Genomic DNA, 72,089 nt, shown 5'->3' with positions numbered 1-72,089 from the left:
TTCGTGTTGCTTTTGATGACCGTTTGCACCATTGTGGAGAGTATGAATAATCGGCTTTCTGGTCCATTTTATGCAGATTTTAAGCAATTAATAATGTCTTGACTGTAAACATGTTATCGGCAACATTCACCTCTAGAAAATGTAAAGATAAATGAAAACTAATTGGTACAAAACTGCTCTGCACATTTTCAATATGTTTCTAAGATTTATACCCACACAAATTTTGTTCTCAGAATATCTCCATTTATATAAACAGTACTTTGAATTTAGTCAATATTAATCTTGGAACCTGTTTCTTACATAACTTGAATTTCTAGATTTGTGACAATATCTGCACAAGTTTCAATATCAGCATCAGTCAGTATAGTAAATTTTCAGTTATGGCCTCTTTTGTATATGGTAATCGAATAACTGTCAAACTCAACATTAAATGACTTATAATGCAATTGTTTCTGTGTCCTATGTTGCCAGGATAAATTGTTTATAATGCTAATCAACGTTGACACGAACACAACGACTATTATGCTGCATTATGACTTTTTCTTCGATACCCTACTTCTCTAAACATTCATAACACCGTGAGTGAGTAGCTTCTCGTGGGTCGGTGGTTCTTTCCGGGGTTTTCCCAGGTTCTTCCTCCACCATTAATACTGGCCGCCATGTATAGCCTATCGTGTGCTGAAAAATGGCGTTAAACCCTACAACAACAACAACAACACCGTGAGTGATCTATCGAATAAAACGGCTTGAACAAATCAGGTTTGCTTAAGTATTTATAAGCCAACGTTTGAAGACTTAAACAGGTTAATATGGGAAAGTACCCCTTTCGAAAGCAAGATTGTGCTTTATATATTATCTCCCTTTCAACTGTCCATGATGTCAGTTTTTTTATTAAAGGTAACGCGGACGTTCTTGTTTAGCACAACGATGCGTGGAACGTCTTGATAATTGTTGGATCATTTAATACAGTTATCTTTTTTGTGACAGATAATAGATTTTACCCCCACACGGATGCCATATTGAAATACAGGATTAGATAAATGGGTCAATATTGGAGTGGTTTCTGTCACAGTGTGTTTTAATATCTCGTTGAACATACTCCAAAATAATTACGTATAGTATTAACGCTTTAAAGTAACTCGACACATTCATTGGAATATTATTACTGCACAACAACTTGCTTGATATAGATATAAACTCATTGCTCCTTATTAAATTCCCCTGTGTCTTAATTGGTCACATAACGACAAAAACAGTGCAGTCGTGGTGTCTTCTTGTGGGTTTTATTTTTGATCCGGGGAATTGACCATATATAAAACTGTAGTATTTCTTGTCATGAACTATCTCAAGTGAGAAGTATATATTAGAACAGACACAAGCGTGTTGCTTCCAAGACTATATTTCTTACAGTGACTCATGTAAGCAATCTGCAAAGCGGGTCCTTAACAGCGCATGTGTTTACAAGTTGGAGAAAGATGTACAAATGATGTCGATTGTATTGTCCATTTCAATAATACAACATTTCCCTTTTTTAACAAAATTAAATAAAGATGTTTTATTTTTAAGGTAACATATAAAACAAGGCAACGAAATCTACATAATTCTGTAGAAATAGTTATTTTCAATGATAAAGATTTGACGTGAATCAGTATATCACAGAATAACACTGAATACGCAAGTAATGTCCAAAATATATTGAATGCGTTAATAATGTTGTTCATAGGCATCTTGGATAACCATTAACGTTTTGTTCCTATACCCTAAACAATCATCGTGCTTGACATGTACTTGTCAGTTGTTAACAGTCTCCGCCGTTCCACATTAACGCCACTCGTGGGCATGTACACATTCACAGTCAAGTTTCAGTTCAGTTCTCTATCTGTAACCATCAATACTACATAATCCATTCATAACTTACATATAGCTTGTCAGGTTACACATCTCTTCAAGACTGTGTTATATCTGGGACATTTGACTTCAACGTCTAAGCTCCTGATTATGGGATAGTGTTATTGAAATGGGGTTATCTAGGGAAAATGGAGTATTTACATATTCCTGCTCGGGGTCAGCCAATAAGCGAGCAGAAAGTGGGGTCACATCTGACAGATTCTCCAGGCTTTATTAAGTAACCTTCGATTTTGGCGGTAAACACCACCATTCCCACTTTGTACAGAATATGACCTGCCGTTGTAAACTCTTATATCTTTGGCGGGTTTCCATACTTTGCCAAATAGAACTCTCACAAAATCATTTACAGAAAGGGGTTCAAGTAATTTTGCTGAATTGTCAAAGTACTGTTCTTATTTTGATTTCGACTGCTGCATTATCTTTTGAACAATAGTTGGGTAATCGGTCTGTGGCTTGAGAAGGTTTATGCGAATTTTTTAGGATGAAAATTGCGGTCCATTGTCGCTGACACAGACATCTAAAATACCGTTTCGTGACGTGTACTTTCAATTTCCTGATAATTGTGACACTTGTGAGTCAGGCAAAAAGTCTATCTAAAACAATCGACTGTTATAATCAACAGTCATGAGATAAAAAATATTCCATCTAACGCAAACAGGTCAGTACCATTTTTTTGTATATGGCCTTTGTGGGATGTCATGTGGGATTAAAGGCTCTTTAACATTGGAATCGTGGTGAGTGAGACATACCGAGCATTTTCATACATCTTCTGTGATTTTATTGGACATGCCTGGTCAAACGATGATATCTTTCGCACGTCCTGTTTATTTCCAGATGACCAGTGGGCACACGTGGTATCATCTCCTGCCGGAAACCTATAGGTACAATTAACTTTTGACCTGTGAAAATTAAGTCATCTTCTACAAATAGCTCATCCCTGTGATTCCACAACTTATACACATCTGGACTGCAGTCAGCGTGTGAACTAGACCATCCCTGAGTTATAGTCTTTATCAAAGTTTGCATTTGTGGGTCAAGTTTGATAACGCTCTTCAGACCTTCTAACCGTCGATCTGTGACAAACAAGTGTTGTTTGATCGTATATAAGTGAAGGTCGAGTCCTTAGATCAATGTTGGATATACGTTCCGAAGTGATTGTCTTGATTAATAACTAACGGGCAAATCTTTCCCTCGTACATGATGTACTTTAATATCGTAGTGCTGAAGCTGCAACATGTGTTGAGGGGATGGAGGGGATGCTGAAAGTGGCTTCCTCATGATCAACGTTGATGGGTTATTAACATGGCAGATAACATCACAGCAAGGATTTTCAGCAACATGACATATATTTGTAGTGCTTCATGAAAACTCCCGAGTAGGTTCATAAGAATAAACCCAATGGTGTTTGACACGCTCGAGATGATCAAGAGCCATCCGAGGAAGTGCTGGTGTGTTTCAACTACAAGCATGTGCACGTGCGTATCAGCGGTTGATGACAGCAAGGGGCTTGATCAGAATGTTCATTCTAGATTGCAGATATCTCAGTTGGACTTTACAACGCTATATCCGATTCTTTTATTTTTAATATACCTAGATTTGTTTAGGTAATCGGTGGTGACATGATTTGTTTGAATTTTGAGTATGAATTTAAACCCGTGTAATGGCATATGCGTGATAATGGTACCGTCGTTATAATAACAAGAGGGAATGATCGCCACATTTATCGGAGCAGGACGCTTTGATCCTCGAATAAGGTATTTTAAACCAATTGACGACATACCAGAATTCCCCGAACGCATTTCCCAAAGTGCCCAGCATTTGTTCGACTGGTAAATTTAACTCTTCAGGAACCGTTGAAATAAAATGTTGTCGGTCAGTGTCAGATTTAAGCCCTGTTACTCTAGATTGAACACCATGGCATAACTACATCTGGAATTAGATTGTGCATTGGCGGAATTCTGCATATGATTCATACAAGGTGTCATTTAAGCTAGTTTTCCAAGTGATCATGCACCCACTAAACCTCAAAATATGAATAGTTCCGCATTCAACGTTACGTGGAACCGGTACCACCACGGGAACAGCTCCCATCACGTATGCCACAGCATCCTCCAATATTAGTATCGCAGCTTATTGATCACTCAGATGCTGACGCGTTGAAGCATGTTATCATTGTGATCGCATGTAATTTCCCTGCGTTAACGACGTAGTTATGTGTTGATCGTCGCGATAAAATTTCTAAGCGCATATTCTTCTGCGATCTCGATAATTAATGCCAACACCATATTACCGTAGTCTATTCTGATATCCGGTAACTGGATCAACTTTGACACTATGCTCTATTTATAACCGGGAGAATATTCATGTTAACCACATCTATTTATGACAATCAATCTTTTGAGCGCCCTTGTTAGGCATGTTTACAATTTATCTCTCTCAGATGGTTCCCATGTAGGTGCAGTTCGTACGGTGGTAGCACTTGATGGTGCTGGTACCTGGACGGGATTTTGTGGTTTCATCGGCGTTGAATTTGAGTTGATGACATCGTTTAGATGCGCTAATTGTCGATGTTAATATATATATTAACCTCGACGTAACAAAACCCCACTACCGCTATTGTCCATGATACAATAGTGGCATGATGACGAAATATAATCAGCGCTGACACTGGAAAGTTTTAACAGAATAAATAACCACTTGTGTTTAGCATGCAAACCATCGAACATAACTCCATCTGTAGCCAGAACTGATTACACCACAAATGGTATTACCCTGTAGAGAGGAAAGAAATGTAACAAAGATGCAAGAGGGTTGATGTGCTTCGCGTACTTGATTATAGACGCTCATGTTTCTTTTTTTTTATGGGCCTGATAGCCAATGATATAACAAGACAATGCTATATTATGATAAGTCCATAATGAGGCTAATGAATAAGACATTCGTCGATAAAGTGTCTGTTGAACGTAATTACTGAAAAATGAATTGATTACACGACAAATGAAATTAGATGAACTAGACAAGGGTTATACGTATCCCTCAGTAAGTGAGCGAGATGACTAAGGCGTTTGTGAACTCAAATAAAAGGGTCTTACATCAATTTGGAATCATCGAGCTCTAGATATGTCCAGACAATAAACCGACACTCCGACACCTGCTTTGGAGGCTTCGAGATCTGTCTAGACCATTATGCCAATGAGCTAATACTTCATTTCGGAATGTGATGAATCACAAAATATAATCAGCACTTTATATTATTATCTTGCACCTGTAATACTAATTTACCTCTTTGTATTCAGCAGATATATACATGCATTATACTAACGTATATGTATTATTTGACTCAAACAAAAGAGCATTTCAGTGGGGGCTGAATCAAAATCAAGGACACAACCAATGTGACTAGAAATGATGTTATTGGTATTTGAGCCTAAGTAAGAAACCAACGTACATCAGAGATGAACTGATAATATTTTACTTCCTGGTGAAAGATGACTTGAGTTAAACGAAAAATTATGCTTTATAAATATAAGAGTGATAACGATAAAATAAACTAAGGTATGTCATGCGTGATTTGTATGTTTTACTGCAAAAGTTATAATAATACTTACTCTTTCCTTGTTTTCTCTTTTCTCCTGAAAAAATATCATATGTCTCATATTAGACTAGGTGAAGTAAATTCCGCTTATTTTCTCTCAAGGAGGGCCTAGACATGCGTAGCCATATTAGATAGATGAAATTCAGTGTATTAGAATTCCACAATGAATGTCACTTCATCTAACCCAACCACACAGGTTGTCTCGCATATATATATATATATATATATATATATATATATATATATATATATATATATATATATATATGTGTGTGTGTGTGTGTGTGTGTGTGTGTGTGTGTGTGTGTGTGTGTGAATTTCAACTTGTGTGTGTTTCTTTATATTTAAGACATTTAAGAAATGAATTAACGACGTCAAAGTTGTCCGCAAACAGCACTTGTAACTGTTTAGGTAAAGTATATAAAGTATTGCTGAAAAAGCAACGCAAACAATGGCAGACAGCCCATCATGAAATCTGCACTTGATGTAGATGTATTTTTCTTTTACTCTTTTTTCCCTCAAATGCTGCATATAATAGTATTGAATCGCTTATGTTGCAATGGCCACGTGGACCCATTAGAGAAACAAACGTTCCACGGACGCCGTAAAGTGTTTTCAGGAATCATAGCAGAGAAGACGAATATTTCTTTCCAGAATAGTGTATCATGACGTGGACCTATTAGAGAGACAAATATTCCGTGTATGCCGTAACGTGTTTTCAGGAATCATAGCAGAGAAGACGAATATTTATTTTCAGAATAGTGTAACATTTTCAAAGATGCTCATCAGTTTATTTCGTTTAAAACATTACCTTTCTTGTTATTTTCGAAATCCACGAATGTTCACTTCATTAATTTCATAACACAATTCATTTTATTGATGACTTTAATGTTGTGGCACAAAAACCTTTTGTAACCATACTATATGCAATAGCATGCAATATAGTATTAAAAAAAAATTCCCAGTACATTGACATCGTTTTGAAGAAAAGATGAAGATAAAAACGATTCAAGCTGCAACTCATAAAACTGCACATGCTATTCCAGTACATTGCTAATCAATGATATTTTTGATTTAATTATTACACAAAGTAATGGCACAACATGTGTTTTTTGCCTGTGCTCATGTGAACGTTCATCGTGCACTATTAATGTTTCATCCGAATATGAGTACATTTCTCATTTTTCAAAAATATATGGACGGGAATAAGACATGGTAACTTGTCAATACCTTAAACACATTCGGTGTGGATGGGCATATTAGATGGAACCTTACAATTTCATGAAACCCAAATCGACTTGGATAAGGACAATACATGTTAAGTACTCATTACACGAGATACCAGTCTGTGTAGCACACGGTAACTTGTATGAGATAAAGATGAAAATGATGTGGGATCCAAACTATGAGAAGGAAATACTAAATGAAATGTGATTTAGAGCCTTCAAAGCTTGCCATTCATTATGAAAGCACTGTAAAGTCCCAGGCGTTACGTTTTGCTGTCAGGTAATTACATAGCTAATAGCAATTACATAACTAATTACATAATTATTGATTCAATTCAAATGTTCATTGTACTAGTAAGACATTCATATTTAAGTAATTAACCCCTGATCTGGTTGATCAATATGTATACTGATATTCATGTAATGTGCATTGTTCGTGTGAATGAGATTTTTCTTAATGTACACGCATATGACGTACCCTACGATATATATTCGTCGAGTGGTTAATGCCCCAAGCCAATATGTGCATGATAATAAAGCAGATAGATATATAGAGTTTTGTTCTTTATGCAAACGTGTTAATAATTGCTAGCTGGCACAATACAAATTATGTTTTCGATATTTCATTTGTAAGAGAAAGTAATTTGCAAAATAATTTGATACATTTATGCACAAAGCAATTTAAATGTAGCAGCAGAGAGACTGAGCCCACCAACTATTTCGTCAAACAGAACCTTCTATCGAAAACACTATTGATAGAAGATGTGTCTTCACAAAATAAACCCTTCTGGTCAGAAAACACTGATAAATAGGCCTTCTCCGCTGACCAGAAGGGTTATCTCATGAAAATTATCTACCTATATGACTACTTCTCGATACAAGGGTCTACCAGATGAAACATTCGGTGTTGTTTCAGTCTCTCTGCTGCTCAAAATGTTTGCATTTCTAGTTAAAAATTGTATCTAACCCAACTCGATACGGTGTCCGAGGATCATGTAAATGTATCGTTACAAATCCGTGTGGTTTTGCCTGAGCACTACTAAAGAAATTTCTGGATTTATTTATGTCCATGTCCCCGCTGCACCAGATCTGATGTATATTTCGTAACGTGTGTGCGTCAACGCCGTTAAATACCGCGAGAACGTTACAGTTATCTCTGATCACTTTTGGTATTTGTTTATACCGTTGAGTTACGTAAATCACATCTACGTTTTTGTGTCGTCCACGTGAAAATATCCTGGCAGGGTTTGATTGTTTGTCCAACATGATATCATCGTACACGACTAAATTATTAATATCATCGATACTCGGTGCTTCATCAATATCAGTTATAAAATCAACAACATCTTCTTCACTTATCGATTTTACACTTTCGTTAAAATCTTTTAACACGCTGTAGCATCGCTGATCATCCACAGATGGGGCTATCAAATATAATTTATCCCACTTCATCCACTTCATTACTAAATTAAGTAACAGTTGTGTCTTACCCGACCCAGATGGACCTATAATAATCATTCGAATTGAATTTGGTAGCACTGAGTTACGTTTAATTGGCTGTCGTCGCTTTGACGCAGAAAAGTCAATAATCTCCATTAGATATATCATAAAAATAATATGGATTTGTATTGTGTGAAATGCCGAGCACGTACCCCAACTGCGGATATGACAACAATTACAACAAAAAATAATCGACAAGCGCTTACAGGCAAGTGTGAACGATGTGGCACAAAAAAGTTTAAATTTATTTTAAAAAAGGGAGGTGATATTGCAGCCAAGTTAGCCAAATTTACCAGGGACTCCGTGGGCTAAATACCCAGGAGAAAAACATCTTCCAGGATATGATTACTGTGGTCCTGGAACCCGACTTGATATCAGACTTGATGCTCAGGATCAGCCCAATCCAAGTGAATATCCGATAAATGCTATTGATAAGGCGTGTCATGTTCATGATGTAGCTTACCGAAGTAAGGATTTGCAACAGCGCCATCTCGCGGATGTGAAATTAATTCATGCGTTAAATGCCATCACTGATAAATCTTTCAAAGAAAAGTTAGCATCCTGGTTAATAAAATCCGCAATGAAAGGTAAATTAGCGCTAGGTACTGGTATATAATGGAGTCGATTTATTATTCCCCAAAAGGATATTGGAGAGGTAGCGCAGCAATTAGTAAACTCGCTGAAGCAGCAAAAGTTACAAAAGTTACTGCTAAAAATTGGTTATCCCGACAGGCAATATGGCAAATTTATCTGCCGCGTCCTAAACAAATTCACTTTGCACATTTTGATGTTAGTGTGCCAAATGAGGTTCATCAGGCTGGTATATTATTTCTGCCACATGATACTATCCGAAGACGTACATACAAGTACGCGTTAACTGTAGTTGATGTTGCAAGTAGATATAAAGATGCTGAACCGTTAACGACTAAAACAGCATCTGAGGTTGCTTCTGCGTTTAAACGAATTTATCAACGTGGTCTACGTTGGCCAAATTTATTACAAGTTGATCCTGGCAAACAATTTGAGGGTGCAGTATCATCACTGATGAAACAACATAACGTCACCATCAGACAAGGGCATACTGAAATTCATCGCAATCAGGCAATTGTTGAGCGATTCAATCGAACACTTGCTGAGCGGTTATTTGGATATCAATACGCGAAGGAATTTATTCAGGATACGAGATCGCGCGAATGGGTTGCAAGATTACCAAGCGTGACAGCTGCGTTAATAATGAGATTCAAGAACAACCAACATGAAACCTGCCATCGCGATCACAAAAAAACATATACCCGTACGACGTGATTCTTCAGCGCAGCCAATACTGGGTAATGTTACAGTTAGATATTTATATGAACCAGGTGAACTTGAAGGTGGTAAACGAAGAGCGACTGATCCTATTTGGAGTGTTACCACACACAAGATATCTAACATAACAAGATCCACTAGTAGACCAGCAATCTATAGGTTGGATTCAACTGCTCCTCAACGTGGATTCACACGTGAGCAATTACAGGTGATTCCTGAGGATGCGCAATTACCACCGCGATCACGTAACTAGCGCCTCTACGTCGATTGCACTCAAGACAGGTCAACATGATATTATCACATGTATGACCGCGATTGTTATATTTTCTGTCTACGGTAAATTGTTTTGAATTTTTATTCGAATACTGCCATAGCATTATACAATTACAGCTCGCGCAGTGATTATTCTGCTGTTTTTTTACTCAATAATAAATTCAACATCAAGATCTAAGTCGCGATTATTTTTTTTGTCACTTTGTTTGTAACCAGAGAGTTTTTTTTTTCTTATTATGTCGCTGTTGTTTTCATTATTAATTTTATCAGTTATTGAATCTTCCAATACAATCCTTCGCAGTTGAGATATTCTTCTGACTCTGGACACCGCTAGGTAGACCAAGTTTGACCATTCGATTCGATCATCAACACTCCAGACAGTTGTATCACTGATAGTTAGTCCTTGAGATGAATGAATTGTCATTGCGTATCCTAGCGTCCACGGGGATTTATTCATATTTAGTGCATCTTTGACAGCATTAATATCAACTAACACAATATCATTCAATACTAAATTCTGTTTCTCTGTCCCTGACGCAGTCAGGCGCCCTGGTACATCAACATCTATATTTTGTAACCGCGTATCAGCTGGTCTATAACATAACGGCACTGTCAGCATTGGAAACTTTTCTTATTGTAATTGAAATAGCTGTTGTTGAAGTGCGTCTCTGACTATCTTTCTACTTGCTACTATCAAATCGTCTGGTTTCCACATACCCCAAAAGTCGCTCATCGAAGTTTCAGGAATCATCTCGCGCTTAATTTCACATTGAATTTTATCCGGTTGTAATCTGATTAATGTTTTAAATCCTTTCAACGTTGCATCAAGTGCTCTATGATCATCAGACACTTCTTCGTAATGATCAAAAAAATCTTTCAACCAATCATGTGGAGATGCCCCGACAAACGGAGGTGGTTGACCGTGATCGCCACACATAATCACTGTAGTATTTTTCGTTAGCAGCCAATCAAGAAATGTTTTTAATGTTTCCAAGGGCACCTTACATATCTCATCCCAAATTATTTTCTCGGGAATATATTTTATTCCCATTCGATTTGACGTCCACACACCGCCGCTGTATTTGAAAAAGCTGTGATAAGTACAAGAATTGACTCCTCGTTGTTTCATCTCCCTGAGAAGCCTGTGTGTAGGTGTTAGCACAATCATATCCGATTTTCCAAATAATTCAATCGCTCGAGTTGTCTTACCAGACCCACCCGCCCCGTTTAAATAAACGGTTTTGTGTCTAGTGATTGGATCATACACAGATGGTGCGTTCGACATTTCTGACATTTCTGATTTACAATAATCATCCTTAATTGCAACATGAGCGGATTCACAATATTCGTGTAACATCTCCGCTTTTATTCTCCACGAACTCCATTCATCCGAAAATCCTGCAGATTTCATTGCAAAAGCCAGTGATTCTGAATATTTTTTTTTTGATATAAAATGAATCCGTTGCAACTCTAACTGCTGTGTCATTAAATCGATTTATCATTGATAGCAAATTTATAGAAACATAAGCCAGCATTGAAGATCTTAAATGTGTGTATTGAGACGATTCTCCGTCGATATAACTTACAATTGTGCCCAACTTTTTCCCGTCGGACAAGAACACATCCTCCCGATTACAAAATATATTTCTCGCAACAGCGTCAGCAATTATAAAATCCAATTCAGCATCATCGATAATCAGTCGCGAGTGATGTAGTTTGTGATCATATGCAGCACCTTGAGTAAATTTACCAATTATTCTTCGTCCGAGATCTTTTGCTATTTTTTCACTATTGCTATGTTTGATCTTGAGAACTTTGGGAGCTTCTTTAATAATGACATCCATCGGGGTATTTGGACTCTCTCGTGCACACTCGCTAATAACTTCATCTACACTGACACGCTCTGGCGTTGGCAACCAAATCGAGTTTGCGGTCGATATGATATGATTGCTTCACTGACAGTCAACGATACCAGTATTCGGCTGTCAAGCATATATCGCAATAACACTATTGGTACCCAGCGCTTTTCACTGAAGTGTCTGCCAAACCAAACATAACAGCACTGATGAAGTCTCGCGGCGAATTCAAATGAAGTCACACGAGCAAATCCCGTCAGGTCAAAGTCGAGTAAAGGACCGTTTATAGCAACTCGTGTCATCGAGTTCGTGGGATGTCCAAATCGCTTAAAATATTCGCGACACTCGCCCATCCCGAGAAAGCTTCCTGGGTAGCAAACAATCATATCCACGGAAATCATATCCCGGTAGTCATACCGGGTATTCCACAACCCGCCATGCCCATACTCGACACAACTTAATTGTATATCCTCGAGAAACTGACTTCGGGTTGGTCTCCACGAATTTCTTTCTCTTGCGGCGTGAGCGGCAACACTTGGAACTGTAAAACAATTAACCAATAACTGCTCAATGTTTACTTTCACATATTTCTCTGCGAGTTTTTTCATTTGTTGTTGCAACGACTCCGTCCGGTATAATTCACCGTTGGGTTTTACAAATTGATCATATTCGCCATCTTCGGAACTCTTAAATAACCACACTGACACAGGGTCGGTTTTACTCAGCGTGTAAATAACATCAAATATGTTTTCCGAGTAAAGTTTTACAACACGATCTCGTGGAAATATTGTAACCGCATCAGTCCAGGCATGAGAGTTATGATCAATGATTTCAATCGGTGATCCTGACTTTTTATAATACTTCGAATTATATAATATTTCCCCGGTTAGTGTTTTTACTGTTATTGAAAATTTTAATTTACTTGATAGCACATCAACATCATTTATTGATGCCCCAGTATCCTTGACTTGCTCAGTCCATGCTGATATTTTTTCACGTCGCAGATCGGTTAAACCGTTTCCTCGTTTTGCGTTTTTAAAATGTTCCATTGCTCGCTCGTCGGCTACACAATTTAACGCCGACATTGATGACGTTTTCATCGGGGTAAGTTTATCAATTTTTGGTTTTTTTACCGGATAGATTCCATAAACGACTGCGGTTACAGGATACGCTCGAGAGTAATATGGTTTATCAATCCCGGTCAGCATTCCTGGTTTGGAATCTCTACTTAACAGAATGGTCTTTCCGTTAGCAAGAACAGGGTCGAGTTTGTCACGGATAATCCACGTATCGGAATCTGCTTGCACAATAAATTTTATTCTGAAAAAAATATTTTTTACCGCGTTGATTTTCATCACTTTGATATCCATCAGCAAGGTAATCAATAATTGTTTTTGCTCATGCATCAGTCATTGTAGCATCGATGACTTCGTCAACATCGATGCTGTCATCGATGATTTCGTCAATATCGCGGATAATTTTAAATGACGACCATACATGAGAAGCGCCGTCGTCGCGGAATTTTTTTTTGGCATTTCTGATAATATTAAATAGATCAGTTAGATTCCGTCGTCATAAGTCTCTGTTTAGTCTGTCAAGATCGAATCTCCCGGCGCCAAATAGCTCCTTTATATTATATTTAAGACAAATATTTAAATAAGAAATATTACATATACAAATGAATAACTGCAATTGGTTAAAAGTTGGATCTGTAACAGTCTGTAATAAACCCTGCAGGAAGGAATTCTGCGGTGAACACATACAAAGCATCAAACGAGGAAGCACAGGACCCATACCGTGTCTTCGATGTGGCATTGGGGTCATAGGTAAAACACAGTTATGTGCGGGATGCGGAGGTAAGCGATACCGTGAACTCAAGCGATACTACAATGAAAAAGATAATGGAGATGCGCTGAAATCCGAGAGTGATTATATAACTAAGTTCTCAGACAAATTATAAATTAGACAAATATATTATTATATAAATGAATCAAGAATTTGTCCCACATCCAACCATTAAGTATTATGAAGCATCTCGCGAGGGAATAGTGAGACACTGTAGGCGGAAAAAAACAGTTGGTGTTGTTAATAATGCTGGTTATCTCCGATTTACTGTTGGAAAAAAGTGATCACATTCACAGGTTTGTGTTTGAGGTATTTAACGGAGAGATCAAAGACGGTCTTGTAATTGATCACAAAGATAATAATAAACTTAATAACTCTCTCCAAAATTTACAAGCCATCACGCAGAGCGAGAATTCTGCACGAGGTGGCACTGGTAAATTTGTAAAAACTTCCAGAGCTGTCAGATCTCTCAACAAAAATACTAATAAAGAAAATATATTTCGCTCAATGGGCTTAGCTGCGAAGTATTTTGGTATTAACCCCCGTTCGGTTCAACGTGTTGCAGAAAATATTATCAAATCAACTTTTTCACGTAAGTTTGATAGATGGATTATATTTTCTTATGTAGATAACTCCACAGCGACTGCGTGAAAGTCAATGATACAATTATTTCCCCCTTGTCACCTTGACAGCGCGTTATAACACTTCACAGGTACGAGGAGGCGGTTTTCTGTGTACAAGGAAGTAAATAACTTCGCTTCATTTTATCACCCTTGATTTTATCAAGGTGACAGCGTCAAGAATGACAAAGTCCTTGATGAAATCAAGGGACAAACGCGTATTTATCTTTTTTTACAGACAATATCACTATTTTATTACAATTCTTCGGGTTTATGGTTCATCTGTATTTTCCACACGATCATATTTAAGAAAAAACATTTTAAACAAGTCACGCTGAGCTATTTCTGAACTTCCAGGTATCAGTCGGTTTATATACAATATCGTCCGAGTAATACACGGGGTTTCGAAACCCAACGAAGTTGCACAACTTTCTCCGTTATCGCCACGTCAGGGGTGGTCTTTTACCACCCAACGGGATTGATTTTGGGGAAGGGGGTGCAACTTTGTTGGACGTAGAATATAACCCCGCATCTATATGTTTGTACCGTCCTAGGATAAGTTAGAATTAAGTTATATGTTTGTACCGTCCTAGGATAAGTTATATATGCAATTGTAAATATTGTAAATACAACTGATGTAAATATGCTTATACTGTAAATATTGTAAATACAACTGCTGTAAATATGCTTCTACTGTAAATATTGTATGTACTATGTGTTTGTACCGTCCCTAGGATAAGCTAGAATTAAGTACTAGGATAAGTTAGAATTAAGTACTAGGATAAGTTATATGTTATGTGTTGTCCCTATATGAACCTTGCTAGCATATCAAATGGTAAGCTAGGGGTTCACAAATGGGGAATGTCTCGTCGTTCGCATACACACCCTCTGGGCTTTCTAGACTGTTATTTGACAGGTTAGAAGCTCATTGGGGGTAGTGTTTCCGCTCCTGAGTTTGGTAGCCTATCATATGATAAGCTAGAAGCTCAAGGAGATGTGATGTCTTGTTTATTTTAAATATATAAAAATATATATAAATATGAATCACGAAAATATCAATAATGTGATTGATGCTATTAAAAAATTAGAAAAACAAGGATTTAATTTATCACTAAATCCTGAAACAATTCTGTCTGATTTTGAATCGTTATATGAATCTAAATGCGCAGGGCGTTATATTCTTCCTGCTCAATATCGATTCATAAAGATGATTCAAAATAACTTGTATAAATCGCTGGCCAGCGTAGAAGAAGCACAAATAAATGAATTTGTTCCATTGTCTCGTGCAATTGAAAAGATCAGGCTGGCACTGGCAGCCGAGTATGAAACTAAAAAGATAATAAAAAATCGGGTTAGAAAATTAAAGCATTGCAAGTCCACTGACAAAGTCACTGACGAGGAAGTAAATACCTCACCTTGATTTCGTCATTGACTTCGTCAAATACTTGGAAGTTAAATCGAAAGTAAAAAAAAAAATATTATTTTTTTTACCGTCCGATTTACTAGTAAATACCCCAGAATAAAGCGTTTTTAATGCAATATCGTATTAAGATGATCCCGTGAAATATACGAGTGAGCATAATTCATGATTTGGTCTGGAAAACACATGATCATTGTGATATGATTCTCTTGAAGTTGTTTCAACTGTGATTCTGTCAGTAAAAAATCATCATTACAGTATTTATCAATAACTATTTTAACTTCACCTATCAACGACGTTCTGCTGAATACTTTTTTGATATATTCTTCAAGTACATGTTTGACGAGTATGAAACATTTCACGTGCTGATACATGCTATATTTTTTATCATTTAATATAATTTATTTTAATGGTGATGGCACTGTTATTGTTGCCAACATCACTGTCGGTGTCGTCACTGTCAGTGGAAATGTCAGAGACATTTTCATCACTGTCACTAACAGTAAAATCACTGTCAGAGAGATCACTGTCACTAACAATAAAACCACTGTCAGAGAGATCACTGTCGGTGCAAATGTCAGAGACATTTTCATCATCATCATATTTTTTGTTGGAAGTATTTGGAAATTGCATTCCATTTTCATTGAAAATCGAAGATTTTTTGGACATTATTATAATATGATATTATTAATTGAAAATCGTTTCACGATTTGAAAACACTTGGAGTGTAAAACACTCTAGGATTGGAAGTCTACGACTTTACCAGCAAATTAATACTAATAGTTTCTCAGGTCCAAAAGTCTACCCTGTTGGTCAGTGACTTTAAAATTCATCCTTGTCAGCATCGGATTTAAACACTGCAGAAATACTGGATCAATTGGCTCTTGTACAATCAAAAACCCAGGTGGTTCTTCAGGAGTAAATGAGTATAGTATAAACCCTTGCTGGGCTTGATTTGATACTGTTGTGAATATGTTGTAACTGCTATCAATTGCGTCACACACAAGATTGACCGCGACCACTTCAGTGATATTTACGATTCCCGGAGAAATATGTCTGCCATCACTGGCTGTGGAATTGTCATGTCTGAGGATAGTTTGCGGTGGCAGTATGTTTTTGTACTGGTCAAGTATGTCATCGAAGTAATCATCGACGATATCAGTAACAAATTTTTTTCAAGATGACCGGGGAAACGTGTCCTGGAAATTTATAATTCGGTAGTTCAGCTTCTTTCAGCGAGAACTTATCCAAAAATAACTGTTTATCGCTGGGTTTACTGTCAATTACTACCTGAATCATTCGCTGGTTATAATATTCTATATCCGCGGCAATCTGATTTAATATCTCAATTCATTTAATAATTTCTTCACGTGAACCTGTTACATCGGAAATATGTTCTTGGAAGCGTTGCCGTAGATGCGCTAGTTGTGCTCTATGCGACACATTAACAATTTTAAAATATTCCGTAATTTCGCTTAGACGAACACGAATTCCAACTGCCTCCCCCTCCCCCTTGAATATCATACAAGTAAAACGCCACTCCGTATCGCTGAGCACCACATCATCTATAGGGGAGGAAATCCAGCTACCCACCATTGTACCTTTTACTTTATCCAGTCGTTCTTTGTATGACGGTGTAATTCCGTGATATGATTGTTTATCGGTGATATAATCAGACTTTTTAGGTTCAGGTGGTATCGGTGGTGTCGGTGGTGGATTTTCAGGCCATCCTAATACTGTTCTGATTGAACTGTTATAAATGTCTACGGCACAACCCGGTGAAGCGACTTCGATGATCGTTGAAAACGTTGGCTCGTGTGCACTTATTGACATTTTTGCTTCTTTTCCCGTGATACGCTTTGTTGATTTCTTCTATCTGATAAGACCCTGTTGGTAAATGAATTACGTCCCAGTCTGGAGTACCGTCGGGGTTATTCTTATACGAAAATGCAAATGAATTATCTGGCAACTGTCCGTGAAATGATGTCGACCTGATGTTGGGCCAACTGTGATATACTCGTAATTGTGCCAGTGCGATTTCTTTTACTGGAATTGCAGTTGGAAAATTAATATTAAACTCTGGTTGCGTCGAAGATATTGTTATCATTGATGTTTTTACCGGAGCTGTATTTGCGGCTATCTGCTGAAGTAATTCCGTCATTATTTATCTTCATCGTTTTCAAATCAAAGTTCTTTGTGTTTTCGTAATCGTTGTATGCGCTGGACATCAACATGAATTCGGAATCGGATATAACTGTATCGTCAAGGCTGGATGATATCAACGAGGACAATTTCGAGTAGGTGCTTGTGGCCGCGCTGTTTAACTTTTCATACTCGTGTAATTTTGTTAACGCACACGAGGATATTTTTTCGCAATTATATTAGCAACTCCTTCAATTGTCGTTGATGTTGAAACTGTAATTGTAATTACAACTGCAGTTGTAATTGCAGTTGTCACTGGTGTCAGCGCTGATAATAGGACACCCGTGGATGCAACTACCGCGGATACTGAATACACTATTGTGTCTAATACAGTTACACGCCGTTTGTATTTTTTATCTTTGTTGCGCATTTGTCAATAGTGTTTTTTAACTCTGACTGCCATTCGCGTACTTGATCATATCTATATTGCTGAGCACTTAATGACTCTGTCATTAGTGTTGTCGTTGATGCCATTCTATTATTTTACGCGGTAACCAATTGCGGCGTTTCAGCTACAAATTCCAAACACCACCAGTAAGATGTTGCGGTTAATTTCTTGTCTGCGGCTTCCAGCATAAATGTTTCTTCGGTTTCCTTGTTTAATATGATAGTCACAACCCCGGAATATTTATCGGTGGAATGTCTCCAGGGATATGTTGTGAAGATCTCAAACTTAGCGGCACTGAATACAGACAGTCTATACACGCCAGTGGCCGTTGCTGTATATTTGATAGTATTAATTTGTTTAGACCATGTTGCGAATCCCGATGATACTGTATATACGATGTTTGTGATATGCTCAGAAGTAACTCCAGTGGGGACTTTAATCAAACTGGTTTTGTTAACGATCTCAGGAATACCCGATACGATATCCTGCTGTGTTTGTTTGATCGTGTCAATGCTATTTTGTATCAACGAGATTTGATATGAAAAAACTTCTATCTGTTCTGACTACACCTAACCGGGTATTAATTTGTTCATATCGTTGGCGTTATTAGTAAGATTTGGTATGATTTCAGAAAGTTTCATGTCGATGACAGGAGGAGCCCCAAAGAACTTATCCACGGCCTCATCAGTTTTTGCGAAGTTTCTTCGAAGTCTTGTAAACGCGCCCACGTGAACATCATACTCTGCCCGCAGCGTGGTTAGTTTACTGTCAACGGCGCTAGTGCTTGTGTGGACACTCGTGTCTACATATTGTTTGTTTGCGGCATCTTCCGGGGATGTTGGATCTCTTAAAACGGTTATTTTGTTGCCGTTCATGCTGAGTTCACCTGTCATTGTATCACCGGACTTACTTACACGTTCCCCAGCGACTTTTCGTGCATCATCTCGAAGCGCCGTGATTGATATCGACGAATCTCTGATTCTGCCGCTGTCAGTGAATACAACGATGTTGTCCGTGGTAGCTCCAATAACCCTGCGAATTATGTCATTCCACCTAATGTTACTGGTTTTTAGCGTGCCATGTCGATCATGAGAAATTACAATTTCATCTGGGTCTATCCCGGTCAGATTTAAAAGATTATCAATTTCATCTTTGGTCGCATACTTCGATAAATCGATATCTTTTTTTTTTCTTCCTTTGTTCTGCTTGATCTTCCGTAAATATCAACCATTATTAGTCATGGGGTTGTTTAAATTTGGAAATCACATCTGTAATTTCAACGTGTATTCATGCACGACTTTGTGAGGAGAAATCTTTGATTTCGAGATTGCATCAAGAACTTTTAATACTTCAAGGCCACATATCGGAGGATCGGTCAGTGTTTGTGTTAGTAACGTTGAATACCAAACTTTCCCTGTCAGGGGGATGTTTTTTGTATATCCAAAAAACTCAATTGGCGGTGCTAGCCCGTACGAATCAAAATAGATAATTCCACGTGGATCGATCGCGTAAGCAACCCAGTGAGTTCCTGGACCATCGCTGTTATCAAGATTAATAATTCCGGTTTCTGGATTATTCGGTCGTGCTGGTAATTGATCTCGCATAAAGACGCTTCTGAAGTTCTTTATATTTAATTGTTTAACAGCATCAAGCAAATCAAAATTAGAAGCTGGAAGCTTCAACATCGGTAGAAAACCAGCGGTTTTCAGAACCGTTTTGGGTACCATGAGGGTGGAGTTCCTGGAAGTCTTAACCCGCGTCCCTTTTTTTTGTATCCATTTCCTGTTGCTTTCTTTAGTGCCATTCCAGCAGCGGTTTCAACAGCTCCTAACGCTATCTGCTTTTGCGACTGCGGGAGCAGCAGCAGCTATCAGTGCTGGTATGGCTGCGAGAAGAGGAAATATACCGCCGGTTGTAAAAATATCTTTGACAGCTGCAGGAGAGAAATCAAGTTGAGTTCCAGTCGTTGCTTGCTTTGCTTTATTGAAATGTTTTAGTTGGGTTTTAGTTAATGACAGTTTGTTTGGACCGCCCATTAGCTGATCGTGTTTTAGTGTTATTTTTGTCCCAAATGTGCTCGCGTTCTTCGATTGTAATTTCTTCACCTGTCCAGAAGTCAGAGAGACATTTACATGACTGTATGACATTTTATTTCATACGAGATTGATCTAATTGTTTACATATTGCTGCTAGCAATGTTACATATTTTCCACTGGGGCATCAAGGATTCTCATTCGTCCACCAGCACCTTCAAGTAGCATTGTTTTATCAGAGAGTATGACCGCGATTGCTCTGTAAGGGTTACCTGAGTTTACGTTAGCTCTGAGGTGTAAATCAACAACAGATTGTTTAGCTAAATCAAGATGCTCCAGCGAAAAGTAATAAATCGGATACCTACTCGTAAAATCCAACTGTGATATTTGCAAACCAGTATCAATATTTTGATCACGTCCCATAAATGTCATCGAACGGTGATATACACGTGCTACATTATTGATGCCAAAATTAAATATTATATCCTCGGATGGTTCTTGATGTCCGTTTATTCGCAAGGATACTGCAGTGATACCAAGTTGATCAAATATCATATGAGAACGTTCTTGATTGTTTAATCGTAAATTAAGTTGAAACGCAACAAAGACATGTCTTGGTGCCGCAACACCTTGCTGTGATGATATATGCCACGTGAATATCCCATCAACATAATTTTGATTAACGTCAGTGGTTGTTGTTAGCCACGACAGTATTGATTTACCACCTTGATCCATGAAAGAAATTAACCGCTGTTCTTCAGCGGGTGACGGAGTCATCACCGGCATCCAAAGAGCAAGTCTTTTTATATTTACTTTACCGTCAGCAACGCCAGCTGCTCGCCAGATAGCATCATTGTCATCACCTTTTCTCACAAGTACAGCTGTGTGTTTGGCTCCAAAAATGGCCTTTCTGACATTTCTACAAAATCCAAAGATGTGAGACAGTGGAATCGCACATGAAAATTCTCTATTATTACCTTTCAACATTAATTTTCGTGTTCCAAACCCAGTGTTGGGAAAGGGTAAATTTTCCACATCGGCATTAGCATTTTTGGCATTGTTTTGTGGTCGCCTTACGATGCTAGGTCTTCCATCAGGAAAGTTAGAATTGTCTTTGGCGAACATCATAGTTGGGCCAGCTGATCTAGTGTAATCATCTGAATATCTTGCCAGCCCAATAATTGTCGTAGCAACATCAACATTATTTTGAATTGTCTCAATTTCTTTGCCGTCTATGAGATATCTGGCGCTGGAAAATAGTGTCATGATGCCATTATTTACAAAGCCAACTTGGACATCAGCTTCATATGGTGTATTAGCGATAACATTTGTTACGATTTCACCTGTAACTTCAGTAAATGCTTCCGCGGGAAAGAACTATCTACTTGTATCCTGCACTTGTAATTCAATTCTGCCCCGCTGATTTGGTTCTCGTGCTTCATAAGAATAGTACTGATAATCGCGCATAGACTCATCCTTGAGTACTGGTGCATCCATATCGAAAGCTGGATCAGACACGCGTTTAAACATTTTATAGTAAATCATTGTCATCTAAAACGAAAACCACTTCCTGATATCATACTTGTATTTATTGGTTGATCCAATATCTCTGCTAGTTTTTTATTTGCAGCTTGATTTATTACTTTACTGACATAAGCAGGCATCTCTGCGGTGGCTGGTAATTTGACTGGTCTGCGTAATCGCGCTAATCTTTCCTTGATTGCAGTAAATGCCTTGCTGGCAATATTACCGATAGCACCAGGAGCTTTATCTTTAATAACATCAATAGCTTTCATTGATAGTTGTTTTGCAATCGGCGCTGCCTTGGGTGCTAGTCTTCTGAATAAACCTTGAATAGCATCACCTAGTCCATCTCCGTAAATTGCTCTATAAACAGGTAGTCGTGAATTTATTACCCTGACCACGACGGGTCCACGGTGAGCGTTATGTATGATCATTATCATTTATTTTTTTTATCTAACTCGATGATTTCAGTCAATGATTTCATCGATAAGTTCTGGATACGCGTGAACATCCTTGATACCACCCTGAAATAATCGCTGATATTATAGTATATTCTGTCAATAGACTGTTAAAAATTAAAAATAATGTCATCGATACAAAATCGAGACGCACTCAGGTAACCAATATAAACCCAAGATAAACATGATTCTCGCCGCTTTTGCACATTTGTGATAGCGGGAGCCATTTTGGCCATAAATAAGCACCACTTGCTTTAAGTGCAACAAGTGAAAACGAACCATTTTCTGAAGAAAATAACTTGCCAATATGACTTTCCATTATGAAGAAATAGCGATTACAAAACATTCAAGAAGGTCGAGTGGAGTCTATATTGGTTATCAGATAGACCCCATTTTTGTGTGAGGCGATCAAGACAGTATTAAACGTTTTTACACTGAAATCTCCAAGTCCATGCCACCATCTTTCAGGAAAAGTGACGATATAATGATTTTCAACAATGCTTTACAGTAAGAATTCTTATGATGAGAACACCACGTGAATATCACCTTTCGATCTGCAGAAGCCATACAAGATTTGAAAGCTGTGGCGACCGTATTAAACATATGATTAGCAACATTTTAATTTCCAATTAGACATAGTACGAAGCATTATGTTGAAAATCGTAGTTGATATGATTTGTTTTGGTCCATGAAGATTAACTATACTAAATTTTAGTGATGGCCACCTTTATGTCAACAACGGATGTCATTATATCATTATTTACATCTGGTTTCGATTAATTCGTGAGAAAACGGGTGTAAAAAAATGTCTTGGCAGTTCTCTAAGTACTTTAGGATAAGTACCAATAATACATTTATGTTTATGGACGGGCGAGATGTAATGAAAATATTCACTACCTCAGAAATACCTTCAGTGGGAAATTAAGTGAACTTTAAGATGTGAAAAGTGCTGACACAAACATAGAGATGTTTACCATTTAAAGATTAATTATTGCCACGATATGATAGTGGTCAGACGGTTTTGGAAACATTGTGCTTTAGGTCTTGATCATCATGACTTTTCATGTTTGTATGTGCCACTAAATCACTTAATGTGTTTGGAATTTGGTGTCCAAGACTTGTATTGGTCTGTGCCAACGTTACTATGTGTTCTGGATAATATTTTGAGTAATTTCTGTAAATGAAATTGCCTTTTCTTTTTGAAGTATTATATTCGCCATACAGATCGTCACCTTCTCCTATTACTCACGGACTGCAAAATATGAATATAGTGAACATATAACGCAATACTGAACTTAACAGAGACAAATTTTGACAGCAAACAAAGCAACTCGTGATGAGTATATAGTTTTCATCTGAATTTCAATTTATTGAAATGAAGATCAGAGACTTGAATGTTGCGTAAAATGCTATTATTAGTTTACAAGTTCGCACATGACCGATTCATACTGGTTTTGTATATTAACAAAATCGTCCTTATTATATTGATGTGTTATAGCAGAAAACATCAAGTCACTGAACTTTCGTTTGTTTGTTTGTTTTTGTTTACATTTTATTGGGATTATTGTATTTCTTTATTTTATATTTCCTAACAGCGTTTTTTTCTGGCTGAATGAATTGACACTTTAAACCAAGCTCATTTTTTGTTGTAATATTTATATTGGACAATTATTTTCTAGTGATAAACTCACCACTCTTTATCACAAATTTCTTTTTCTAAAACTGACCATGCAGAAACCAAAATAATAGCATAAATCACATTATGTTATCAGCTAGGGATCGAGGATTTAGCTATATTGTAAACAACACAATATTTATTATTGACGATTATAGGCATATAGACACTATCATTTGCTTCATAATATCAGTACGTTAGAACGAAGAAAAACAATCCAAGTACGTTTTTCTTCTTTTAATTGGCAAAAACATTGAGCTAGCAGGCTTGGTTTTGTTTCCTATGATTCACACCAGGTATGCCTTATGTATGAATGACACGTGTCATAATTACATTTTCCCTCTTAAGAACATCGATTGTGAGATATTCCTAATCACGGTATACAGTAGGAACAAGAAAAAACTAATGTAAAACCTCCGATTTGTCAAATGCTGTGGACTGGACAGTCAGTACGTTAACATAATGGGCAGTTAGGGAGACAATATCATAATAAAATAAACCCGTCTTAAAATATATGTATAATACATTCATTGAAAAAAGTATCCGCTTTAACATATTTATTGAATGAAGAATCGACATTTAATCAATAAGTACAATTTTACTTCCATTTCTGACAAATAGAATAAAATGCACAATATAAATAAGCAGTCGAGAAAACAAGTATTTAAAATAACGATTGGTTGGTAAGTGTTATGACTCTGGTGATGAAGGAATCAGATAAAAGGATTCCCATTTTTAAATCTTTCTATACAATATTAATGTTGCTTCAATTTATTAATTGAGAGGGAGTTTGAAATACATTCTTCACCTTCTACTATGCTATCGCACTTCTAATACTAAGATATGCATTTATCTGTGGTAAATGAACGTAATTTTACATACTTGTGTGTATTATAAAATACAGTACGCGTTAACTGACCAAACATAATACAATCTCTTTACGGGCATAACAGAATCGTTAGGATAACCTAATGTGAACTGAAATGTTAACAACATTGGAGTTTAATAATAAAAAAATCATATGACATGACCTGGCGACATTAAACTTCTTTGTAAATGGTGAGGTATATTTGACATACATGTATCTTAATACATGCATGCAATGCATCATATAAATCATGTAACCTTCTACAATACATCATTGCACTTATTGACTGAAAACAATACTATAATAACCTTATGCACTGCATAATTTGCACTTATTGGCTGAAGCAGTCGTATCCTAACCTTATACAATGCATTATTTGTACTGATTGGTAGAATGCGGAGATATTAGTACTTACTTTTTCTATTTTCTCTCTTTCTTCCTGAAAGAATGTAACAAACATGATTAAAAGCGATGCACACTTTGCTTAGTTGATCTTATAAGAGAGGATGTCAGCGCATGCCCATATTATCAGCTGCAAATATAGCGTATGTCGTTATTTTAATATACTATAGTGATTGTCTTGTTTTTATATAACAGAGTTTAAAATTTAAGTCATTTTGTTTCTTTTGAAGCTATATAAATTAACGAAACTCGAAGTTTTTCGCCATACTATACTTTAAATTGTTTAGCTAATCGTACATACGTTCCAGCCTAGAGAAATAAAAAGAGATATATCGATTTTCCATGGCGTGTTCCACATCCCATATGCGGTATACTGCGCTTTTGGATTACAACACATACAATAGCATACGAGCCTGTCAATATGCATTTTTTTCAATTCATACGTTGTTCCTGTTTCACTCCCTGCATATAACATAAAACGCACATCCCAGAATGACCACTAAGATAAATACCATAAAGACATATGTTGGACACCATATAGTGTGATCGAGAAGATTGGCAGATAAATGGACTATTTTACTGTTCAGAATAGTATAACGCTTTGAAAGAATGCTGAACTGGTTGTTATCACAACACCTGTAGTTTCTTTTAAGCACAATTAGTTTTTGACTAATACAAACTATGAAATTGAAGACAATATTTTTCTGGAACCAAATTCTACAGCTGATCCCTCCTTTCGTGCTACAACATGCACTACAGCAAAAATGTTTTTTTTTTTTTGAGCACATTGTTTTCAGTTTGATTCAGAAATAAAAAGGATTATGGATCAAATATGAAATTAAAATATAGCAAAATGAACTGCAGTACCTTGGTAAAAATTGCCCAATTATAATTAGTTCTTACGATAAGGATTGAAATACTTAACGTGCTTTTGGCCATGTGCTCTAGGAGATATTCTTTCAAGATAAATTAATAACTTTGTTTTCATAGCGGAAAGCAAGAATGAGTATATTACATGATGCATAACCGTTTAGAGTACATGATTTGTACATATTCAATCAGATTAGAAAATTGTTTCATATGTAATGTATGGTCACTTTTAGCGTCGTTTCCAGTGTTTAGTGACAATTCATAAGAAATGTAATAGTATCAGTAATTCTAACCCTTTTCCTAGCTACGGACAAACGTGGGTATGTTAGATAGTAGCTAACTGGGTTTTATTTGATTGGATAGTAAGTGTTGGATATCGGTTCCTCAAGTGTTGATGTAAAAGTTGAATAATAGTCACATTTACACTGGATGGTATATAACTGAGCGTTGGTCACTCAAGACATAATGTTGATGGTATAGAATAGGCTATGGATAGTAAATAACTGTGTTATATATAGCATATAATTTAGATTTTGGTCACTGGAAACGGATTATTAGTTAGTATGTGTAGCTTTTGCATAAAATGATATGTTAAGAGCATAAAGACCCAAACTATTAAGCAAATGGATATCTTTAAATCTGCATTTCATTACAGAGATCATAGAGACTCAAAACAAAACATTAAAACATGCATGCATTGGTTGATGTAAACTGTTTCTATATATCATTTTCTATCTCTCTCTATCTCTCTCTCTCTCTCAATGGAGGTTTATGGTGCTGGTCATGTTTTGTTCAATCCTGATAATGAGAGTGAACTTCTGTCAACACTTTTGTAGGAGTGTTGATTTACAAATAACGTTTGGCTTATTGCTTCTCCTTGAATTACTTTGAATTTAAGATTCCGTGGCTACATATCTCTACATATACAAAGAGCCAACATAATGCACCCCTTCAGTTTTCAATATGTGAAGATCGCAAAGTCACAACAGATCGTACTTATCGTCAGAAACAAACAAAGAGTAAGTACATTTCCAACAGGACTATTGACTCCTCCACTCACGTTAAAGGTAACGATAGCAGCTATGTCTGTCGAAACAAGCGTCATTGGGTTCTATAATTCCCACATCATCAAAGAAAATGAAACACAGTAAAAAAGAGAGAAAATAGTAAATATACCAGTTCTGATTTCAATTTGAAAAGGGCAATACTATTTAACATCACAAGCGAAGAAAACATGACAAGAAGGAACATACCGAAGATACAGAAACATTCTAAAAGACCATTATAGTAAAGAATGCAAGATTAGCGGTAGAAAAAGCAGAAGAGGAAGAAACCGTTTCAGTGAAGAAATTCAAATCAGAAAGTGAGATAATAATTTCGAATTATGTACTTAGTTTCAATTGTAAAACATGTAATTGTTTGTTCACTTATAATTCTATTTTAACAGGTTGTGATAGGTGAGGTAAATCCCATGTGATATAAAGTTGAGAAAATTTCATTGGTCTTTGTTTTTCTTACAATACAATAAATTATGTATACTTCAAGAACGTCATATCGCTACGGTGATGGATTTAGAATGACATATAGATGCACATGTTCTTTTCTAAACATCAGTTTTCTCTTTTTAACATCAGTATAATGAATAAATGTACAACGTGCTAGATAAATAGTGCAAGTGTAAATTAGTGTAATGCATTTGGAAATGTAAACGTTACCTGCTAAAGTAGAACATTACGTGTGAACTGAAATGTTCGAGTTAATTGATCATAAATGAGAGATGAGATAAATCTTGTGTGGCTGGTGGTAAAATAACACTTAAATTGTATAAACATTGTACACTTCGGCTTATATTAAAAATGATTTAGCAAAATTTAAACTTGCATAATGTTTACTTGTTTACTGACTATATAATGTCATTTTTTTCAGATTGATCTTTACGTACATTTTCCAATTTCTCTCTTTCTTCCTGAAGGAACAAAATAATCATGATATTATAATTGGTGAAATAATCTTAGTCTAATCGGTTCCAAGGGAATATGGATACTCCGCCACATATCCAAAAACATAAATACAGTGTATGTGTTTACTTCAGGAGAACAGTCAATACTACCACATATTTGGTATAATGTTTGTAAGAGTTGTCTCGCATTGTCTCACAATTAAGTATCCTTATTTTGTTCCACTTTTATGTTGACCTCTGTGTGTTTGTATGTGTCGATTTGTGTGTGTGTGTGTGTGTGTGTGTGTGTGTGTGTGTGTACATAGCTAGATAAGGTGAAGCTAATTTTGAAGAGCCAGAACAATCTGCTGTGTATACGGCTGATTACTGCAAAAATGTCTCAAACTAACCTATCATGATGTCCGCTTTGTCTACAATGTATATCACCTTAGAATAATTAGCGCATAGTCTTCCTGACATGTTCAATTACTATTGAACATATTCGAATTTCAAAGCTTTCGGTGCGTATGCCTGTATTCAATACACAGAGCTAGCAACGTTATTTTATCGTTATGTTCATATTTGTCTTTAAATTTCATTAGACAAATATTTATTTCGAAAACCTGTCCAATGTTCACGTTTCCCACGTAAAGATTTAATCTTTTTATCACCTCACGATCACAAAAAAAAATGTCATTGATAATATAACGGATTCTATTTAAATGATTAATCGTTTAATTAAAACAGAGAAGCAACACGTATCTTTAAAAACAAAAGAGGAAATGCATATTGAATTAGAAATGATAAGGGTGCGTTGCCTTGTAAGTGAAAGTAACCTAGGTTTTTGTTCTTGAAATGATAAAAAATGAATGTACTATCCGATCATTATAAGATTTTGTTGACATGGTCATATTAATCTTATTCACGGTACATATTTTAAAACCTTCACAATTCCAAAAGCTTATACTCTACATAAGCAAGAAAAGAATCGTTTCTTGGCAAGCGATATGGGTGTGCACTTGTACAATGTATTTGGACATTTAACAATTATGTGCTTAAAGACTGGTCCGGTGGCATAAGCTGTTAGAGGGTCCGTCTCGGATGTGTGACGTCACCGTTTCGAACCCATTCCGCGTCATACCAAAGACTTTTGAAACTGATAATAATAGCTACATCGCTTGGTGTTCCGCTGTAGGTGGTAAGTGCTAGTACTGGTCGGCCTGGAGTGAAGATAATGTGACCGGGTGGGACATTGCGCTACTTGTCAACGGGGCATGACGCTACTTGTCTGCATCATTGATAAGATGGAGACACCTTATCAATATGATTAATACTGTTAAAGCTACGTTAAAATATAAATCACACACATGCGTTATGAGCTAAAACAAGACATTACACTAACGCGTAATCACCAAAGGTGGTACTGACATATGATCCTAAGTAAGAAGAAAGCATGCAACATGAAAATGCAACTAATTTAAGAAAATTTCATATATGTATCTTTAGTTGTTATACGCAGGTCCTGTAGAGATGTTACATAGTATTTTATATTACATGATTTAAACTTATTGAATCAGATTTAAATATCATTTCCTATTTAATTTATACTTACTCTTAGTGGCTTTTCCCGTTCTTCCTGAAAGAATGTAAAAACATAATAATAGCAACTCCGAAATATAGTTATCTTATTGGACGTTAACACGAAGCTAGTTGCGCCTGAGAATATTAATAAATGCAAACACCGTGTATGCATTTATTTCAAAGGGGTGTTTGTCATTATATGCTGTTTAAACCCAATCTGCATCAACGATTGTCTCATGTCTAAAACATTATGTTGAAACCTTTCTTCTCTTCTTTGTTCTGAAACGATAATGAATAACGTGATATGGAATTTGTTAGTGATCCGATTCGAATGCATATTTAATCACAATTTGCATTCGAGAGGAGGGTTGACCTGGGGGCCGACTGGACTAAAGTGTACTTGTCTTTACCGATCAATGCAATTTCATTTCCGTCCGCGAAGGTTCGAGCCACAGGCTCTGTCAATGAAGTTATGTGTGAAGACTTGCTAGTTAATTCCCGTGGGTGGACGGCTCTTACCGGGATTGTTGCGAGTTCATTATCCATCAGTTATATTGGCCGACATGCGTAAGCTTTTCACTGGCAGAAAAAGTAGCTATGAATCTACCCAACAATATTAAACAACAAACAAACTAACGCAACAGCAAACTTTTAACGAGTCTTTGTTTTCAAACCATGAAGCAATACTACCATAGCGCAGTTTTAACTATACCTGGAAGTTCATTATTGTTTATTTCGTATCATTTATTCTGAGCTCTCTCTTTCCTATAAGCCAACAGATGTGTAGAAATTTAAATGTTCGTAACCTTTTTTAAGAAAAAAAACATCGTACAGTACATTATGCCAATCAATGATAGAAAAGAAGGAATAAACAACTCTCTGGTAAAAAGCATGTACAGTAATCATTAATTTATGAATATAACAAATTCAAGCCAATAAATAAAAGAAATTAACAATGTGTATTCTGCAACATAGATTGCATTTATAAAAGGGGCCATAGAAGTTAAATGGCTATTTAGGTCTGCATATATGATTTTGTGTATATACAATTTGTACATAAGTTAATCTTACCTTTCATGACTAGGTCGCAGTTCCTTCGTTATGCATGCAAATTTTACTATTTTCACTGTGTTTTAGTTGGAAATTAGAAATATGATTTCTTTGATTTACGTTTCACATATGGTCGCCACACAAAATAGTTCCGACTTAAATATGTTTTAAAAAATGTTTCCGTAACCAGCTCATATGGGTAGCCTATTTGTAATACAATATGTAACTATGCCATCATATCTTGTTTATTACTACATTGTCCTTAATTGCTAGAATTGTTTTCAAAGTATATATTTGGCGAGCTCGAATGATATGGAGCCTCAGAATATGCATTGGTCTCACTTGACAGCTCATGAGCGAATTTCAAGAATTATCTTACATAGTTCTGTATAGGCCTTGGCAACGAGATTATTGGACACTTAAGCCTCGGACCATGAAAATGCAGACTGCACAATGGAGCGTCCAGGGGAAATGATGTAAATCATTCAGTGAGTGAAAATCTTTTAACAAATAAATGTTTATTATAATAGAATACGTCTAGCGCATTTGTCATTGTTTGTACATCTCCGTCTATTTTATTTTGTGTGTTATATTTGAATGATTAAACGTTTGATTATGAGAAGCCTTTGATGGGGAGGTATTTCTCAAACTGAGTAATTAGCCAATTTCTAGAAACATACAACATAATGTACAGTATTCACGAGACCTTATAATAGCACCGGATAGTTTCGTAAAGCGGTATTCGTGTTTAGTGGCTTGAGATTGCGTCAGAGCGAGATCATTTTTTTTTTCCTGTTGAAGCAAAATAGTTCCTATCCTTATTAAGAGGTGTTGTTCGGCTGCTTGCTTTTTCGTGTGAAATTTCCATGATACGGACTAATATTTATTTTACCATGAAATGATTTTGATGGAGTCATTCCTTTATTTTAAGATGTATTTTGTTGTTCTTTTGTTGTGGTTATGAGAGCGGTGTGGTGGAAGGCCACATGTACAGTGCGGGATGCGGTTCGAAGCTCTCTTTTGACTGACTCAGATATGAATTAATGATCGGAAGCACACTGCTTTTTAATGGAGAAGCCGTACAAGATGGGAACAAATGAGAAGGCATACACAAATGGAAAATATGGAAAAGCCATGAACTATTGGAAAATACGCAGCTATAAGAGTCAGGGTCAGTTATCGAAAGTAACCATGTAGCCAAGAACCACGCTAGTAAATGATTTTATGACTAATGTTTGGGCTGCAAATGCTATTTATTTAATTACGGAGAGAAATTAAAGGCGTACATATTTAAGCAAAAACTTTCATTAATAAGTATACTTACAATGCTTGTATTAGTAGACTCTCGTATCACTCCAATCAAGGAAATAATTTCATTAGGCTTGATGTTAGCTGGTGCAAAGATGTCTATATCCATATTTGTGCCGGGAGTTAGATAAGTCTTTGATACGGCTGTAGAAATTAATTGTTCAAGTTCTGGGCCTTTCTTTATTACATCGATGTCAGACCCTTGCTCAATTAACTTTCGTGCATTGAAGTTTGCGTCAGAATACTTATTGAATTCATCCTGCATATATCTTATGAAAGCTGCGTTTTGTTGCATTAGGTCTTTGTAAATACTTTGTATTTTGTCTTTCATTTTTGCGAATTCTTGATCAAGTACTTTCATCAGCTGTAACCGCTGATGTTCAAGGGCTTTTAGTTCTTTCCTCTCCGCATCATTAATCTTTATATCAAGCGCTTCTCCGCTTCTTTTAAATTCTGCGATTGTTCGTAGCTTTTCTGAGCAGGAATTCATCTTGATCTGAAGGGTCTTTTTCACTTCAGCTGCAGCGTCAACTATGGTGTCTGTGGCATGATGATCGTGCTTAACCGCTTTACAAAGGACACAAATAAGTAATTTGCAGGGTTTGCAAATAAGCTCCAAGTCCTTGTCCGGGTGCTGATTACAAAATATACGTTGTCTAATTTTGCCTTTCATTTTAGTATCTAGAGTTCCTAAATCGCTTATTTTGTGATCCCTACTTGCTTTCGATTTTTCGTGGGCGTGACAACATGCCATGCACAAATTCTCGTTGCAATCCAAACATCTTCTGCATGCCATGATTTTTGGACCACAAAGGTCACAAACAAACTTCCCAACAAAGTCAGATTCGACGTAAATGTCTGTTGATTGAAAGTCCGACACCCCTCCCTTTGGCAGTTCAACACTTGTCCTACAGAGTGGGCAATCGAATCGACCGTTATGAAGCTTCACACGTACATAATCATCCAAACACTTGGAACAGAAACTATGGTGACAGGATATTACTTTAGGATTATTTAAACTACCCATACAAATACTGCACGAATTTCGTGTCGCTCTCATTTTTCAACGTTGTTTAGTTTTAGTCATACGATGGATATATCGTTAATACGTCATGTAATTTCTTTGATGTTTCTATTAGCGTAATGTTGAATTACAGTTTAACACAAAGGTTCATATGCATGCACGCTACCTCCTTGTTTCAGTACGATTATCACATTGTCGTATTAGAAGCTAATGATTAGTCACATTTAGTCATGTAATTCGTCACATGAGCTAGATTATACGTAAGTCAGTATCTAGCGATGAGAATAGCTTGTCGGGACAATAACAGTTGGAAGTAGGACACTGACCGACTCATTTCTCTTCTCATGTATATATGTGTATAAACGATATATGTTTAATAATGTAATAATTGACATACCTGCACTTGGAATATATATATATATATATATATATATATATATATATATATATATATATATATATATATATATATATATATATATATATATATATATATATGTATATATATGTATATATATATATATATATATATATATATATATATATATATATATATATATATATATATATATATATATATATATATATATATATATATATATATATATATATATAAACTGTCAACAAGTATATAAACGCTTGAACCAGCGTACATTTCTGGACAGGACAGGGATATTGTGCAATCAACCATTCTCGATGAAGGCCATTCGAATATCTGGTACTGTATCTGCCACACATTTGGAAAACGGTCTACTGACAAAGTCCCCCAGTGGACTCCAGGTTTTGTTAGTGATGACGCTGAGAAATGGCTTGGCATGTTGTAAACGATATATAAATACATATATAAATAAAACTATATAAATAAATCTTCTTCATTTCATGGCGCCGAAAAGATTATGTGAATTTTAATTTTGTCTATTTATATGGTTAAACCAACACATGTAAAAAGTATATATTCAGAAGTTTTATATGAAATTTATTAAAATATAATTTCCAAATGTACTTCACATTTCCTTACATTCGTGTGTTTCTGCATTTAATGAGAATAAATGCTTTGCCACTATAATTCAAGTGATATTATTAGTTTTCATTTGCACGCTTTTAACAGTAATATAAATACGCAAGTATTTTACAAGATAAATGATTGTGTTGTAATTTAAATGATTATGTTAATTATTTATTAAGTATGCTAATACAGATGTATATTGTAATTATCACTTGTTTATACTTACCAATCTTTGATAAATTAGAACAATACTGAGTTATTGTTTAACAATTGTAACATGTGTTTTAATTCATATGTCACTCTTAAAAGCAAGTTGTTTTTTTTTATTCTAACATAGTTTGCATTTAATAATTAAAAGAAAACGGAGACAAATATGAGCATATACTAATTTAAATTATTACATTTGAATTATGTATCAAGTCTGTTATTAAATAATCTTATGATATTATATTTATCACTGTTCCATGCTAATGACTGTTCTATAAATTTGAGCATTATTTAATTATTGTTAAACAATTATAGCACGGGAATCATTCAAATTGCTCAGAATGAATCTATTTTTTTTAAATAACATATTTTGCATTAAATAATTATATATTAACAGATAAATTTAAAAAATAAAACTTAATTTAAAATATCATCTACGATTTTCATCAATTTATCAACTGAAGACATCTTATAAATAAATGTATTTTGAATAAAAACAAACATGTAATAAAACTATTTATCTATACTTATATATGACGATACACTTTAGTTTTCAATACATATATGTATACATGTCTATATATATACATATATATATGTATATATATATATATATATATATATATATATATATATATATATATATATATATATATAAATGCGTATTTGTATGTGTCTAAATGTATTGTTTCAATAAGATATATGCATTTTTATGCAAATTATGCATTGAAGATTAAAACAAGAAAGCATGAGAACGGGTGTGATCTATGACATTTTTCATGTCATGTTGGTTATATAATTTACCACATATAAACATAATGACGTAAACAATGCTATGATATGCTCACCTTTGTCTCAGTTAAGTTTACATTGACAGAATAGTGCAATATGTTAAGATACTGACCGCTATGGTATTTCACAGACGTGCGCGGAACGTTTGCCTACAAATAAAGTATTAATACATATTAATACATATTTTTGTAAACAAACCATGTACACTCATATAGTAGCCGCTTTGGGTTCGGTTGCTTAGATTGTGCTTTGTTTCGTCCATTTGAAAGAGATGGATGATAAAATGAAACATGCAGACAAGCAAACGAATGTACGTGATGTTCAAAATGTTCACAATAAACATGAGAGACGCAGTAATTGAAAATATCGTTATGATCTTACTTAATTACTTACTTGGATTAAAGTGATTTTCGCTCCAATGGAACATGTATCACTGTTTTATGCACGCACAGGGTGCTATTTAATTTTTCCTGGGGGAAGGAATGAGAGCCACATCCCCCAGGTTTTTATGTGTTCATGGAAAACTTATTAATTAGGCCGTCAGATCGAGGTACTATTTAGTTCCTAGCGATCTGGATATATGGCCGAGGTGAGTGGGATTGGACCCAGCCACACTCATTGCTTAGGTTACATTGCTTTGTTGATTGAGACGAGTGGGATTGGACCCAACGCGCACTCGTGTATATTGCTATGGGGGCATGCACTGCACGCGTGATGTTGTCATGTCCGGTCGTGCTAGAGGCGGAAGAGGCTTATGGATCGGGAGGCGGTTCATGGCACATTTTTGGCGTTTCTAAGATCCAGGGTATAGTTTCTAAAAGTGTCGTCCTGCATAAGTTTTAGAATAACTCTGTGTTATGATCATCGAAATAGTTATCTACGGGAATATTCAGATCTCATCGCAATTGAAATGGTTCAGACTATGACCGGTGCTCTCTAGGATCTATATAAATATAGCTCAGAAAAGCATATTAAGGCCAAGGGCTATGGCATATCTATCAGACACGTATCATTTTACAAATCTGTCAAAATACTAGATTCCAGAAATAAATTCAACTGGAGGTTTTTGTAGGAAATTGGGATAATCAGCGTCAATACTCAAAGACGACGAAGAAGTATGTTTTCCGCTGGTTATATGGACTGCCATGCAACAGCTGCTTTGCAATTTTCTCGAAGTAACTTTTTTAATGCAACGTTAGACTAGCGTTAGATGACACACGGTACGATACATGTCATAGCTGGGGCCATCCAACAGCGAGATGCAAGTGGAAGGGTATAACACGAATGATAATATATATATATATATATATATATATATATATATATATATATATATATATATATATATATATATATATATATATATATATATATATATATATATATATATATATATATTTACACATATGCATCTTCAATTTCCTCAAAATGTACTTTCTTAGTTCTGCAAATCCGAATGACATGTCCTGCAAAATCTTAGATTTACCGAATCTGTACTGGAATTTCGAGTACATCTCCAAATGAACTATAATCTCCGTTCTGCACTGAACTGACCTAATCCGGTCCAATATAATCAGGAAAACATAAATGAGTTAAATGAACAAGGAAACAAAATTCTTTCGCATTCATTCATAGCATTACTCTAAATTTCAATTTTAATGACACCAAAACGACCATTGTTTTTTAACTTCTGTCAAGCGCGGGACATACTTCTGAGGTCTCTGGGCGAGACTATGTGAGCATTAATAGCTGTATTGTGTATTGATAAATGTATGGGCTGTATATTTACTATTGAATACACAACATTACGGTTATTTCATCATTTTGTTCTGATCTTTCTTCAATATCCTTAAGGTTCGCTCCTTGTATTTATTACAGGTGGCAGTGAAGGGACTTCCGCGATCTTTCCATCTACGTATTGTGTCGTTGCACCATCATCATCGTCAGCATACATTTTCAAAGATGCGACCGGTACACCGGAGCCTCTGAATTTCACGATTCAACTGGCCTTATAATTTGTTTTTCAAAACGGCGTCTCGCAGTTTAAAACAAAAAAGTCGTTGATGTCCATGTTGGATGTTTTAAGTTCTCTAGTTTCGTCTTGGGAAACCAAAGGGTCAAAATCCACAACAACACGGCTGGTAAACTCAATCAAATCAATTTTGGTAGCAGACCCACCTCAACGCTGCGTTAACGTCAAGATACATTGAGCATATGTTTTAAGTAGAGTTGCTAAGTAAAACTACCTAATCAATGAATGCTTGAGGTTTTGAGTTTACCGCTGATGTTTGCAATGGTTCAACAGCAAGATGTCAAAGAATATGGAATCTCCAACTGCGTTTGCAACGGCAGTGTCGAATAACACATCAGTAGTAAATCCATCAGGTGATTAATCTACAACTTCGCGTGGCGGGGCAATCAAATACGGGTCAAAATATAATAGATGTCGACGCATTATCAACTATGCAACCTAAAATGCTTTAGGTAATTTTGTTAATTAAGGTTAGAAATAGCGGTTTCTGATTTGCTGGGTAACATCATCACTCATCGGCAAGTTTATCACTTATAGATATACCTCAGAAATGCTTGATTGACTTTCTCATCATTCGTAACTTAAAATTAGTTATTGGACACACTTCATAGCTGTCAACGTCGCGGTGATAACCAACGGCCAGGGTAGCTGAAGACCTCTTACTGATACTATTTTGCTAGTCGCCCCAGATAACGAAAGGTGTTCTCTTATATACGTTTCTGCGAGACGTTTTACGTCCTAGTGCATCCTTTAACAACGCCATCCCTGATGTAGTTCAGACAACATATATCATAGTAGCTAACAACGCTGAATTTGCCTTGATAATTGAAATATTTCACTGCCGTATTGCCGTTGCGTCACCTGACTATTTGACAACTGTATTGTCAGGAAGCTGTTATTTTGTGTGGCAGCACCAACTTGATACAGCTGTATATGAGTCAACCACCCCGATCCAATACATTTAAACTTTGCCTGGGAAAGTTTAAATGAGACCCGGCACTCATTTATTATTACGCTCTTTATTCTTCAAGCTGTTATGTGAGAAGTTCAACATTAATTTAGTGATATAATAGTTTTACTTTAACAACAAAACAGGTTCCATTACTAGTTTTGAGATATGTATTAGTTTAACATAGGGGCATCAATGTATCAGATCCGGACTGTACTAACCTCCGACATAAACATCTTACAAAGAGAATCTTATCGATACATATGTATCCACACGCGCGAGTGAACCTAGTTAAACTTCCATGAACGTGTATATCTACCAAAGACTGTTTAACAATGTCAACGTGTTCCATCGAAAAGTAAATGTGCAGACCTATGTCAACATTTCCACCCCGACCAATGAACTATATCAGCATGTGATTTGCATGTGCATCATATTTATTTTCGACTTCAAGCAACATCCTGATAAACATTTAACCGCGAAAAAACTAAAGTCAATCCTAACCGGTCAAATATCTGTTTATTAATCATGTGTGCCCAAAACCCCTGTCGTTGAGTTTGAAACACTATGAAAACAAGATATCTGCTAAGAGCGCAGTTCATGGACCCCAAAAAACAGTGATATATCTCCTTACCCCATTAATGGCAATAAACTTGTTCCTGCAGCCATCAAATGGGTTATCACAGTCATCCATAATGCAAAATTCGGCAATATAACCATGCCATTAGCACACCAAATTGTATCACTGTTGTCGTGATTTCGGTATAATGCTACTGGGCGTTTAGAATAATAGTTGTACTGGTAATTTTTAAACACATCGCATAGCCTGAACATAGTCAAGTTGCCCTTTTTCGGATAAGGTAATTTCGTTTGACAAACATGCTATTTTTGCAATTCGATCTCGCAACCTATAGAATAAATCGTGTTTACAAATTTGATGCCATTTGAGTTCAAGTCATTGGTTTCGTCCTGGGAACATTAGGTGACATATTTTCTGATTGGTTAGCTATTCTAGGAACTGATCTTGTTGACAGGTATAATGTTCTGGAAACAATTGTTCGATCCTTATGCTGAATCAGAAATTGTGTCTTAGTTTATTTTATGAAGGATGTTTACGTAAGAATTAATTATTCCGATCTTAAATATCATTCTTAGCTGAGTCAGTTTGTTGTGTTCAACTGAGAGGATTTAATCTATTTAATTCAAGCATTCATTGGCATTACAAGCTTTTGGAAACTGGGGATTAAGTAGTTGCTTTGAAATTATCGTTTTTGGATTTAAAGACATTGTTTGATTATATCATCGTTATACATAGAAAATGCTAGCACATTAAATTATTCCATAATATTGGTGCATCAGCACAATACATTGGAGTTTACTGTAATGCATTTGGAATAATCAATGCTTTTGGACTTTTGTTGAAACCTTTCGGTTTAGTTAGAAGCTCATTTGCCTTTCTGTAAGTTTTCTTTCAAACAATTATTAAGGCAAATTATCCCTGATGTTATATCACTAAATGTCACAACAATTCATATAATGCATTCTCTTTTTATTAATATCTTTAAAGGGGAACACAATTTCTCACTAAACCCATTTATTGTAGCTACGATCGTTTGGAGTATATTATCACCTTCAATCATATCGTAACACTTAGCATAGAGAACCAGTTGTCTTTGTGCTGCATAATTATGACTTTTTCGTATTTTGCTCAATATAATTGCTTTTCTTTGCCATATTATACTAAAAAAAGCAATAATGTGGTAGCTGTGTATTGGGGCGCCTAATATAAATTTCAATTATAGGACTCACGATTGCCACAGCCTCGTGATGCATGTGGAATGTCATGGGGAGTATAACGCTTTGATCCAGATTAGTAACAAACAAATTTGAAATACCCATTACCATGCTATTCATATTAGTATTTTGTATGAATACTTCTTATTGTGTCATATAGACACTTCAGATTTACCTTTGGTTATTAATACCTTTAAAATATCTTCCAAAACAATCTACGATAGCATATATGATTCATTTAGTATGAACTGGGAAAATACTGACCTTTCTTGTGAAACTGAAAGACAGAAATTTGATAATGGGGCCATATTTTCTGCCTTTATAATAAAAAGAAAGAACAAAATCAGGATAGTGTGGCCCATTAAACCCTGTGACTAGAGGTAACCAAACAGCTGAAATAGTTTTTTGGAAAAGGAAACATACATAGCTAACATCTACGAACTATCGTATGTACAGTATATGACAGAACCATTCCTAATTTGCTTTTGAAAATAATTTAGATTTACCATATGTATATCTTTGTATCCATAGTTATATTGTATAGTAGAGTGTAAAAAAACATTTATGTAAGAAACCCTGAACACATCTCATCTAATTATAAATCACATCAGAAGAAATTGTGTATCTGAGATTGGGGTAGGTGTGAGATGCTTTAAGATCACATAAGTTGACATAATAGACAATATTTTGCCGGAGTCAGTAATTGACCCCATCCGCGGGTGAGTTCAAGCATACTTATGCCGTTTTCAGATATCACACCATATTGACATGCCATATATTTGCGTCACAAATCCTCTAGATGTCATTCAAATATCTCGACGATACCAAACGGGCATAGGTTTATCTTAAATACCAAGATAAAAGCTCACACTTCACTATGATCTTCGGCTTTATAGATATCAGTACCTGCCACGTATTAGCACTTCACCTTGTCCTATCGGTACTATTATCGTGACGTACTTTGTGTATACCCACCGACCTCCCAGCTGATCTGAATACACAATAGTCTTGTTTCCATTGAATCGTTTTCACACACTGGCAAAAGAGCGACTCTTGAAAACAAATATGTGTATGTGATGTATATAAGTTCCCACTGCGACTTAAGTTGCCGCCCCCCACCCACTCCTTCCCTTCGCTATCCTTTCCATGTATATCGGCTTTTCTGTCTTATCGCTTGGCCTGAAATCGCACTGCAAAAATCACTAATAAAATTAAGATTATAAATACTCTTGCCTACTTAGTGATCATAGTATGATAAGAGGTACTGATATTATTTGGGTAAACTACGTCGGAATGCGACTGACCTACCTCTGAAACCCGGTTCGTGGTAAAATTAATGTGTCTTCTTTTCTTACTTAATTTGTAATTTACTTTCCAAGTCGTAAGTTTAATTTGCAGATCTCGTTTTACTTACAAAAATGAGAACTGATTCATGCCTGCATTTTTAAATTATCGAATCAGAAGTTAGCCAAAAGATGCATGGTTTTAGACTAGCTGGTTCCCTTAACATCTGATAGTGTCTTTTTTCAGCGTAGATTAAGGTTAAGGACTCGGTTGATAGTACGGTTTTCAATGTATAAGAACTAGGGCACAGTTAAATCACTCGTTAATTTTATTGTGAACTTATACAAAACTAGCTTCACCCGACAGATAAATAATTGTACACGTGTCATACATGAAAGCGACATAACAGTTTATTACGCAAAACTTATGACGACATATCCAATTTTGCTCTACAAGACCCGCTTTTAAGATGCTTAGTATAACATGGTCACTGATTACTGACACAACATACTTGTGACATACACCATGTTCCCGGTCATAGAAATTATGTTTTGCTGAAAACAACAGGGGAGAAAGATTTCTGTACATTCGGTTGTTTGGTCAGATAGAACAGTTTTAAGTGGAATTAGTATGAAGATCTGATAGCATAAGTTAAGCATTGCAGTACGTGCATAGAGCTATCTCTATTTCAGGAACCTTAATTAGACATAACTTGAGAGACGAGATATTTCCACCTTCACGATTTCAGGATGGAATCTTAATATAATGGAAGCTACAAACTCTTCAAAGTATTTTTTTATCGGTCGAAATTGTTGGCGTAAATATATCATAAACCACATGGTAGCAACAATCATTCTTGAACGTAAATAAAACAACTGACCGTGAGCATCTGTCTTATAGACGGGTAGGGCTTATAGTCTCGGACGTAGCTCTTTAATATTCTCGAGTATCTGCTGAGTTAAATTTGGTTGCAACGCTTGAAAGAGAGATGAGTAATTCCTTATTTAAAATTCCAAAACCATATCATGCCAAGTAATATGTAACTTGAACTACTTAGAACATGAATAATGTTTGGATATAATTAGTTCGTTATTCGTGCTGATTAGTATTGGATAATCCGATAAACTTGCCTTTTCTGAAAACAATACGTGCTGTTCGTAGATCTTTATTTAAGCAACATTGCTGATGGTAGACAAGCACTTTCAACCTTTCCCCTATGGAAAACGAATCCATCAATATATATATATATATATATATATATATATATATATATATATATATATATATATATATATATATATATATATATATATATATATATATATATATCAGTGTTATTTAATAAGATTAAAGACACGACCAAAATATGCAAGGTTGTTTCTTTCCTTCTCCTAACGTTCCTTCTGTTCTTCCGTATAAATGATTGTAGACCCCTTTGATATTAATTTACTATAACATCTAATAACTTGCCGTCACATGCTGGTCCACTCATCCTGACCTAAAATACTCCCATCAGTATTGTAAACACTTTTGTCGATCGCAGTATGATCAGTAAATATATAGGACACTGACATCTCAAATAGCTATTGATCAAGTTGAAGTGGTTTATCACCAACATGATTGTAATGGTTAGTTTTAGAATGAGATGACGATGATGATAACGCTGATGATGATAATGATGATGATGATGATGACCATGATGAGAGATTAAAATGAATTGAAATAAATTAGTGACTAAGATATTTATCTTTTCCATTTTACATATTTCGCATATTTTCACAGCTATTTTATAGTTGAACGATGGTGTTAATCTTGTACAACTCTGTACCCCGATCACATTTAGTTACCTAGACAACTGACATAGGATTAAACTAGCAATAAATCAAGTCAATCGATGCTGATTATGAGATCAATGTTTATTTTAACGACCTTGTCCCATATTGTATAAACATAGCAACCTTGGACAGAGGCAGTTGATAATTAAGGGCTTTCTTCCTGTCAGCATATGAACTTGTTCATAAATGAGATAACATGAAATGTATAGACTTAATGGGTATTTAGAGTTTTAGTAGTTACATGGATATAATCAAAGTAACAAAAATGCACAAACTTCGTATACCTGGAAATGTGATTGGGTTTAATATGTTTTCCCATTTATGTAATAGCCCTCTCCACAAGAGAGGGGAGTGATCTGTTATTCAAAATTACATTGTGTTTCTACCTTTTCATTCGATATAGCGATCATTACGTATGTCAATCCGTCCGGCTGTCTGTTCCTCTCTGCATCAGTCGGCTATCCTTGCAACTCAATCGGTCCTGAATGCAGCCATATTAGGAAGAGAAAGATCACATGTAATATAGACTTATATTATAACTTGAAATTGTCTTGTACCAAATGTCATGTGATGTTTCTATATGGTAATGCTTTAAGTTATGCCCTTTATTTTGCTCACCTATTTGCGCTACAGCTTGATGCAAACTTGAAAAAGACGGGATTGGTTCATCATGTAAAAGCTTTCATGAGCATATCACACCAATTATAAAACTTGACAACATTCATGATGGAACTTGATGCATGAAGGTACTTTAATTGATTCCTTATGGTCTAGAAGAAGTAAAATGAAATTATAGGATATGTCCGGGTTACACGGTAAGCAAAACTTTCTGTCAAGAGAATTGTAATTGGGGATTTCACAACAGGTCCAACCTGCATCTATAAAACTCCAGGACTGAATGTAATAACCATATTTATTTGTAAATTAAGCAAAATAAGTTAAACTTTTCGGGCAATATAACTGGGGTGAACACCCTCAGAAATGGTTCTTTTGTTTGAACATTGTATTTTTTCTCTGAGGTAAACAAATGAGATCTTATTAATTCTCTCACCCCTCTGTAGCGCTCTATGACAGTGTAATCGTACAAGTTAATAGTAAAACTCTAAAAGTACAGCAAGTACATCGCCTCACCACCATTGATCAGATATGTAATCTTAGTTCTCAGTCAAAGGTACATGTAATGCCGTGATAGCGCATGTACAGAGCGTGTAAAATCAATAAGATATTCACCCATCTCTACCTAACGAGTATGTGTTTTGATATTAGAGTATACGCTATTCCTTTGATATAGTTAGTATAAGAACCAATATTGACACTAATATGTCGTAGCTCCGTGAACAGGGTGGTCTCGGTATGACATTTCCGCACTAAAGTGCGAAATAAACACAGGCATGTATGTTGGACGTGTAAACAGCAGCTTTGTGTTCAGACGGGTAACAATCATCCAACATATTTCCTTATATTTCCTTAAACAAAACAATGGTATGGTATGAGCCTTAAACTCAATACAGTTGATGTAATAAATGCATATACCTAGGCAAGCAATATAATCCTTCCCCTAAATAAGACAAACATTTTTCTTTTGCTAGATAAAACTAGATAATACATACAAATAAACAAACACAAATAGTAATCACAATATATGGACGTTTCTTCGATGGCATGCCATTTCTTCCAAGAAAGCTTTATTCAACAAATGAGTTGCATGACAACTACATTTAATTGTAAGAGACAGGCTTCCTACTGCTCAGAATATAAAACAAATCTTGTTATGGTAGCTTTATTGATCATAGGTAGAGTGAGGGTATCTGGACTCCACTTGGTTTGGGGTCATCTAGAAGAACACTTTACCCTTGATTCACACTAACTCGGCTGATCTTACTCACTTTCCATTACCTTTGAAAAGAGGGTAATCTCTCTCTCTCTGTCTATCGATCTCTCGATTGATGGAAAGGACTCTATTATTGAGCACTATTTTAAGTCAATCAATCTCTCTTGCATTAAAAGCAGGACCATCTCAATGAATACATGAATATGGTTTATAGAACTTAGTGGAATAGCTACCTTCTTCAAAGCTATATGGCATATCACCGATTAATAAATCGACTCCATATTTTAATAACAAAGGCCAAATTATTAATAATAATCATATATTGTCTAACGTTTAGCTATCATATTTAGGTAAAGATTTCTTTCAAGTGGTAAAGAGTGGCATCTTTCGGAAGATAGGGACAGTCCATGACCTTTATTGAATATTGGCATGGCTGCGTCGAGTTCTCTCTATAAATATAATAAATATAACTAAAGACTCAGGAGGTAAATATATAGTCATATGAGTATGCTTAACACCAATGCAACAATCAGCACAATAAAGATAAATTTATCTCGAAATATCATCACTTTAGATTCCGGAACCAAACCAAATTCATTAAACTTTTGTTCATACATAATGTTCGATCAATAGTGGTCGGTGCGCTCAAACAAATTACCCGACCCATTGTGGCAGACACGTTCACAGAGGCCTCTGTAGGTAATAAATTACAAGAAGTTAACATTACATATTTCTTTATACAACAATAATTTGACTTTACCGCACATAACATTCGATGTTTGCATACATTTCGTTGTCTCTTTAGTTAATACAATAATGTATCAACGGAGAAGCCTTCATTCAACACATGTCTAAACCAATGAATATAGGTTTTTTATTGAAATGGACGTGAATGTTCTGATTTGAAGCATGTGATTACACAGTTTGGTTTACTGAATTGTACACTCCATACGTTGTACCTCTCTACACAATGTCTCCGTATAGCAGAGTGTAACGCAGGTAGAGTATAAAACAGGTAATCAGACAACCGAGAATGTCCCAATTCATCTAACATTTTAAATTATTATCTGAGCTGATGTTGCTCACCCAGATAAAACACTTTCTGTACTTAACGTGACAGATCTTAGAAAGTTAGTCGCACTGTGCAACGGGGCATGACTCGAAAATATCCTATGAAAAACTGAACAGCAACGGTTGTTACATCCATCGATATGATCAACTGATTATATATACAGCTGCACATCATATGATTTCAATAGTCAATGCTCATACAACAATTGCTTAAATATTGCCTCCCAAAATATTTAATAAACGTTGTTTTCAATTCGCTGTTAAGAAATTAAGAGAATAATGAACACCAATGCGTGACAGAATATATAATGTGATAGAATTAAAATATTTATAATTAGAATTATATGCATCTTGAGGGATATTAGTTTGTGCCTTTGATCACCGTCAACTTGAAACGAGAAATGTCTCACAGTTTATTTTTATCCTAGTAATCCTGCTTAAAAAACATTATTACGTTCAGCTCTGTATCGTATAACTTTTGAAAAATAACATTCCTTCTTTTTAAATATTGACAATATAATATATACTAAAAAGACATCTGCAAAAGCAAATCTAAAACTGACAAACTCCACCCAACGCGTAAACATTTTCGACTGACAACACTGTTTAGGTTTCATTGCAATAATCGGTTAATGATTATTTTGATCCGATTTGGTAATGCTGGCAAATTACTATCACTAAGGTAGATCAATCACCTGCAATTGAGTTTAAGCTATGTTGAGCACTAAATGGGATACAGCAATATTTATCCTACATATATTAAGAGTACATAATGGGCCATCTGAATTCATGTGCTGAAGGTTGGATTTATGAAACCAGAAAGGAACCAGTCTAGAAGCCCCACAGTACAACATGCACCATCTAGTAGTAGAGGAATAATGTTTGTTCCATCAGTCTACAAACAGAATGACACTAACCTCTGTTTATTCAATGTATTCCATGTGTTGACCAAGGCTGGCAAACTCGTACATCCATTTTGCCACTTCCTCTCGTTGTTCTAATTGACTTTCTCATGGCTCCATTTCCCCTTCTTGCAGTCTCAATGATCCAGCAGTAGAAATTTTCATCTAGAATATGTTTTTTTTTATACAAAACTTGTGGATGGTAAATGCGCTTCATTTTTCTCTGATTAATCGTGATTATTACAGTATTTGATGTATTTACTTCCTGCAAACGAACATGAGATATTGCTAACAACTATTTATATGAAAGGACTAAACAAATACCTAGCACTAAACCAAACACTTACCCTAACCTTATTCAATGACAAACCCATGGAATTTGCAACAATAATTTAATTTGATGAGTCGAACCATAACCCCTTAACCCCTAAGCTGCTCGTCGTAACACACGGTCATTCATTTGAGGTAAATACATTATTAACACAGTTTGTCCAAATATAAAAATATATTCCTTCCTGACTGGTGATCTTCTAAAAACAGACAGTGGTATTTCATGACATGTGTTCTTACAGCACAGTTCTCATTCCTGGCAGGTGTACAACATGGTCACTGATCTTTTATTACAGGTCTTCCAAATGTCAGATGTCTTTCAGGACTGCTGGTTTTTCTAAACAGTGTTTTTCTTGACATGTGGCCTTTACAAGAGTCAGTAGACGTTACTAAAAGGTGGTCTTTACTGACTAAATGGATCTGTTCTTCTAAAAACGTTACCATTATATACTGGTGGTTGGTGGTCTTCTAAAAGAGTGGTATCTTCATCAGACATTATTGTACTGTACATTTACTTATCTCTTTTTGGTTCGACCTATTTATGCATTTGTGATTGATATTGTGCATCTGACTGTTATCATTATTGTTAAAAGAGATTTTGCTTACCTGACGTTTGCTATGACTATAAGCAGCAGACATGGTGTTTACTAATGTTGACTTCAAATCCAACTCTCGCTTAACATTTAGTGGAATTTTCCACTAAGTTTCAAGAACACTCTGGTGCATCAAAGGTCGTACGAAAGTCAGTATATAAAGAGTTGGCAAATAGCTATTCAATAGCGTTTTATATATGTCTTTGGATACATATGATCACATATATAGTTGTGATCAGATATTATTTAAGATTCAATTTTTCTAAATTATTAATTGAAATTATAAAGTAGTCCTTTACATTTGGGAACAAGACACTACTTTGAGATCAATAAGAACTTATTCAAAGGTATTTTTGATTATATCATGACTTTTAACTCTATCGGAATTAGGATATAATATATTTATAGACGTGTGATAGGCATTTAGGCTTATTTGGAATGTAGTTTACAACCGTACGTGTATTTTGAATTACACTTTGGACTCTAGGTAACAAATTATAAATTTAAGGCTTCAATTCCTTTCTATTACACAGTTTAAGACATATGAGTCGTATATGGAATAAAATTTACAAATGGTAGACTTATGTTGGCACCTGAATTATTGGATGTACCTAGGAAAGTGGATTCTACTTTATTGAGAGAATGTTCAAAGAATCCATGAAACTGGTAATAATAATTTAATTTAACAAATTCAAAATGAAGAAATTATTCAATGGCAAAGCCATGGAATTTGTGACAAGAATTTAACTTGATGAATTTAATTTAAATTTAAAAAGCCCGCATTATGCATTAAAAAGCCCGCAATTGATAATATTACCCAAACACATACACACCTATTTTCAGAAAATGTTGGCATCTATCTCCTTCGAATTATTGAAGGACATATTTTAGTTTGGTCAAAATCACACCCAGTTCTTTTTGACAACTTATTAAACTGGCTCGTAGGTGTTCTCGTGTGCAAATGACTGTATTGTATTAATAGTACCCTTGTGTAAAGTGTATTGATTCAACGGTTTTACAAAGCAATAATGAGTACTAATGTATAATGTATTACCATGGTGATAATAATGCAAAGTGGAATCTTAAATCAGACTCGACACACATGAAAACGCTGTATGTTAATACTATTTTTTACTAACTTACAATTGTTTCATTTGAAATTTAACAAATTCAGACAGCATCATAATGGTAATATAATTATAAGTATGGTGGAAATGATTTATTTCTAAAGCAATACGTCCACCACTCAGAATATTGTATGCTGTAATTGCTGTGTTGTTTAGTTTGTCTATCACTCAATTTATTTTCGTAATGCCACTGCATTGGTGGACAGAGAAAAACAACAATTATAGGCACTAAATAATTTGTTTTCTAAGAATATCTTTAACATATACTCTTATCAAAGTCTTGAAATGTATTGCTATAAGTAATGGAGAAATTCTTTGTCCCACTTTATAGACTGCATTACCTCCATTTACTAAGTCTTGCAAAACAAGCCAACATCCAAAATGGTAAATGTATTGATGTTTTGATTGGATAGTCATATTTAGTGTGTGATTGTATGTGATTTGTATTTTTAACGTAGCTTTAACAACTTTTCAGTCATATCGCTAAGATTTCAACAGTGTGGCAGTTTATAGTGACGTCTAGCACTGGGGCATCATGTCGCAGACATGTAGCATGATGTCCCACCCAGTCACATTATCCTGACACAAGGTTGACCAATCCTAACACTAACTTCTTAATGCTGAGCGCCAAACGAAGCAGCTGTTATTCCCATTTATGTAAGTTTTTTGTATCACTTAGCCGTGCATCGAACCCACGACCTTCCGCATCCGAGGCGGACGCTCTAACCATTAGGCCACCGAAGTGGTCTCATAGTTAGTAAATATATTGTACTATGTGTGTGATATAAGGTGACAACTTGTGTTAAAATCAAACGAAAGGACACTTTTTAAAATTGTATAGAAAGCAGGGAGAAGAAAATAATGGATTAGCCAATTATGCTGTGTACTTGTGGGACGTATCATAATGGAGCTTTACAAGTATTTCAGTCTGTATGTCATTGAAATTAACTGTTCGTTAGTTTTACCCAAACAAATATTTCATTACATGCTTTTGTAATGTAGCATTGTATGCCAAACTTTGCTTTGTCAAAAATTTAGTTTATTCCTGCTTGACTTGATTTACTTGTTTTCATTTAATTCATTGTAAACAAATAATACATAGCTTAATTATTCTCTATGTGTATGGGCATAATATCATGATCATTATTAATAGAAGAGGTAAAGCCCATGATTTCAATAGTAAGCGTTATTTAGCATATGCTTTGCATGACAACTACATTTAATTGAAAGATACAGGCTTCCTACCGCTCATAATATAAAACAAAAGTTGGTATCGCTGTTATATTGATCATAAGTAGAGTGAATGTGTTGGGTATCTGGACTCCACTTGAGGTGGGAATATCTAAAGGAACACTTTATTCTTGATCCACAACTCGGCTGATCTTACTCGTTTTCCATTACCTATGCAACTAGGGTATTTTCTCTCTCTCTCTCTCTCTCTCTCTCTCTCTCTCTTGATCAAATGGGCTCAATTGTTGAGCACCATTTTAAGTCAGTCACTCTCTCTTGCATTAAAAGCAGGACCATCTCAATGAATACCTGAAATGGTTTATAGCACACAGTGGTACAACTACGTACTTATCTCAAATTCAGCCAATGTGGGTATGTGAGAAAGCTTGCCAGTAGCATCTAGAGGGTCGGTGTTTTTTTCCGGGATTTTCTCGGGTTCTTCCTCCACCATTAATACTGGCCGCCATGTATAGCCTATCGTGTGCTGAAAAATGGCGTTAAACCCTAAAACAACAACAACAACAACAACTACCTACTTCAAAGCTATATGGCATATCACCAATTAATAAAACGACTCCGTATTTGAATAACAAAGTCCAAATTATCTATAATAATTGAATTATTTTCGAACTTTTGGTTATCATATATAGATAACGATTGCTTTCAAGCGGTTAAGCGTGGCACATTTCGGAAAATAGGGACATTCCATGACCCTTAATGAATATTGAAATGTCTGCGTCTCATTCTCTCTATAACAAATGACACAGGGGGTAACGATTAAGTCATTTGAGTATGTTTAACACAAATGCAACGATCAGCGAGATAAAGAGACAGAGAGACATACTTTTAAACGAACATTAAACTGAGGATATTTTGGAGTGAGAGATTGTAAACGAAGTTCCAAAACGAAACTCGGACCTTCGATGTTTAAGCTTCGTAATATTGTATTATTATGATTATTATTATTAGTAGTAGTAGTAGCAGTAGTACTATCAAGACCCAAGTATGATTTATAAATGATAGGAAAGTGTTAAAAATTGGCAATGAATGACCTTCTTGAAATGAATGACGGAGTACCTAAAACCTGTGTTATCTAATTATTGGAGGAATGTTGATAATGCATGCATACTAGAACAGGTCGGTAAAATCATTTGACTCATAGCAACATCTGTTATGTCTCTCACTATCCCATAACATCTACTATTCTCTTCCAATCTATCAATGGTGGGTGACTCCGACATAATATTCTAATTTTTGTATTTTGTTAGGAATTTAGTACTTTTCTAACAATATTGACTTATTTTGATTTTTCATGCATTTTTAACATAGTAGATACATTGTTACTTTTCATTTGGTACATTTATATTTTGACTGCATCCATTGACTTTATAGTAAATAAAAGCATTAACATGTTTCCAGGTTAATAACTCTTATATTACAAGATTGTATTACTACTAGGACACAACAAATATAGTGCAACATTTATCAACCCATACAGTGAGCAGATAAGTCAGGATGTGTTCTGCAGTAGTCATTTATTGAATGTACATTTTTTTCAGGTGAAAGATGCACATATGATTATGAAAGAGTGAAGGGATTATATGTGGAATATCCACACAGACATGTTCATAATTGCCTATTCTGGATTTGAGTTACCGATGCAGGCTTATCATCAGCTTATGGCATAACATACTCAAATAATTTTTTTCTGATTTTGATTGGTTATTAATACAATTATGTTTGTGTTATTTATAATATAAAGAATTCACTTTTTTATTACTGTGATTTAGTCATCTCTATGTGACACTAATTAGTTTAGTTCTCTTTTGTAAATCATTTTGATTTGGCATCTGTAGTTTGAGTAGCTGTATTTAATTATTTAAATATGATGTCTATGTAATAAATCTGCAGTCTTCCATTGATATGATCCCTCTATGGATACATGTACAAACCCTAGATTGTTATGATCTCTGTATGGATATAAAACATCCTTTCTAATGCTATGAGCACTGAATGGATCCATGTACAACCTTCCATTGATATGATCAATGTATGGATACATATACAAACTAACATTGTTATTATCCCTGTACGGATACATATCACAGCCTTTAATTGATATGATTACTGAATGAATCCATGTACAATCTTCCATTGATATGATTACTGAATGGAACCATGTACAATCTTCCCTTGCTATGATCACAGTACGGATACATATAACAACCTTTAATTGCTATGATCACTAAATGGATCCATGTACAACCTTCCATTGATTTGAGCATGGTATGGATACATATACAACCTTCCACTGATATGATCTCTGTATGGATACATGTATAACCATGTATACAATATATCTGCGACAAATATGTGGTAGACAAGACTTGTAAGTTCTCATTTTACTTATGAAATATTCATGGCTTTTAAAGAGTTTTATCTAATCCTAAAACCACCCTCTTTAAGTCACACACACACACACACACACACACACACACACACACACACACACAAACAGACAAACAATTTTGTATTATACCTGCCTGGACAATTAATGCAAATGCTCTTTACCAGAAAGTGTTAAGTTGTTCAATGCAAACATTTACTGTATGATTTATGTTTTGCTGGCAATTCAATTTTAAGTACATAGATGAAATAGAATATTGAAACCAAAACTAGTCTTACCTTTTCGTGAATGGGGCCTTTCAAGTATCAATGCAACTCGTTAATTTTCTTCCAGAGCTTTAAAGTGTTAAAGTTGATTGTTCTTGCACTTTTTTATGTGATGTTAGCATCCATTGTAAGTTCTAACTAGGGCAATTGGTGTAAAGCGCCCATTAAAATTCACGTAGCCCAACTTAGCATAAACAGGGTTAACTGTCAACCCCTTAGTCATGGGTTTATCACCTTTGCCACTTCGCTACTGTGGGTTCCCATCAACCTTTCCACAACACAAAAAATGAAGCAAAATACCGTATTCTTATATCACCTGAACTCAGATGTGTACACATTGTATCTGAAATACCATATTGAATATGACTGCATGAAAGTTTACAAAGTAATACAATTATGTAAATAATTAAAATTCTGGATTAGTACAATAGCTTTGTTGCTAACTTACAATGCCTAATAAACATATATAATATTACTTCCATGCGCCAATATTAAATTCAGTTCTTCCAAATTGAAATACAACACATATGAAAACTGGATATTTCCCATCCCTAATATTCTGCACTTAAAGAGGTTAACACTCAAAATAATATGTTGGTTGGTGTCTATAATAATTACATGGACTTTTAGGAGTTTTACTTGAACATTGCAATCGTTACATTTACGTCAACGGATATTCACCTTATTGTTATCTCAATTGACCAAGTGCTCAAAGGCGATTACCATTACCGATCACTGCCACCTCGCCTCTACTTGGGTTTCAGTCTCAGGATCAGACAATTTGGTTACGTGAGAAAGAAGCCACTAGCTTCCCAACAGTGGTTGGTTCTTACAAGGATTTTCCCAGGTTCTTCCTCCACCAGTTATAATATCAGTCATATATACCTATCTTGCATTGAGAAATGGCTTTAAATCCAAAACAATACCAATTGTCTCAGCTGCAACATGTCACAAATGGGCAGACTATGATGCTGTATACATTGCATTAGGATGCACAATGTACAGTAATGCATAATATACATATTGTGCTTCATTTCGTCTTTTCCATTTGTAAAACAAACAAAAATAAAACAAGATTTTTGTACGAAGGCCATATGACTTTGATAAGGAATAAATTTGAATGATGTCTTACCTCAGATTTATTTTACAAAAGGAAATTACATATTAGTTTGTATTAAACACAACAGCAGTGGCACGAATAGTCGTGTACGTCTCGCACTACTGATATAAACACCAGATGAACATATGGTTGCGAATAAGTGATCTAGTTTTGGTTACCAATACATACAGAGTTGCACAGTTTAGAATTATGAATATACAGACCAATACCGTTATATTTTTTCAGGAGTTATATAAATATGCATGTCAATAAAATAACAGCTCTTGATTAAATTTTCCTAGAGAAAGATTACAATCTTACCTCTTACCGGTAATACTGGTATATATGTATTATTTCTGTATCGTTTTTTATAATTTCGCCTGTGATTTTATGGTCCCATTTCATCACTTTTGTGGCTTATGCATTGACATAGTCCATCTACGGCTTTTGTTCATCTGTCTGTCTCTATGTGAGGAAGGTTGCATATTTATTACATAGACATCATATTTAAACAATTAAATACAGCTACTCATACTAAAATGAAATGAATTGATGGGCATTCGATAATTATATCGTGAACTTCAAATAAACTATTTGGATCTTTTGGCTGAGTATTATGTCTTAAACTTTGGCAGGTAGGGAACTACGTTCAATATGTTTATTTATATTGATGACGTAAATATATATATATATATATATATATATATATATATATATATATATATATATATATATATATATATATATATATATATATATATATATATATATATATATATATATATATATATATCAGTACTTGCCACTAACTCGTCAAATTGTAAGTTACTTGAATTCCTGATACATTCTGTAGTTGCCAACCACCGTCTCCTGTAGATCCAATCACCTGCTGATTTTGTTTCGATTGGATCTTGTTTTGGCACACTGGTGAAAGGGCTACTGGTAATAGAAATATGAAATGTGATAAAAAAATCGAAATGATTTGCATGGTCACACTCTGCTTCCTGGCATCATCCAGCCAGCTGAACAGATATAGCCTGCTGGATAAAGTCTAGGGAAGGGACGTTCTTAATAGAGTCCATACATGTTCTGTCTGTACACAAGGCCCACCGAAAACAGCAAGACAATAACCTAACTTACACACACACACACACACACACACACACACACACACCATGTCTATTTATAGGAACCAAACAAAAGGTAGATAAGTATGCACAAAAACAAAGTAAACTGCGTACATGCACACACGCAATAACAAACAGAATTTACAACCAAATATGAATAATGACCTGAGAATGGAAACTGGCCTACGTACCGAGTGGAAACGGAGTACAACTCAGAACCCGCATGCAGGGACAACTCAAAACATATGGAGAAACGAAACAAAGAAAACCCTGACGGAGGGCAAACAAATACAAAATCACACATGAAATCCACAATTGAGAGGATAGGGTACACACTTTACAAACCATGACCTTTAGAAACGAAAAACAGGGTGACAACTTCAAATCGTTACCAGCATCTGCTGGAACGGAGTCATGGTGTGCCAACATAACGTATCGTACCTATATTGATACTTCCAACTCGCTAATATATAATAACATTATATAATTCACTTGTTTGCGTATTAGTAAATACGATGTTTATGAATATTGACTCTATTTGCGAGACAAAACTGTTGAATTTACGCATGAACGTAATTCAGTGATCTTACAAACCCATACAAAATGTTGCAGAAATTGGGACAAGCTAGTTATATTGATGACACAGAACGTGTCTCATATCACCGTACATAATGGTCACAGAGTCGTTTGCAAGTTCGTATTTGAGTATCTAAGAACTAAAATAAAATGAATTGATGGGCATTCGATAACTATATTGTGAACTTAAAATAAACTATTTGGATTTTTTGTCTGAGTATTATGCCTTAAACATTGGCAGGTAAGGAACTACGTTCAATATGTTTATTTATATTGATGACATAAGCTTAGTCAAATAACATGTTTTGGTCAATCCGATGAGAGAGAGAGAGAGAGAGAGATGGAGAGGCAGAGAGAGAGAGAGAGTGAGTTAATAATATACAGTACTCTTTCCCAGCTGAAACATTTTTGAAACATTCAACTCTTTCGCCTGCTCGAGCAGATTCAAGCGGAAATATAATGGCAATCTGATCTAATCTCAAGTCTGCATTTCGTGTATCAAACTAACTCTATTCACTATATTTCAGTAACACTACCGGCTTTGACAAAGGTGATTATCACATTATTAAATCGTTATATACTCAACGCCACAAACTCTTCAAAGTACAATTTGATTTGCCGATATATATGGCTTAACCATATTATACATTTCTTGATTGTACTAATCGATTTTGACAATAGGAAAAATATATAAAAATTTGCTTAACGACAGGTGTGGATCGCTATCTCATGGGTGGAGAATATTGTCAATGTTACGGTGTTCTCTTATACTAGCTCAGCTCTGGTCGAGATATTCTCCCCCACCCCATTACATTGATATAGTCGAATTTACACAATACAGCAACATTTCAATATTACATTCAAAGAAATAAACGGTAGTTTTCCAGGCGGTGAAACATAATTTATTTTTTGGAAGATACTCTTCTGTTTTCCTAGATCCCCATCAGCATATTTTGTATGCAATTTCGTTTGTAACACGATTTGAGTTTAGTTCCCTTTTATGAAATCTATGTTTGAAAATATATTACGGACCAGTTATGCGATGACAAAACAATTGTTATACAGCATGGTTTTCCTGGGACTTGTAGTTTCTTTAGAATATGAAATGTAAATTTCTGTAGTCCCTGTGACTATTTGGTGGCACTACCTTTTACAGGCAAAACACAACAAGTTACGTTAGTATTATTCATTGAAGGTGCAAGCGGATTTATTTCATAATTAGCATGGGATATTACATTTTCCGAATCGAACAGTGGTAACTGAATTAAGTCTAGATGACAGGCACTTTCATTATGTTTAAAAGTATTTGAAAAGTCCAATGTGTAATAGGTTCTTTCCTTTTCCCACGTCCCGTTCTTTCGTCGGTACAAAATGACCCCTAACCCCTTTGGTATTAATTCGCGATAACTTCAGATGACTTCCCGCAGCGAGTTATCACATCAGTCCCGACCCATAATACTCGTGTCTGTATTGTAAACAATTGTATCCATTATAATATAATCAGTCAACATATAGTACAATAATATCACCACTGGATACTGATCGCGTTGAAGTGATTTAGCACACGACATCCCGCGTCCGAGGCGGATGCTCTATCCAATAGGCCAACGGAGCGGTCTGCTAGTACAACCCTCCATAAATATAATTTCTTGTCAGTATTACAGCGACTTTATTGATCGTATTATAATTAGTGAATATAGAGGTCACTACCATCCCCACTGACTAGTGATCAACTTGACGTGGATTATTATGAATAAGATTTAATAGAAGGACTATTGATATTCGGTTACAATTATTATATAAATTAGGATAAATGTATCGCATATAATGTAACTTCTACACATATGAAGATAAGACAAATTAATGTAAATTATATTAAATGTATCGCATACAATGTAACGTTAACAAATATGAAGATAAGACAAATTAATATAAATTAGAATACATAAATCGCATACAATGTAATGTCTACAAATGTGAACATGAGACAAGTTAATATAACTTAGATTAAATGTATCGCATACAATATAACATTTTCAAATATGAATATAAGACAGATTAATATAAGTTATAATAAATGTATCGCATACAATGTAATGTCTACAAATATGAAGATCAGTCAAATTAATATAAATTTGAATAAATGTATCTCATATTATGTAGCGATTACAAATACAAAGATAAGACAAATTAATATAAATTAGAATACATTTATCTCATACCATGTAACGTCTACCAATACGAAGACAAGACAAATAAATATAAATTAGGATAAATGTATCTCATACAACGTAACGTCTGTAAATGTGAAGGTAAGACAAATTAATAGAAATTAGAATAAATGTATCGAATGCAATATAACATCAGCAAATATAAAGATAAGATAAAATAATACGATTCATTGCTTCGATGAACTCGAGAAAGAGAAAAATGATAAGAAATTAATTTAAGTAAATCAATGACACGGATTGTTGTCATTTCTTTTTAAGAACTTATTAATTTAGAGTGATTAATTTTTGTCGTTTTACATACTATTAAAATTGTATAAACTACCGTTTAGCTGGCGAATACTGTCACGGTTGTGACAACTATGACCGAATCCATTTACTTGCTGAGATAAATGAAACAAACCTTAACTAACAATACAACAAGACAATTGATGTTAATTTATGAAAATTGTGTGTTTGTGAACATATAAATTTGGGAGATTGATAGCTGATAATTTACGGTATTGTTCCCGGTTGCATATGAATTTGCATGTAACTGAACTAACAAGAAATGTAAGCAGTCATAGGTCAGCTTTAATTGGAGTAGTTGTCAGGATGCATCTGAAAAACCTTGTTAACTAAAATATTCAAAACTACATATGCCTGGAAGTGTGATTGCGTTTATATTTTTACGAATGATATAAGAAAGGGAAGGAGATATTCTTTACTTCATATAGATACGCACAAAATAAATTAACGTTTTCAACACTTTATCATATTATCCAAATTATACAACGTTTCAACAATCGCCTATTCGAAAATATTTGTAACAATCATCAGAGCTGCAGTATTAGGTCCAGGTTATGTCGTTTTACATTATTACAGAACGTGGAAAGATAAACATTTATTAGTTATTACTTTAATGAAGTGTTTGAAAGGGGAACGTACAACGATTCATAATGGGGAAGGATATATATATATATATATATATATATATATATATATATATATATACAATGTCGGCGTTGATGTCATTAGTATAATGAACAATACTGCTCGTAATCACATTGGTGTAGTATCGGCCTTGATGTCATAAGTAGAATGAACCATACTAATCATAAACACATTGCTGTAGTATCGGCCTGGATTTCATAAGTACAATGAATAATACTGATCATAAACACATTGGTAGAGTATCGGCCTTGATGTCAAAAGTAGAATGAACTCTACTGATCAAATCATTTTGGTATAGTATCGGCGTTGATGTCATAAATATAATGAACAATGTTGATTATAATCACACCATATTGGTATATTATCGGCCTTGATGTAATAATTATGATGAACAATACTGTTCACAAACACATTGGTATGGACCTTAATGTCGCAAGTAGAATGAACAATATTGATCATAATCACATTGATACAGTATCGGTCTTAAACTCAATAGAGTTTATATGTGAATCTGATGGCATAAATGCTAATATCTAAGAAAAGAAAAGAACAAAAAAATCAAAATCCTATATAAGTTAAATACATTTCTCTCATTTCATTAATGTAGCCAGGTGTAGAAACACAAAGAAACAAACGACTAAACCAAAAAAAACAAAAAAAAAGGCATTGAACAAATTTTTAGAGTAAAGACTTTCAATAATATATGCAAGTTCAAACTTGTCCATGACCAACTGTGGGTAAAAGTTACAATTCAGTTTGCTGAAAATTCTCAATGGAAGCTACATAGTTTTCCTTCTGCGTACTGCCGTAGTTTCAATAGAAAGACAGGGTATCATTTTCTAAAACGTCAAAACACTTAACTTTGCATGAATTCATAATAACTAAAATATTGGCAAATACTACAATTATATATTGGATTAATAACTGTCACAACAGCGAATGTACCGAATAGACCCAACATACGTACGTCGATAGGATGGTATTGTTTTCCGTAAGCAAACATACCTACATTTTAAATGTACAAGACAAAGAGAAAAGTGAGTGTCTTGGGTATTGGAATTCCGTTAGATAAGGGGACTAAAAAAAATCTACTTCACATCTGATTCACACTAACCGAACTGTTCTTACTCTATTTCATGTATCTACGACGAGAAAATACATCCCCCGCGATTGATGGAGTTTATTCCATTGTTGCGTACCAAATGAAGTTAGTTAATCTCTCAGGCATTGATACCCCGACCATCACACGATGACAACGACCTGAATTTGTTTCATAACCCACACTGGCATAGGGACGTACTTTAATGCTATCTACTACATCACCGTATAATGGGTCCATTTCAGATTTACATAGTAAAGTCCAAAGTATTGCAATTAATCAATTATGTTTGTATTATGGATATCACACGCAGGTTCAGATCAGATTGAAGTGCTTATATGTAATATATTTGGGACGATTACGATATTCCATGACCTTAAACAGATGTTGGAATCTCTGATTTGTTTATATCTACACATGTAATGAATGATTAAGCAATGCAAATAAAGTCGAGTGTGTTATATACACACGAGATGATGATATAGAGATAGTACACAAAATATTTATCAGCAAAACAAATTTATTCTGACTCCGACGTATATGCTATATTAAATTTAGATTTGCCAGTACTCAGTACTGTCATATCACTTGAATATTCCACACTCCAATTCCACTTGAATAATCAACATTGTCATTCCACTTGAATATTCCACACTCCAATTCCACTTGAATAATCAACACTGTCATTCCACTTGAATATTCCACACTCCAATTCCACTTGAATAATCAACACTGTCATATCACTTGAATATTCCACACTCCAATTCCACTTGAATAATCAACACTGTCATATCACTTGAATATTCCACACTCCAATTCCACTTGAATAATCAACACTGTCATTCCACTTGAATATTCAGCACTGTCATTGCATTTCAATACTCATCACTGTCATTACACGTATGTACTAAACACCATATTTAAATTTGAATACTCAACACTGTCGTTACACTTGAATATTCAGCACTGTCATTGCGTCTGAATACTCAACACTGCCATTGCACTTAAGTAATAATCACTACCATTCCACTTGAATACTCAGTATTCTCATTATAATTGCATATTTAACACTTGCATTCTCATTGAATAATTGACACGGATTCGTTTTAAAACTCAAAAATATCATTCAAATTGATTATTCAACACTGTCCTTACACACAAATGCTAAACACTGTGCCTCCACCTGAAAACATAGCATTGTCATTCCAGTTGAATATTAAATATTGTCATTCCACTGTAATACTAGAACACTGTCAGTCTTCTTCAATTCTTAAGAGTCAATGCACTTGAATATTCACCATCATCATTCCACTTATATAATCAAGACTGTCATTACACTTCATTACTCAGCAAATGTCATTACAATTTAATACTCATCACTGCCATTCAGTTTTAATACTCAATACTGTAATTCCAATTGATAACTCAATACTATCCTTCCCCTAATGAATACATCACTATCATTCTAGTTGAATACTCAACACTGTCATTCCAATTGTATACTCAACACTGTTATTCCAGCTGAATTCTCAACATTGTCATTTCTACTTGAATACCCAACAGTTTTTCAGTACACTTGAATATTCAATGATTTAATTCTACTTGAGAATTAAGTGTCATTCTAACAGAAAAGAATGAAAACAAATAGTTTTGTAAAATTTAAAAATTAGTTTTCCCTAGAATACAAAAGTGAAAATTTCAAAAGTTACATGATAGTGTGAATTAAAACCCAAATGGTCCAAAATGTTATACCACATGTCCAAAACTAAATAGTATTCCAAATGAATTCCAGTGTTGTTCTGAATGAATTCCAATCTTGAAATTGCTGATGTATCAACAACCAGGAATAACCTAGAACAGTGTTGATGTGCTGTTAGTCTTGATGTATCAAAATTATATGATCTAAAAATGTCTCTACATGAATTCACAATAACCCCACAATAGTGATTTAGTTCGAAAATATTATTGAGCACTTTGTAATACCAGTGAATATTTTGTTTAAATCCTCTTAAATTAAAACTGAACATAACTGAAGTTAAAAATAGGACATATATTTTTATATTTACTTCTCCCTAATTCAAAAACATAAGACACAATATGAGGACCAAGATGAGGATCATGTTAATGAAAATTTCCATCAGACTGTCAACCTAATTTATCTTATTTTTTCTAAGATCAGAAGGAAGGCCATGTCTAGAACTCAGAACCAAGTGAAGATGTTAGCACACAAATAATAGTAAACATAATACATAATATACAACCATAGACAAAAATTAGCTATGTAATATGTTGTTTATCAAAAAAAAAAACATTAGTCAAGAAGGCCCAAACATATATCCACATATTTATACAAATGTCAATTACACAATAAAAATCTAATAGACATAGCATATAATCAATGACAGAAGTCGTCAAGTCATGGAGATATATTGGTTACAAGATGAAAGAGGAAAATGATCACAAATTGTGATAAATCTGTAACATATTGACAAAATTCACATAAGACAAGCATGAACTTTATAAACAGACTACTTAATGTATAAAATTGTATTGTTCAAATTTTGACAATACTCAAATAAGACACACAGACACTTTATAAACAGACTACTTCATGTATAAAATTGTACTGTTATGCATTCTGGATAGACAGACAGGAAGAGGGAGATAAAAACTTATCTCTACAGGCCTTATGCACGGTAATAAGAATAAAAAAATATGTTGTATGATATAGCTAAATAAAATTATTATGAACAACACTTTGATATCTAACTTGCTCTAACTACCCTGTATATTTTGGTCAATGAGGATATACATGTTAACAATAGGTGCAGTGATAACTCAGCGTCAAATCGACCAGTATGCTGCTGTCACTATAGGCATATGATACATTACTGTAGAGCCCATCTGTATAATCTCTATTATAACATGGATATAGCTGCATAATACCTCTCTGTAAAGACTATTAGTATTCTACTGTCTCTATTATGACATGACATGTTCATGTGATAACTCACTGTAGAGCCCATCAGTATAATGCAGTCTCTATTATTACAAGGGATATGGCTGCAGAGAGTAAAGCCTTTTAGTATTATACTGTCTCTATTATACCATGACATGGTCATAAGATACCTCACTGAGCTCTCATCAGTATAATGATGTCTTTATTATAACATTGATGTGATCATGCTATACTGCACTGTACAGCCCATAAGTATTCCATCACTATACTTCTATCTCTATTCTAATTTGGCTATGGTCATGTGACACCTCACTGTACAGCCTATCAGATTATTTCTGTCTCTATTATAACATGGACAGGATCATATACATGGATGTGGTCATGCTATACCACACTGTACAGCCCATCCGTATCATATCACTATACTGCTATCTCTTTCATAATTTGGATATGGTCATGTGACATCTTTATAGCCCATCAGGATACTGCTGTCTATATTATAACATGGATATGGTAATTCAATATCTCGCTGTAAAGCCCATCAGAATAACTATGTCTTTGTTATTTCATGGATATGGTCATGTGATACCTCACTGTACAGCATGTCACGATAATGCTGTCTCTATTATAACATGGATATGGTAATGTAATATCTCACTGTAAAGCCCGTCAGAATAATTGTATTATGAATATGGTCATGTGACACCTTACTGTAAAGCCTTTAAGTACAATCTATCTTATGATCTCAAAATGAAATTTATTGACTTTTTAGGGTCTTATAACCTATTTTATAAACCAAATGATGGTATCATTTTCCATTGTGTTTCTGTATATATTGGATCAGCAAAACACATAAATAACAAGTCTTTCTGTTACCACATGAATATTGGTCAGCAATACTAAAGTTTGAAACACTTTGTGTTGTTTTCATTATAATTATAAGAGGTATGGCTTACAATTGTTATGTATTGTTCACAAGTTTGTTTTAAAGAAATCCAGCAATACCTTGCTTGTCAGTGTAATAGGTACAAGAGCTGGCTGATGGAATGTGTGGGGCTAAATGTACAGTGAGTCACTTAAACATGCCATAAGGTTATTTGTTTACATTTTACACTGTTATATTCCAGGTTTTCATTTCTGATGGAATTGAATAGAACTTTTTCCATAATAAAGTAATAAGATTTTACAAGTTTGAACTGGTTTTTAGTAATATGTGTAATTATGAAATAAGATTTTCTAGCTTTATTTTGTTTGTAGAGATGTATTCATTTCTAACTTAATATTTTAATGTAAAATACTCAGAGTAATGTCTTAGTCTAATAAAGAATTTAAAACTTGAGTTCAATATATAGTTTAACATTGTAATCTAATATATAATTTTAAATTTTAGTCTGATATAGAATGTATACTTTTCAAAGATAGTCTAACATATAATTTTTTAAATTTTATTTCCATATAGAATTTATAATTTAGTCTAATTTATAATTTTCAATTATAGTGTAATATAGCTTTAATTTATAGTCTATTATGTATGGAATTTTTAATTTAGTTTATTATATAATTTATAGTTTAGTTTAACAGATTTTATAATTTTAGCCTAATATAGAAATTTTAGTTCAGTCATATATAGAATATTTAATTTTAGTCAAATATAGATTTTTAAGTTTAGTCTAATAAATATATAATTTTAAATTTAGTTCAGCATAAAATTTATAAAATTAGTCTAATTTACAAGATTTAATTTTACTCTAATATCGAAATTTTAATATTAATCTAATAACGAATTTTCAATTGTAGTCCAATAGAGAATTTTCGTTTTGTATAATAAAGCATTCTAAATTTTATATTAATATAGCATTTTAGTCTAATAAAGAAGTTTTGATATTAGTCAAAATAGAGTTTGTAATGTATGCTAATAGAGAATTTGCAATTTAGTCTAATATATAATTTTTAATTTAGTCAGATATAGAATTTTCAATTTATTCTATTACAGACATTTTACAATTAGAATCTTAATATTTAGTCTACTCTTTGACTTTGAATTTTACCTTAATTTAGATTTTTAATTTTAGTATAAAATATAATAATTTTCAGTTAAATATAGAATTTGAAACTTTATAATTATGTAGATATCTTACTTGTGTTTACTGTAGAATTTTCAATTGAGTCTAATATATAATGTTTCCAATCATAGTTTAATATGGTAGTTGTAATTTTATTCTAATATAGCATTTTAAATTTTAGTGTAATATATAAATTTCAATTTTAGTTGATTTTAGAATGCTTTGCTTTTAGCATAATTAAATTTTGCAAATTTAGTAGATTCATTTTGTTTTAGTTCAATATAGATTTTTAAATATTAAATTAAAAGAGTGTTTGATTTCAGTTTTATGCAAAAATTTCATGTTTTCAGTCAATTACATAGTTTTTATATTTTAGTCTAATATACGATTTAAAAATTTGACCTAATTTAAAACATAAATTTTTGCTGAGTACCAATTTGTATACATCTTAGTAAAATCTAGGATACTTAATTTTAGGGCTTTAGCTAATTTCTGATATATAATTTTTAATTTAGTTTGATATCAAAGTTTTAATTTAGTCTAATACAGAACTTTTAATTTAGTCTGATATATAATTGTTAATTTTTTCCAATATAGAGTTTTTAAGTTTAGTGTAATATAACAGCAGGGAAGTTCTACAGACCAGACGTTCCAGACCAAATAAAGCTTCCTACGAGAACTTTCTCCGTAGAAGCCTCAGATTTCAAAAATAAGCCTTCCTACGAAAATTAATTTGCGTAAATTCAACCCCGACTGCAATTTTTTGTGTGCAAATTCAATGATTCTAGACAGAGATTTTAGGGGGGGGGGGAAATCTATTCTGGTGTCGATGAAGTTTGCGAAGTTTGGCTGCTGATCCTAATTTTACCTCGCATTAAAACAATATAGTTGAAAATAATATGAGTCCGAAAGCTAGTACAGTTGGAGAGCCTCATTCTGCCAGATTAGCGCGAGAGCAATTAGCGGCACTAAAGAAGCTTATCCCGACAAAACAATTATTCAAGAGAAATGTTCGTGGTTACGAAGATGTACAACATGGAATTGCCGAGGCATCATCGAAATGGTTGGAGCCAGTTACCGGAACAATCGAGCAAGTTGTATTTGGTGACGAAAAAGATCCAGATACGAAGAAAAAGGGAATTTTTCCCATGTTGAAAGGTATTGAGGAACAATCACGAACATTACCCGATCGATTAGCAATAGCAGCAGCAGCACAAGAGCAACAACCTGCAATTGCTTATAAAACAGGTAGTAAGGGAAAAACCGTATTAGGAAAACCGGGAGTAAAAAAAGGGAAGTTTAATATCGAGAATTTAAGAGAAAATTTCACCGATGAGGGATGGGAAATAATATCACGACCGCTCTCGACACTGTATTCCATAGATCGAATTGGTCAATTTGCGGAAGATATGTTTAGTATTCGAAATGAATATTTGACTGAAATAGGAAAGGTAAAATATAAAACCCGTAATAGTTGGTATGGTATGTTATATAAAGTTTATGCGGAAAAAACACATGCGAGTGAAAGGGACCCATTTTTTAGAAGATTTTTAGAAGCAGCAGACGATAGATATAATCATAATAAGCAACTAGCGGAAGATATAAAACAGCAAGTGAAGGAAAGAAAACAACAGAAGAAGGAAGAAAAAACTAAAACACGGAAGAGAAAAGTAATACCACAGGAAGAGGATATTCAATCACAGGAACCGATAATTCAATCACAGGCATCGATAGTTAAACCAGCACAACCTAAGGCACCAGCTTCCGAAGATATAAGGATGAAGGAAGAATATGAACTTCATCCAATAAAACTTGATACTAGTGTAACCGCTGATAATTATTTGAACACGAACATATTGCATTTACTTAGAAACTATGATTCAAAAATTCAGATGGCTGCGGATGATTCTATTGAAAATAAAAGATTTATTTTGATAAGACCTATTTCTGATAAAGTCGAAGAAGTTGATTGGCTGGCGATAATTTATTTTGGCACTTTAGGAAAACCAATAGACTATTCTGATAAAAATTTTGAAAAATTTATATCGGATGTTGGTAAATACAAATTAACGAAGATAAGGGGAAGTCTATCATCTACAAGGAAGAGTGATATATTAATCCCGAGTTTTCCCCCCCCCCCCTTCCTTTCAACCCTCCTCAGAATCACCATTAACGTCGTCAGGGCCATCGTCAGGAGAAGTATTCGAGGAAGCGTTATCGCCATCGTCATTTTCAGAACCAAAAACAGGAAGCGGATATACCGTTTGCCCTGACAGTGTTGTCAACGATGTATCTCGCCTCGAGGTATTAATCGGAGGAAAACGAGCAGGAAATAACTCTCGCGAAGTAATTAACGAAGCCTCAGATATTTGTCAGCGGTTATTCCGCGGTGGTATCATTAATTCTCACATTTACAAAAAACTTGTCGATGAGCTCATCGATTAAAACAACACAATTGAAATAACATGATTGTTCACAAACATCAGCGCAGACCTCAACAGGTCCGCATAGTAAACTCTAGATTGCCCGTGTACAAATATATACACGGCAATGGATTCGGCGATATCATTGGAAGTCTCTTTACGCGAATAATACCTAAAATTGGACCCGTGATCAAACAGCTCGGGTTAAAAGCAATAGGAAAGATCGGCGAGACTGCCATTTCTGGTATCGGTAATTTGGCCAGTAAAGGCTTCAATATTGTCAAAAGTAAAATATTAAATTTAGTGCGAAAAAAACAACCCGTCAAATTACCTATCACCAGAGAAATGCCACCCGAAGTCAGCAAAGTCATAAACGACGCGGCAAATAAAAAAATAAACGATCTAGCAAAGGAAGTTGCTAAGACAAATATAGCGCAGGAAGTTGCTAAGACAAATCTCGCAAATGAAGTTGCTAAGACAAATCTCGCAAATGAAGTTGCTAATACAAGTTTTATTTCAGGCAGTGGTCTTCGTTTTAGATGATATTCTTAATAATAAATGTTCGCACAAGTGTCAAATGAAGTATTTGACATGGACGAGCCTGTAGGTAGGGACACATCCGTGCGAGATTTCCAGTATTTCTCGTACGATGCAGTTGAACCAAATACACCTAATCGCTTGGAAATTCAAGTTCACGATACAACAAGATATTTTCTTCCATCTGAGGCATATATCGAAGTTATCGGGGAAGTTGTTAAAGCGGATAATACCGCCTATGCAGCAGATTTTAGAGTCGGATTTGTTAACAACGGTATTATGGCGTTATTCAAGAGCGCAACTTACATGATTGATGGAAGAGAGATTGAGTCAATTACTAATGATGTTGACTTAGCAACGACGATAATAGGCCTAGCTAGATACTCGGATGATTTTACTAGATCAGCTGGCCCTAGTATGATGTTTGCCAAGGATAATACTAATCGTCCCGAAAGTAGGCCGTTTCTTATCAGACAACCCAACGATCGCGCCGCTCCTAATGCTGCTCCCGCTGCTATCGAAGATATGATCATTAAACCTTATCCTGATTATAATCTCGGATTTGCCACGCGAAAGTCTATGCTATCACCAGGTAACAGAAGATTCGCTTGTGCTATCCCGTTATCCCATATATTCGGATTTTGCAGACATTTCAGGAAAATTATCTACGGAGCAAAACACACCGTAACATTTATCAGAAAGGAAAATAGCAACGATGCTATCTGGCGAGAAGGTGCCGTCGATTACGCTACTGGCGTGATAGGTCCCAATGATGCCGCGAATAATAACGGCATAGTAAGATTACTAAAATTTACCTTGTGGATGCCAGCGATAACCCCGTCAATAATCGAAGAAGAAAAATTATTGTCATTTATGAACCAAGGCGGTAAATCTGTCATGTCATGGCTGACAACAACAACAGATTCCACAACTACCAATATTAATGGTGATTTTACCTGGCGTATTGCATCGCAGCAAGGTACCTCCGCACCTAGGCATATCTTTATCGCGTTTTTGCGTGCCAATAGGTATCATCAATTATACAGTCATATGATATTTGATCACATTGGAGCAACAAATGTATCACTGAGAATAAACGGCCAACAAGAACCATCCGAGGAAATATCAATTGATTTTGAAAATCATTCGACGGCTCGTGCGTATCATCGCTTGTTAAGTTTCATGGGTCGCGATCAAAATATCGATACGGGATTGCAAATATCGCAGCTAGATTTTAATACTCATTATCCTATCTATTACTTTTCCCTGGAGCATCTCGACCTGGTAAAACAATCCGTCGTTGATATCCATTTCAAAGCCAGAATTAACACAGCTGGACTTAATCACAAAGTGATCGCGGTAATTCTCAGCGATAGAACAATGATCTTGGAAGGCATCAGTGGTAGAATGAGAATCATCGACGCTCCTGTCGAGAAAATGTAACTTTAAAATCAAAGATTTCTAAATTTAGATTAAGCGATTATTAATATGCCATACGAACACGTCAGTGTAACTCTGACCCCAGGTCAGATAAAAAAACTCCAAACAGCGATATCAAAGCGATGCGGTATGAAATTAACACTGAAAAACGATCAGATTCACGGTGGACCTAACAAACTGTCGCTAACTAGAGGTCAACGTGAACGATTTACCAAGGCCAAATCAGCAAATTCCGGTGTTCATGTGAGCCTTTCTATAGGCGCCATCAGAGACATGGTCAAAACGGGCGGATTTCTTCCTTTTCTTCCCCTGATAAAAATGGCCCTTCCGATTATTGGAAAGACATTAGGATTAGGCGCGCTCTCGGGCATAGGTTCCAAATTAGGAGAAAAAGTGGTGGGAGGGAGATACAGTAAAAAAAAGGGAGGATTATTTCCCGCCTTCTCTCCCCTAATCGCGAAAATGTTGCAAAAACAACAAAAAGGATCAGGCCTTTATCTAAGACGCCCCCCATACGGATCCGGCCTAAGATTAGCACGGCCTATTCAAATTTAGATTTACTTAGCGAAGCAAAGAATAAAAAAATAAAATTTTTCAGAGGTGTATTTATGCGAGATCAACTACCAGACAAACCAAACTCTACCGAGACAGGAATAATTAATCTCGATAAAAATACCGGCCCTGGCACACACTGGGTTGCCTACGCGATTAATCCTCGCGAAGTCGTTTATTTTGATTCGTACGGATTAGCACCGCCAAATGAATTTATCAACTATGTGTCTTCGTTGAATCTTCCGATTTGGTATTCGACTCTTCCAACACAAACATTAGCTGATCCACCGATATGCGGCCCGGAGTCAATTAATGTTCTTGACGCAATTTCAAAATCATCCGGTCCGTATCACAAAATTGTATTTGAATACGCCGTAGATAAATATCATGGTTGATATTTACGGTAGATTTATCTACAGGAAGGAAAAAGCAGAAGTGACTGACGTCGATCTATCAAAGTTCGCAACCAAGAGCGATATTAACAATCTTCTATCGCTGTCAGAGGTGGACCCTGGCGAAGTTGCTGTTTTTCAAAATACCGAAGGGCGATTACACACCAGCAACGTGAAAATAACTGATATAATCAAGCGAGAAGAATATAATGATCATATCAGTCAATTTACTCGCCAATCGGAATTAGTGTTGAAATCTATAGCTGATATTACTGATCTATTAGCGGTATTGCCACTAAAGGCTAATATCGCGGATGTAGAAAAATCCGACAAAGAACTATCAGCGGCGATGCTTCTAAAGGTCGATAAAGCATTACACGACGATCTTCAGGACAGAATGATAAAAAGATTTACCAAGCTAACTAACGATCTTAAAAAACTAGACGATACATCAAAAAATCTCAATAAAAAACTCGATGAGGATATAAAAAAATTCATCGAAACCTCCTCAACTACACACAGCGATCTCAGCGAGAAAACAAAGAAAATAAACGAAGATATCGCCCAAATCAACAAAGATATTGAATCGGCACGCGCATTAATTTTTCAAAAAGCCGATAGAACATCACACAGCGATCTCAGCGAGAAAACAAAGAAAATAAACGAAGATATCGCCCAAATCAACAAAGATATTGAATCGGCACGCGCATTAATTTTTCAAAAAGCCGATAGAACATCACACAGCGATCTCATCGAGAGAGTAAAATCCATTAACGAGGAAATTACCAAAATAAATATCTCGTTAGGTCAGAGAGCAACAATCGACGATCTCAACAAAAAAATCAGCGAGGAAATTAATAAACTCAGCGATCTTGTTGTTCCCGAATTTACTAAGGGGTTTAACACGATGCGTGAATCGACAGATGAGAAAATAAAAAAAAATCAACGAGGATCTTCTCGACGCATCTACAAAAATTAGCGATATTAACACAAAAATATCACCACTGAATCTTCCAAAATTGGCACGTTTTCACGTGCCGGATCAGGTGGTAACAAAAAATCTTAACTGCAATGTGCCATTTGTGTTTAAGACATATAATTATACTTGGAACCCTGGAAAAGGTATCGTCGGGTTTTATTTCACCGTGCCAATTACTGGCGTATATCGAGTATATGTTATCTCTGAGATAAAATTTAAGATACAAGGACAAAACCGTAAAATCCACGAATTTTATCCTGGATTTTTTATTGTTTCGCTAAATGAAGATAGCGATATGGTATGCGATCTAGAACCGCCAGACAGAACCACCACAGGACCGATTCCCTATTTTGTAATTTTCGAATATTTATCGGGATGGGAAACAGTTGGTATTCCGGGATAAACACAATTGGTAATCTGTAATTGTTATCGTAGATTAATAAATGACCGCATCTGACTACCGTTACAATCAGGCGCGTTCATGGCAGGATTCGCTAAAAAAACTCCTCGACGAGTATCAGATAAAAATAAAGAAATACCAGCGTAGATTAGTTATCATTGACGTCGCTGTGTACGCAGTATCCGCGGTAGTCGCTGGCGCGGGAATAATTTTATCCGCGGTAACAACAATCGCGCCGATCGTAGCAACGATAATAATCTCGTCAACAACGACAATCGCTGGTGTTCTCAATATCGTAGCGAAAAAAATATCCTCGTGCACGAGTGAGAAGTTATCATTGTACAAAAACAAACTAACCAAGGTCAATGACGCGTATTCGAGATTATCATCGTTGCTTTCGGAGAGTCTCAACGATGGCGTTATCTCCGATCTAGAATTTTCGGCAATGATCGGTATTTACTCGGAGATTGAACAAATGAATATTAATAATGTCCGAGCTAGCCCAGATCGTGACAAACACGACACCGCCGACAACAACGTTAATATCGTTAAGCTCAACTAAGCCTGAATTTAGCATCAATTTTCCAACACCAATCAGCGTCAAAGAAATTGCGTTAACGCAATTGCGTGTCTATAACAGCTGGCCTAATGTTAGATCGACATCATTTGGCAGATTATTATCAAACAATTCACTTGTTTTTGCCAACAAAAACAAATCCGATGGAACACCTGATTGGATACATGTTGGTATAC

At 35.0% G+C, this 72,089-nt stretch overlaps 1 protein-coding gene and 1 long non-coding RNA gene across 2 annotated transcripts; both read right to left on the bottom strand.

Annotated features, from left to right (window-relative positions):
• Nucleotides 1-25,030: 25,030 nt before the first annotated feature.
• LOC149774013 (E3 ubiquitin-protein ligase TRIM45-like) lies at nt 25,031-33,202 on the bottom strand. The gene is made up of 3 exons (XM_089945895.1): nt 31,866-33,202; nt 29,523-29,546; nt 25,031-25,138 (listed from the first exon to the last, which is right to left on the bottom strand). Exons 1-3 carry the CDS (start codon nt 32,907-32,909, stop codon nt 25,031-25,033), a joined length of 1,176 nt encoding a protein of 391 aa, XP_089802021.1. The 5' UTR covers nt 32,910-33,202.
• Nucleotides 33,203-34,775: 1,573 nt separating this feature from the next.
• Nucleotides 34,776-46,707, bottom strand: LOC149774012 (uncharacterized). Its single transcript, XR_016417100.1, has 3 exons — nt 46,592-46,707; nt 43,159-43,253; nt 34,776-35,027 (listed from the first exon to the last, which is right to left on the bottom strand). It is a non-coding gene; the product is annotated as an uncharacterized LOC149774012 (long non-coding RNA).
• Nucleotides 46,708-72,089: the final 25,382 nt, after the last annotated feature.

Source organism: Sinohyriopsis cumingii, unplaced genomic scaffold, assembly GCF_028554795.1.
Source record: "Sinohyriopsis cumingii isolate HCF-2022 unplaced genomic scaffold, ASM2855479v2 utg000452l, whole genome shotgun sequence".
Classification (NCBI taxonomy): Eukaryota; Metazoa; Mollusca; class Bivalvia; order Unionida; family Unionidae; genus Sinohyriopsis; species Sinohyriopsis cumingii.
The sequence above is the reverse complement of the archived record's forward strand: the minus strand, read 5'-3'. Positions and strand labels throughout refer to the sequence as shown.

What these genes read in the sequence shown, in the direction of transcription:
- LOC149774013 (XM_089945895.1), bottom strand. Translation starts at nt 32,909, where the DNA reads ATGAGAGCGACACGAAATTCGTGCAGTATTTGTATGGGTAGTTTAAAT. An exon ending in AGTCTACTAATACAAGCATT is followed by an intron (nt 29,547 to 31,865) that starts GTAAGTATACTT and finishes ACATTCTTTCAG; the next exon opens with GAAGAACGGGAAAAGCCACT. An exon ending in AACGGGAAAAGCCACTAAGA is followed by an intron (nt 25,139 to 29,522) that starts GTAAGTATAAAT and finishes ACATTCTTTCAG; the next exon opens with GAAGAAAGAGAGAAAATAGA.